The sequence below is a fragment of the Eptesicus fuscus genome, chromosome 2 (assembly GCF_027574615.1).
Source record: "Eptesicus fuscus isolate TK198812 chromosome 2, DD_ASM_mEF_20220401, whole genome shotgun sequence".
Taxonomy (NCBI): domain Eukaryota; kingdom Metazoa; phylum Chordata; class Mammalia; order Chiroptera; family Vespertilionidae; genus Eptesicus; species Eptesicus fuscus.
Window position 1 is genome coordinate 110,865,544 of NC_072474.1, and position 72,089 is coordinate 110,937,632.

The 72,089-nt window shown below is 40.5% G+C and overlaps 1 long non-coding RNA gene across 1 annotated transcript; it reads right to left on the reverse strand.

Annotated features, from left to right (window-relative positions):
- Positions 1–26,186: 26,186 nt before the first annotated feature.
- Positions 26,187–39,957, reverse strand: LOC129150903 (uncharacterized). Its single transcript, XR_008557705.1, has 3 exons — positions 39,897–39,957; positions 39,197–39,339; positions 26,187–26,522 (listed from the first exon to the last, which is right to left on the reverse strand). It is a non-coding gene; the product is annotated as an uncharacterized LOC129150903 (long non-coding RNA).
- Between the last annotated feature and the right edge of the window lie 32,132 nt (positions 39,958–72,089).

Here is a 72,089-nt window from a genome sequence, read left to right on the forward strand (position 1 = left end):
AGGCAGTCAGCTATTACTCAAATACCATTGGGTCTTGTATTAATCTTCTTAGGATATTGAAAATCATTTCTGAAATGCTCCAATCCTGGGTTGAATTAAAGCTCAGGGATTTTCTCATCTGACCGAAAGGTCAAATCGTTATTCCAGGACTCCTGTGACTTTATACTTTTCTTCACCTTTGGTGTTTCTACCTCTGTAAATTTGTAGAAAAGAAGAATGCCAATAAATAAAAGACAAAACAATGCCACACAAAGTGATTGGTTTCCAGATCCAATACAGTGATTCTGTGATACAGAAAGAAGGCAGTTTCACTGATCTATTGCTTTGCCAATTAAAAAGTAATTTAGTCAGGTTTCATTACAGGTTTTCCATTGTGAAGAAGCCAGAGGAAAAGTTTTAATTTTTTAAAGGCTGAGCTTGCTGTATTTCATCTAAAAAAGTTGGAAAACACCAGACTTTTCTTTTAAAAGTTTGAAAGAAATCTTCAGGCCCCAACCTCTCTCTCTCTCTTCCTCTCTCTCCCCCTCTTTCTTTCTCTTGCTCTAATTTGTAATTTTTAACAGAATTAAATGTTAGAGTTGGGACAACTTTACTTTCCTTGACTGTTTTATATAGGTCTAGAATATAACTAAGTTATCAGGGAGGGACATGAATAAATCTATAATCAAACACTGACAGCAATGGTGTTCATTTTTCAATCCCTTCCATTTTCCATTTATTCCGATGAATAAATAAATGTAGGCTTAGAGAGTGAAATGGCATGCTGAAGGATCCAGAATTAAATACCCCAAAACCTGAGAAAATACTCTAAATATTAGAGAGTATAGCTGTATGATATGACCCTTTTATATACAGTATTTCCCTTCCTTTTGACAATAGTTTAAGACCAATAAGTCCCTTTACTGAAGACATTGAAATTGTAAGAATTAGGCAGCTTCCCTTTTGTCATCAGCCAGTGAGGAACAAAGATGAAGGGTGAATCCAGGGATTTCTGCCTCCAGAGTCTTTCAAGGCCCGTGGGGCCACATGCATGTCCTTCTTGGAAATCAGGGTGAAGTCCAAAGATAAGACTCTTTCTGGATGAGACTGTGTCACTGTGGCCACAGCAGGATATTGAAGCCAGGTCCTCAGAGCCCAGGGCTTTAATGAGGGCCCCTGGTGAGGGAGGCATGCATAGCAGCTGTTGGACTCTCTGAGCAAGCCTGCTATCCATGACCCAAATGCTTTTGAACACAGAGAGTTGATGCGTCAACTCTACAGACCTCAGAAGAGCTCATGCATGCCACCTCTGGGAAGTCCTGTGTGCATAAAGAGCCTTTCCGTGGAGGGAAAGGGGTGAACTTGACCTCATGGGAATGCGCTGCTAGGTACTGGATTATGTAAGTGAGTAAAACATATCAACTCTCAGCCCATATGGAGATGACATGCTGGTGGAGAAAACGACAGTGAAGAATACCTATGATAAATAAGCAAGTTGCCATTTGTTTAAGGATGATAAATACTGTGGGGGTGGGGAGGGAAGGAAAACTGGAGCAAAGTAAGAGGTATTGATGATAAGGCCGGGGAAAAAAAAATAAAAGCTACATGAAGTTTTACTGACAAGGTTAAGATTTGTTCAAGATTGGAGGAAGTGAGAGAGTTAGGCATAGAGATACCTAGGCCTCTGGAATATTCTATGGAGAGAAAAGGCTAGAGAAGATTGTGTGGCATGTTCAGCAATGAACAAGAGAAAGAGTCCTAGGGAATAAGGTCAAGAATAGGAAAGAGAAAACAGGGGTTAGATCCTATTGGACAGGGTTCAGCAAACTACAATCCCTTGGACCCAATATGTACTACCACCTGCCTTTATAAATCAAGTTTAATGGGAACACCATTAAACCCACTTGTTTATATTTTGTTTATGGCTGATTTCACACTAAAATGTTAGAATTGAGTAGTTATTAATAGAGAGCATGTGGTCCCCAGGTCTAAATCATTTGCTTCCTGGCCCTTCAGAAAAGCTTTGCCAATCCCCGACATAGAGCCTTCTAAGCCATGTAAGGTCTTTCTCCTCTGATGGAAGTGGGAGCTGTTGAAGATGGACTTTTCTAAATGATCACCTGGTTTGGGATAAGAATGGGCTCTAGGGATGTAAAGGTAGAAGGAGAGAGACCAGATAAGAACTATCATGACAAATCCAAGCAAATGAAGCCCTTTTGAATCCAAGTAGAAGCAATGAAATAGTGAAAGGTAGTGAGAATCCTATATAATAAAAGCCTAATATGCCAAGTGTCCAGTCATTTGGTGGGCCGTTCAACCAATCAAAGCATAATATGCTAATGCTACTCAACCACTCACTATGTGCACTGACCACCAGAGGGCAGACAGTCAACCGGTCAACCAGTCACTATGACACGCACTGACCACCAGGGGGCAGATGCTCAATGCGGGAGCTTCACCTTAGTGGTCAGTGTGCTCCCACAGGGGGAGCTCCGCTCAGCCAGAAGCCAGGCTCATGGCTAGCAAGCGCAGCAGCAGTGGCGGGAGCCTCTGCCACCTCCGCGACAGTGCTAAGGATGTCCGACTGAGGGCTTAGGCCTGCTCCCCAGACATCCCCCGAGGGCTCCAGGACTGCAAGAGGGCACAGACCGGGCTGAGGGACCCCCTCCCCGTGCAAGAATTTCATTCACCAGGCCTCTAGTATGTATATATTTGGATAGTTTAACAAGCCTGTGGGTTCTTCAGCTTCTGAAGAGCCCCATGTAGTAGTATGTTACAAAAGCAAGAACAAAATAGAAGCACGTCTGTAACCATTCGAGTTGGACACTGGGACAAATACCAGGACCCGAGGAAACCAACTCACTCAAGTTCACCTGGACCCTTGGGAGCAAAAGAGGATGTCCAGCTTAGTGACCCCACAGTGCCAGCATGCTTCCCTGACCTTTTCTCTCTCTCCACATCTTTTAGTACCTGATGCAGGGGACCATCGGCTGCCCTTGGAGAGTCTTTTCTTCCTTTTCATCAAGTTCAACTCCATCTTCCATTAATCATGGCCTTGCTCTTTGGCTGTAGAACTTTATTACCCAGAGCAAAGCATGTATTTTCAGTCAGGAGGACAGGGCCCAATTGTATCTATTCCACTCTGCTGTTATGATAATTAAATAGCATCATTTCTATTTAGCACTGACATAACAGTTAGTAACTGCCATATTGTACTCTTTTCATCCCTATGAATTCATGGATGGCTTTCTTTTTCCAGGAGGCATTCTCTGATCTGTAACAGGGAGGATGTTTTCGGCTCTACAGCCATCGTGGCCTCCGGGTGTCCTCAGCTCACCTTGGCTGGTGGATTATTGCTTGCCAATTGGAAACTTTTGCAGACTTGCTGTGAGGAGGGATAAAATAATACACAGGCGGGCCTGGAGATTGTAGGGACATCCTGATGGATTATTCATGAGGTGCTGTCTAATCAGGGTCTGCAGACAGAGATACCACACAAGGCCAGCAGGTTCAATTAAAGAGCCGCTTGGTGAGACAGGCGCTGTCCCATGCTCAGAGACCTGGGGGTGATCAGTTTCGGGAAGGTGATTTTGGAGATGGCTGCAGGCACTACTGAGGGGCTGTACAGGAAATTATTTCGGGTTGGGAGTCACTGGGGAAACTAGTAGCAGGGAACGGAAAGTGCTTAATGGGAGGAAAAGTCACTTGCTGTGCTCTCTCTGTTTGAAAATGAAATTTTTTCCAAGCTTTCTAATGGTACAGCCCAGACAGTAAAACCAAACCACAGTATGAGCCAAATTGCAAGCGCCTGCTTTTCCCTCGTCGCCTTTGAGAAGCTCTGAGGTGTGAACAAGTTAGCGGAGTGTGACTTTAATTCCTATGACTTTGGCACTATGTTCTTTTCCTGTTTTCAAGGCAGTGCTCGCTCCAAGAGAATTCAGGATTGCAAAAGTAACACAAAGAAAAGATCCTCTCTGCCAACCCATATATCACGGCTGTTAACATGTTGCTGTTTTCATTTCAGTTTATTTAATAGGCATAACCAGCAGACACCAAGCTCATAAACAAAGGTTTTGGGGGGTTTCCACAATCAGGTTTCTGCCAAGCATCACATATTTCTCAGAATTCTCCTCATAACAAATTGAGGCACTTGTTTAAGTTTCACTGAACTTTCATATCTCACTGGAGGATGACTCTTTACTCAAAGAAATAAAGTTATTACTTTTTCAAAAGCCATTGCCTTGAGCAATAAGTTGACAATAGCAGACCTTTGATATGGAAGCAGAAATGTGAGCTGGGTTTAATAATCTTTGCAAAACTCATGATTTTAAGTCATTCTTCAGCAACATTATAGAGGAATACATGATGCAATCTTGTGGTTCACATGTCAACAAACATCTGCCATCATTTATACACATTTGTAAGCATACACACACACAGGTAGGCATGCATAATTAGAACTGATAGTATATATATATATATATATATATAATTGATAGTATCAATTGTATATCAAGTTCCCCTTTACCATGGCTGCAGGAAAGTTTTCTTGGCAAAATTATTCAAAAGCTAATGTTTTACCAGTAAAAAGTATGTAATGGTCATTTATATAACCATTCATTGCTAGATATTTAAAATGCTTCAGATGTAGGACACTGTAAATGGCATTGGGATGCAGTGCTGTGAATGATATTTATTGCATCTGTAGATTTTTCTTAGGATAGATTCCTAATAATGAAATTAATTGCTTAAAAGGTATAACTATTTAAAAGTCTCTAGAGCTAGCTAGCTAGCTAACTAGATAAATAGATTACATATTACTTTCCAGAACTATTGCACTGATATTCCTCCCTGACTCCTTGAGCCCATTGCTCCCTTCTCCTTCAACATTAGCATGGGACATTAGACATTTAAAAAATTTGACATGGCCGAAACCAGTTTGGCTCAGTGGATAGAGCGTTGGCCTGTGGACTGAAAGGTCCCAGGTTCGATTCTGGTCAAAGGCATGTACATTGGTTGCGGGTACATCCCCGATGGGGGATGTGCAGGAGGCAGCTGGTCGATGATTCTCTCTCATCGATGTTTCTAGCTCTCTATCCCTCTACCTTCATCTCTGTAAAAAATCAATAAAATATATTTTTAAAAAAATTTGACATGGACACTTTTCCCATTGTTTCTTCACTTTTTATTCATGTTACACTGGTAAGGTTGAATATTGTCCTTATATTTATTAGTTATTTCTTTCTTTGTAATGTTCTGTTTAAGTTCTGCGAGCATTGATCTTCTTGAAGTTAAGTGCTTTTCTAATTGATTTGTAGGAGCCATTAGGACACTAATGATACTTTCATTTTGCATTTTTATGACAAACACTTTATGTGGTTGTTCCATTTTCATTTTGCACATGGTATCTTTGACAATTAGAATAAGCATTTATTCAAATTCCTTATAAATATTTCTTGTGATTTTCCCCAGAGTTCTGAAGACGCTCAGCCCCAGACCACTTAATTGTTTTACTTGTACCTACAAATACCTTACTGCTGCATTTGGGTGTATGGTGATGAGTTGGGGAGCTAAGGTGGGAGAGGTTGACAGGCAGGTAGGAGCCTACATATGAGGAGATATTGAACACTTATGAAAGAAGTGCAAATGGCTAAGACTGTTTCACTACTATGAGTTACCAGTATGAGGTTTGCCTTTTGTTTGATTTGAGTAACAGTCATTGCTTTAAACTAGTTCCTTATCACTTCACTCCTGGATTATTGCAAACACTTCCCAATTTTGTTTGTTCATCTCCAGTGTTTTTTCAACTACAATCCCTTCTGCACATTGAAGACAATGTAATCTTTCTCCCCCCCCAAAATCTGATCTAATCACTTTCCAATTAAAATCCTCCCCCTTACCTTTAGGGTGTAATCTCTTAGCATGGCATCCTGGACCCCAACTTCTGATCTCTATCTCCCACTCCAGTCTCCACATCTGCCTTTTTCTTCTCAGATTTTACACTCACAGGTTATCATGCTATTTTAGCTCAGTGTCTTTGCTCATGGTGTTCTCTCTATTTCAATTCATTTTCTTTATTCTCTTGCACTCAAGCCAGGCAGCATCTCCTCCAGAAAGGAGCACCTTAAACCCACACTCTGCTATGTACCCCCTTCTTTCTGTTTGTGACACCCTAAAAAGAACTGTATCTTAAAACAACTGTTAGTTTGAAATCTGACTATGTGCATATATCTCCAATTAGACCATAATATCTCAACACCAGGGATTCTTCTTCTATTGTATTTCCAATGCCTTAACATAATCCCAATATACCTTAGCTGCTTAATATTATGTGACTCTCAAAAATCACCATCCACTTAATGACTATCAGAAGCCTCAGTATAGAATAAACATCTTCTTATCGAACTCCAATCTGTTGTTGCACATTCCTTTGTGAAATAGAAATGTATTCCCTGCCATACCTTCTGCCCTGGAAAAAAGTAAAACTGAAGGCAGTAATGAATGTAAATGATTTTATAAATTGAGGAATTTGTAGGTATGCATGCATGCATGTGTGTATAGTTATTATTACTGTTATAATTATAATGACGGAAATATGGCATTAAATTACAAAATCACAAAATTTTAGAATGTTAGGTGTACGTGGGATCTTGACTGAATGGGAAAACTCTTTTACAAACTGTATTTCCAGGTGTCCTTAGGTTCCTTAGAGGTGTTTCAAGGGCCATTTCCATTTCTAAGAGAGGTTAGATAGGGAGAAACAGATCTGGCAGGGTTTCCAGATCCCATTGCAGTAACTATCCCACCACCACCAGTGTTAATCATGTCATATGTTGATGTTCATATATGGCTTTTGTTTAAATAAATATTTGAAAACTGCCAATAGTCTCAATGCCCTATGTCACAAATAAAGAAGTTAGAACTCAGTATCGTCAGCAAACTTATCCAAGATCACACAGCTTGTCAACATCACATGTGGCTCAGTGTTCTTTCTGCTATACAATACTGCCTTAGCAAACTCCCCTCCCCAGCTGCAGGACATTTTCTATTCATCATTTCCCCCATGGAATAATTAGTAGCCTACGACCATGGGGCAAGCATTTTAAAGTGGTCTGAGTTCTGCTTAGTGCCAATTCTCATCTGTACTTTGATCTTTCAAAACAATGTTGAGCTCATTCCTAACAGTTGTCATTCCATCATCCATATTTTCAAATACTCTATCCTTCTCCGATATTCCACACATATTTCTTATAGGCCACCAGGCTGTGAAGTTCACTTCCCAACAAGGGTGTCACCAATAGCAATCGCTTCCAGTTTTGTGGGTTGTTCATCAACACATTTTCATGAATTGCTCAATAAGAGCTTGAATTTAAAAGATGATCATATTACTCTTTATGGTGCTCTGGAATTGCTGGAGATTGGTTTGCTGGATGAATAGGAAATCTGCCACTATTTGGAAATCAGAGCATTGAATCAACACACTGGCTGAGCATCTCTTGTGTGCTGTGCCTCTTGAGGTGTCAGGACCACAGTGGGTATTGCATATTGTCACTGCCCACCAGGAGCTTCCTATTAGGAACAAGAATACATGTAAATACTTATAATTCAGGGCAAAACATGCAATTAAAATGTACAAAGCGAGAGCATGAGTCATCTCCTCTGGGCGTTGTCAAGAAATCTTGGCAATGAAGATGAAGACTGAGCAGATTTTTCAGCATTCATATTGATATTAGGGGACACAGGGTAGAAAGGTATTTTATGTATAGAAAATGTCATTCCAAAGTTATACCAATTGTTTACTCAGTCATATTTAAAAAAATAGTTTCCTATGTGCCAAGTACTGGGCTTCAGACCAGAAACAATAATCAGTTCTTAACTGTCATGGCAGCATGAGGGAAGTAGGTCAACAATTGAAATTCTGTGTAAGTACTTTTTAAAAGGGAGAAAAATAATTTCAGTTATTTTAAACTACAAAAGTGTTAAAAGACCATGACAGGCAACAGACACAACTAGAGAGGAAGTCAGTGGCCAGAGGACGGAGGAAGCCTTGCATCCCATAGTGAGAACTGTGGGCTCCATCCTGATGACTAGGAGGACCTAGTGGAGAATTCTGAGTTGGGGAATGCTATACCTTTTCTTTGTAAAGAAACTGATCTAAAATAACATGGGCAGTAGACAAAGGACAGTGAAGTCCAGAGATAAAGCCAGTCATGGCAGATGGAAGAGTCAGGGCAATTGATGTAGGGGCAATGGGTCTTAAAGGATGGGTAGAACACCAAGTGAAGAAGATGGTGTGTGTGTAAACATATATATTGTGTTCCTGAGCCAGGCAGTCGGGAAGGCAGTTGAGAGTGGGATTTTGGGTCAGTCATTTTTCACTCAACAACTATTTGCTGAGTGTGAATTATATGCACAGTGTTCTTTTCTGAGCTGAATAGTATAGAAGATTTAAGATGTTGTCTCTATTCCTGAGAAACTTTTGTTTAACTGAGAATTTAAACAAGAGTTCAGCTGGCAGTGAGCACTCAGCTAAGGTGTATTGTGTGTGTGCTTTATGGTGACTTTTCATTAGTTCTCACAACAACCCAGGAAGTTGGTGCTATTATTCCTCTATGACTGTCATGTCTCCATACTATTAAAAGGTGGGTAATAAGCACCAACGTAATGGGGATGTTGTGAGCCTCATGAAATAATAATGGGTCTGCTTTGATGCCAAATTCCAACCTCTTACCCACCATCTAAGACTGCCTTCCAAATAATTATGGCACCAGATGATGGAAGTATTAAAGAGCTGCACATGTGAAGTGCATTGGAATCACAACAGAAAAGGGGAAGAAAAATATGGTCAGAATCTCAGAGGTTGAGATTTGGAGGGACTCCAATATATTTTTTAAAATATATATTTTATTGATTTTTTACAGAGAGGAATGGAGAGGGATAGAGAGTTAGAAACATTGGTGAGAGAGAAACATCGATCAGCTGCCTCCTGCACACCTCCTACTGAGGATGTGCCCTCAACCAAGGTACATGCCCTTGACCAGAATCGAACCTGGGACCTTTCAGTCCGCAGGCCGACGCTCCATCCACTGAGCCAAACCGGTTAGGGTGGGACTCCAATATTTGAGAGAAGGTAGAATGGTTTCTGAGCCTGAAAAAAGAATGTCATGGTACAAAATGTCAATCCAAAGCAAATATTGCCTCCTCAAATCAGATTGCTGGCCTTGCCCAAATTTCAAGGGCCAGGATGAAAGAGAATAGTTGGAAGTTTTCAAGGATGTTGCCCTGGACAATGTGAAGGCATTCACACTTTAATCTTAAATTATCAGGCAAGGCAGAAAGTAAATGAAAGTCTATGATTTTAAATATTAAAAACAAAATCAGCAATACCACATAAACAAAAACAACAAAAACAAATTAAAAGAAAAAAGACAACTCAGGCATTTAAAGGCACCAGGCATCACATTACAAGTCTATAAACTTCACACAGTGGAGATTTCCAGTAATGAATTCCATAAACTCTTAACTTGGTGGGACTTCTGTCCCCTTTGCTCCTCCCACCTTATTAAACTCAAGGCTGGAGTTTTATACGCTTTGCAGTAAATATGAGCCTTTGTGACATTCCTGGTATTCTCAGAAAAGTTCCAGCTGTCATAATGTCACAGCTAATAGATGAAGATGGTCAGGAGACAGATAGAGAGGGAAGGACTTGATTTACTGCTGTCCTTGTTCCCGAAGTGTCCTTGACAGTCTGTATTAGGATGCTCCTCATACAGCCACGGAAACATCTGCCAAATACTCTACTTCAGGGCAAAATCACAGTTGGTTTTATGTGCTACTGGATCAATGGCCTATTTCTCTAGATTGTAAAGTGGGTTCAGAGTGTGCTAGAAACTTAAGAAAAAAAATAAGAAGTTTATTTGATGGTGGTTGCATAAAAGTCAACACCTGCTACTTGGATTTTTATTTTTTTTAATGCCTGGTTAAGGGAAAATGTCAAGGGCGTTGCACATTTGCACCAATTTAAATAAAACCTTTGTTATACAGTTTGCAACAAATCAAAACACTTTTGGGAAAGTTAGAACATATTTTTTCTTCCTGCAGAGATTGGCATAAAAGCAAAACTTCATAGATCTTAATCTGAAGTAATCTTGTGAGAATTGCCCAGGCTCGTATTTGCCAATTAAATTCATGTTCCAGAAGATAAAGCATGTGCTGAATGAGAGTATATAATTTGGTAGATAAGGGAATCTCTTCCCTTCATAAATATTTTATCAGGAACTGAAAACATGCAAGCTTAGCCTCCCGATAAAGCCATGAGTATAAGGAAAAGTGATCTTCTAACTTGTTTTTCAAGGGAAATCGTTTTAATTGAAAATTTGTGTTCCATAACATGTTTTCCAGTCAAGAGAATGCTATGTATATATAAACAAAAGGATTTTATAAAAAATGAACAAAATAGTTGCAAATGGGTTTTATATGAAAAGTTAAATTAGAAAATAAATGTAGCATGTTCTTTTTTTCTCTCTAATGATAAATTGAACCTAAATATTCTCAAGTATCTCCAATTGCCATTAGCTTCATAAGTAGGGTTCAAGCAGATTTTTGTGGTCTTTGATCTTCTGAGATGAGCATCATGGTGTGTGGGAAAGAGTTCCATGAGTAGACTTTGCACTTCTAGCCTTTATGAAGTTAGATAATGAAGACAGCATTAGAACGGGTACTTATATTGATAAGGTTGATTAGTGAGGAGTAATTAGATTTTTTTCAAGATGTACACGAGTCATTTAGGCTATATCTAGCTCAAAAAAACTAAATTTTAACTGTCTCATCTTAGGTCATTAAATTTGCCTATTATCCTATTAATGAGTCTGACTAACTAATATCTGAGAGCAATTAATGTGAATGAGATGACTCTTAAATCAAGTTATACATCAAAATGGGTAACAGATAAGCCAAGAAGGTTTTCCAAACTTTTTGGTGGGCTACTTGATTTTTCCTACTTAAGGCGAGAGGGATTTAATGAAATCCTCGGGGCCACAAGGCTTGCTGGTAGACCTCCCACTTGTGGAAGTAGAGAGACTACTAGTAAATGCTCAGTTTTAGGGCCAGAGATACTTTTTTTGGACTGGAGATGATAGGAACAGAAGGAATTATGTCATCCTTCTCATCTTACCTTTTCTTCCTTTATTGCCAGCACAATACTCAGACCTGTGACTCTTCCTCACCCTTGATATAACAGAACCAAAGAAGGTTCCCAGGAAGAATGGTCAGCAGTGTAGGACCACTCTGTTCTAGGTCTGAAAGAGAGCCCCATTCCATCCGAATTACTATATCTTCTGACACTACAGAATTATTGAGTTCCTGCTGTGTGCCAGGCTAATTAGTAAAGGCTATGGGTTGGCAACATTCTTCATGTGCATAAGGATCCTCTGAAGTAGGCATTGCCACTACTTCCATTAGAAATGAGGAAACTGAGACACACAGCAGTTAAGCAATTTCTATTGGTATGCAGAGCTAGGATTTTAACACAGGCAGGATGCCTTCACAGCTCTCACTTTTAATCACCACACCCTGCTGACTTTCTAATTTATGTTATGATATGAATTGATGTTTGGTACAAAATCTCTGAAAGCCAGAATCAAGAGTGGCTTGTTTCATTTTTTCTTCTATTTTCTTCTTTTTAAGACTATTAAACACATTTAAATGCTCTATAATAAACATATCACAATTGTTATTCTTCTATTTTCTTCTATTGTCATTATAGGCAGAATTCACAATCATGTGAAATATTAGATTAACCAGAATACAAAGTATCAAATCGATGGCACAACAATTATTGAATATCAGAAAGAACTATCACTTTTATTTTCAGCTTTTGTTCTGGTCCTGAAGCAAAGTCACGCAATTCAGACCTGGTTTTTCTGCTCATCCACAGCATGAGCCCTCAGTGTGCCTCTGGCTCCTCTACCCAGTTATACTTTCTATTAGTTTTTTTACCCCCCACCTTTGGTTTAGAAGGCTGAGACCACATGTTACTACTCTCTTGATCCACTCCCAGCACCCAATATGATGCCTGGCACAATGAGTTTTGACTAAAGGATGGGAGAGCCTCAGTTTTCACTTCCCTTTATGAGGATGATAATATTTGCATTCACTGTCTTGGAGGGATATTATGAAACTTGGGTGACATAATGCATAGGAAAATATTTGGAATTAAAATGTGGTACGAGACTAGAGACTTTTTCTCTTGGGTTATATGTAATCATTGTTATCTGTAGGTGAACTTGACTTGTCTGAGGAGTCACACCCAAGAGAAACAATTATGGGGAAATTTTTTCCAATGTCATTTCAAATGCTAGATCACTCCATTCTTCACTCCAGTAACTCCTGATCCTGGTTATGAAAAGAAAGAAGAAATATGAGATTTTTGGTTTCAGAGATCCCAGATGAGGCAGAATTTATAGAACCAGAAGAAATACAGCTTTCAAAGCTATCATTTTGAAGGAAGATGCTCCAGCTATAACCCACTGTGAGAAATAAAGAGTACCTACTATGCACAAGTTTCCATATTAGGCATTTCTGTGTAAAATTTCACCAATGCCCATCATTGTGTGAGGCATATGTCCCAATTTTGTACATAGAGAAAATAGAGGCTAGAAAGGTTAACATCTCACCCACAGAGAATAGGAGAATAAGGATTGAATTCCTATTAAATGACAATTTTTTAAATCTTATGCAATATACAGATGATCCTATCTAATAATAGACAAATATGCAAATTGACCGCACCTTCGCCACAACAAAACCACGCCCACCAGCCAAGCCACGCCCACCAACCAATCAGGACAAGTATGCAAATTACCCCAACAAAGATGGCGGCTAATTTGCATATCAAGATAGCATCGAAAGAAGCCAAGAGCTGCAGAAGGGAGTAAAGCTTCGAAGAAGCAAGCAAGCCGGGGGCGGGGGGGGGGGTGAGGAGAAGGGAGGAGCGAAGTCAGGGCCGGGGGCGAAGGGAAAAGCAGGTGGGCTGGTGGAGAAGGCGGGGCGGGCGACAAGGGAGGAGCGGAGGCAGGGTAGAGTGCAGCAGGAAATCCTATTGCAGGATTTTTCCTGCAACGGGAACGCTAGTGTATTATATAATTGTAAACTTGAAATCTACATAATTTTATTAAGCAATGTTACACCAATAAATTTAATAAAATTAAAAAATAGTAACTATTTTAAAATATTTTTGAAACATTTGGCACTTTCTACACTCCCATATGCCTCACTAACAATAACCCCCCTATACTCCACACCAGTCTCTCTTCCTACAAAGCTCAAAGGCATTGTGAGCAGGTTCAAGAAGCTCACATTGCTGTGTTTGTGCATAAATTGAGGTTATTATACCTGCAAGTAATAAAAACCCAACTCAAATTAGCTTATAAAAATAAAAGAAATGTTTCATGCATATTTGAGTACCCTACAGAATAGTTAAGCTGTGGAAGGGATATGGAGCAAGTAGACCAAAGAAACATCTAAGATGCAGGAACTTAAAAGCCATGAGAGCTGCTTCTTCGTCTCCTGGACCTGCTTCCTATTCTCTCCTTTCCAGCTTCATCTCAGACAGGACCACAGACAGCTCCCGAGCATTAGGAGATTCATTACCCAATGGAATAACATGTGACTCTGAGTCTTAGATTCAAAATCGCCAGAAGGGACCCTAATTGGCCTACTAAGGTTCCCTGTATCCCCTGCACCAGCAAAGCAAGTCCAAGGCAATAGAGCAGAAGAGAACATTCCCCAGTGTAGCAAGTCACTAGATACAGGTCCCCTCCTCTTCCCAGTACCCCAGTGCTCTAGGATTGAATCAGACCAGGAGGGAAGGGCAGGAGACATATTTGAAAGGAAATGATTCTCAGAGGCAGAGCAAGTCAAAGTCCCATAGGCCTCAGGGCTCATATTTTTTTCTATAAGTATTTTTGCTATAAAAAATGTCTGGCTTTTGAAAGCCTGGCTTCACTAGCATTTTTGCTTTGCTAGTAATGTAAAAATGAGAGAAGTATTTCTACTTTATTGTCATGGAATTAGCATTTCATTAAGGGTCACCTGGTTTGAGCTCATTCAGAAAAAGTTAAGTATGAGACACAAGATAGACTTGTCAGAGTTATAGAGTTGTCATATTTTACTGAAGACTGGGAATTTCAGGATTTATGATATCTCATTTATTAACTACATAAATTCTACAAAAAAGGCACCACACAGTAATCTATCAAAATGGTATTTTCAAGGTGTATTTTTTGGAATACATGTAGATTTCAAACCTACTGAATTAGGATATTAATAAGTGATCACTGGAGCTTGGGTACAATAAGATGCTTATATGATTTTTATGAACACAATCCAGCGGCCTCTGGTTGTATGCAGTAACTGCTCCAGACATGTGCTTGGGACTTGCATCTTGGCATACAGTGGTACAACCTTTCTTCAAAACAACTTCACTATATGTGTCAAGATACCTCAGATGCTCATAACCTTTGTTCTTAATAATTTCACGAATGGGAACATCTCCTAAGAAAATATTATGAGATATAAAACAAATAAAGCTCTAAGTAGAGATAATAGTCATTGTTTAATGATATAAACAGAAAAAAAATAGAAATCATAAGATGAGAATAGTTCTATAAAATTGGGCTAATATACTTCAAAGTAATATTATTCAGACATTAAAATGATTGTGCAGAGTAGAGAGTAATTTCACAAAATGCTTAAGTTATAATGTTAAATGAGAACAAAATATCTTACAAGTATAATTATAGTCATATATATCAAAGTTAAAAATAACATTATATCTGGGAAAAATCTAGAAAGAAACACATTTAAATGATAATGGTGGATCATTGGATTATGAACAAACTTTCCCTTCTCCAATTTACTTTTTAAATGCTCTATAATAAACATATCACAATTGTTATAAAAATAAAATTTGTAATGCTCAAAAGGAAATTTGACAAAAAATTGCAACAACATGGCTAGATCTTGAGAATATCATACTAAGTGAAATAAGTCAGACAGAAAAAGTCAAGAACCATATAATTTCACTCATATGTGGGGTATAAAACTGAAAGAAACAAATAAACAAAAACTCACAGACAACAGTATGGTGGCTACCAGAGTGATGGGGTTTTGGAGATAGTGAGAGGTAGAGGGGGTCAAATGTATGGTGATGGAAGGAGATTTGACTTTGGGCGGTGAACACACATTACAATATACAGATGTTGTATCATAGGATCATACACTTGAAACCTAAAAATTTTATTAACCAATGTCACCATAATAAATTTAATTTTAAAAATCCCCACTTCCACTCTGCTTTTGGATGTCTGGATGTTATGGATCTTCCACCCCATTAACTGGCTTCTGTAGTGAGCCCTTCCTCACCTTCTACTTCGTTTTCTGTGCCTGGCCTGCCTGAGTAATCTTGTCCAGATACCTTTTCTTACTCATACCTGTCTTCCTCAAGCCTGCAATCCTACCTGAGCATCTTGAGACATAAGGCTGAAAATCCCCAATACCTACTTACATAAGTTACTAACAGCAACCTCCTTTATGCTTATATATCTCTAACCATGCAGTCCACAACTTTATTCTACACAGCCTAGTATTTCAGCTCTCTTTAGAACTATATAGATATTCATGCAGCTTATTTCAATGTAAAACAATACTGGAGAAATAAGGGAAGAACATGAATGAGTGTCCTTAGTTGTTTTCTTTTTGTTTGTTTGTTTTTACATCTCTCTAGGTGTAACATTTGAGGTTATTTTTACTCTGAATTCTCCATCATTCAGAATATCATAGTACCTTTTTAATATAGTAGGTTCTTTCCTTTTATGAGATATATTAGACATATAACATTGTGTAGGTTTAAAGTGTACAACATACTGTATTGATTTGATATGTTTATATGTTAAGAATGAATAGCAGGGTAATTAAAATTTGTATGCACTCCCCTCTCTGGAAACCCATCAAAATAATTTTAGAAATCATAAGAACAAGAATGAAATTCCATCTTCAATAACAAAATGAGGTAGTTAGCCAAAACACATCACAAAATATTTTTAAAAGTCAGAAATAAAGTATTTTAAAATGGAGATGATGAGAGCTTGTTCATATTTATGCATAGATGTATAGTTCTCTGAAATAATCATTACAGTGTTGAAAGACCCATCCAATGATCCTTTAATTAACATACATCCATGATGACAGTGCTTCAGGGGACCAAATGGCTAGAAGAGAATATACCCTTACAGAGACCTCAGAGCTGCTTGGGGAATGGAGCAGAAAGAAGAACCATGAAGCCATGCATCTTTATTAGTAATAATAATACTGAAGCAGCCAGGTAAGGACAATCAGGAAGAAGGAAGAGAAGCAGACAACAATTCAGAGAAGCTGAGATTTCTGGAACTTGACTATAAGCCCTAAAATCCCTTGAGTACACAAACCATGGGAATGCATGTTCTCAGGATAGAGACAATGATTGGAGAATGATTAACAACATTAATCATGTGAGGTGTTGGCTTCCTCAGCCTTCTGCCTCTGCCTGACTCAGAGGAGCTGTCCTCTCCCAGGTTTAAACATAGGTTATCAAATAGACCTGGTTCAACACTTAGGCATATATTCTGAAATTAAAACAATGATAATGTTGATGAAAGGGATATAAGAAAAAAGAAGAGCTAAATTTTATCAGCTACCAGAATCACATGGAAATATGGTTTCTCTGAAAAAATCTCAAAAGGTAGTAAATCGTAGAGATCAAAATAAAAAACTGATAATGCAACAGAAGGAGGCTAAGAAATGAGAGTAGATCAGAAAAAAAGATTAAAGTAATAATAGATCAGAAAAATAAAATCACTGCAGAGTTGAGAGTTCTACTTGAAATAATAATGGCAACACTAACAAAATTAAATAAACACAACTAAAAACATGGCCAGGGACAGGACAATAGGCTTGAAGAAATCACACACAGCAAATAGAGAAAATAATCTAAAACAAGTTGGCAAGAGATAATGAAATATAAAATAACTTTGGAGCCTGTTTCACATTGACGATGTCTTTTAAAGTGTCATTCAGAATGGTCTGTTACATTTTACTACTATTGCATTTTCAGGGCCAAATAATACAAGCCATGAGGATGGGATGTTTTTTTAGGAATGAAATGGACACATCTCCTCTCCATCATCTCGAGAAATTGCATATCCTGAGTCAAGAAATCAGAACCAGAGAAGATGACCTTGAAATAGCAAGAGAAAGCATTATTTCCTTTCTTCTCTGTGGCTTATGGATTTGGGTCTGAATAGGACTGTCATTGAAATAACCTGTCTGAGGATGCTCATGCCTGGGGAAGAGGAGGTGGCAGCAGGTGCCAGGATGCTATAGAGTCAACCTTTGCAAACCTCCAGAAGGTGACCTGAGGACGCCAAACCCAAGCACCATCCAGCTGCAGCTTTAAGTTATTTTCTATAGTACTTTTCTTTGTCTTTCTATTATTTCTAATCTCAACTTTCTAGTTTTATTGTAAAGTCATCTTATCCTGAGTTTCACAATAGAAATGTCAAGACAAGGCTGAACTATGTCCTCCCTAAATTCATGTCGAAGTCCTGACCCTAGCACCATAAAATGTGACTGTATTTAGAGATAAGGCCTTTAAAGTTATGAGGTCATATGGGTGGGCATTAATTCAATATGACTTATAAAAGGAGGAGACTAGGATGCAGACACACAAAGGGGAGACCATGTGAGGATACAGGGAGAAGAAAACCATCTGTAAGGAGAGAGGCCTCAGAAGGCCTGATGACACTTCAATTTCAAAGTCCTAACTTCTGAAACTGTGAGAAAATAAATTTCTGTTGTGTAAGCCACCCAGTCAATGGTATAGTATTCCCCCCCTTATCCATGAGGGATATAATCCAAGAACCCCAGTGGATGCCTAAAACTACAGAAAGTACCAAGCCCTCTATATATTGTTTTGTTCAGTACATACCTACCTAGAATAAAGTTTAATGTATAAACTAGGCACAGTTAATGGTTAACAATAATCCTATATAATAAAGAGGTAATATGCAAATTGACCATCACACTCTCACAAGATGGCTGCCTATGACCAGGCCAGCAGGGGAGGCAATAAGAGGTGACTAGGATGGGGGGGGGGCGGGCAGTTAGGAGCGACCAGGCTGGCAGGGGGGGTGCAGTTGGGGGTGACCAGGCCAGCAGGGAGTGCAGTTGGGGGCAATTAACCTGGCGGGGGGAGGGGTGGGGCAGTGAGGGGTGACTAGGCTGGCGGGGGGGAGGGCAGATGAGGACAGGCAGACTGGCGGGGGGCAGTTGGGGTGACCAGGCCAGCAGGGGGGGAAGTTAGGGGTGATCAGGCCAACACACAGAGGCAGTGAGAGATGATCAGGCTGGCAGGGGGGGCAGATAGGGGTGACCAGGCAGGCAGGTGAGTGATTAGGAGCCAGAGGTCCAGGATTGTGAGAGGGATGTCCCGGATTGGAGAGGGTGCAGGCTGGGCTGAGGGGACCCACCCCCCCATGCATGAATTTTGTGCACCGGGCCTCTAGTAACTAATAATAAAATAGAACCACTATAATAAGTATACTCTACTAATAAGAGTTAAGTAAATGGGGTCTCTCTCTCTCAAAATCTCTCACTGCACTGCACTCACCCTTCTTCTTGTGATGATGTGAGCGGACACAATGCCTTGCGATGCAGTGAATGATGCAGGCGCTGTGACATAGTGTTAAGCTACTCTGGACCTTCTAGCAATAAGGCTACTGGGTGACTAACTGTGGCATAGGTACAGTAGACAAAGAGATGATCCACATCCTGGGAAGACAGAGCGGGACAGTGTTCAATTTCACCACGTGACTCAGATTGTTGCACAATTTAAAACATATGAATTGCTGAGTTCTGGAATTCTCCATTTAATATATTCAGACCACAATTGACCACAGGTAACTGGCACCCTGAAAAGTGAAACCACAGATGAAGGACTCCTATACTTTGCTATGGCAGCTCTAGAAAAATAAAAAGATAATGAAAACTGAAGTTGACACAGTCCCAGTAGTAGGACCATCTACAGAGCATGGACAACATTCTTACAACATCCTAAGCACTTGCCTTTGTTAGTGCACTTTATCTTTACCCCAATTCCAAGCGAAGCCTTGCATGAGTGGACACTTGAAAAATGGTTGGAAAAGTACCTGCGTAAAATGAGTGTTCAGTAAATGTGATCTATTAATATTTTCTTTATTTTAGAGGTGAGGAGGCAAAGAAAGTTACATAATTTCTCTACGCTTTCATGGGTGGAGATATTAGCACTCTGGTCCGCATCCCCAAGGGCAGATGGGGGTGAGACAGTGACCATTGGGACAGGACGGCATGTGTAGGAGGACGGAGGCATCCGTGGTGGATGGGGTGGGTGATAGACTATGCCAGGACCTGCGCACAGAATGATGAGGGGTTTGTCCCTGTGTTAGGGAAGGATTTGGGAGGATACTGAAATTGTGCACATTAAACCTATCCACCACAAACATAAACCACTTCTCAGGTGAGCCCAACATTGGAGTAACCTCCTTACCTTCTTTAAAGTCTCCATAAGCAGATGGGGCACTTCTTTCCACATTTAACTCAACAGCAGAGTTAGCCTAAAATCCATAGCTAGTCATATTCTTCAGGGAATTTTTTTTTCTCACCATTAAGGAAGCTTACCTTCCAGGGAGAAGGGAAGAAAAGGGAAGAAACTCACTGTGATTTTTTTTTTTTAATGATGACCAATCAAAAGCATTGCCATCTGCTGGAGTCCAAGGGGTTCCATACCTGCTTTCAGTGGCTTGCTTGGGCTTCCCAGGGGGTTAGCTTCAGGAGATAATCATACTATATGACATTTCTTTCACCATCGGAGAACTATGTGCTATCCAGAACAGGCTGGCTCTGCTCTCCTGTCTCCTAAGAGGATACTCACAGGTACAGGAAAACAGAGGACCAGAGAAAGATGGAATCAACAGAGATAATGCCTGTCAAGGTCAATCCCACACCACAGCCCATTCCTTCTTGTGTTACATGTAGCATCCTAATTTCACAGACTCCAAAGAGGAGATAGAAAGTAGCAGCTCAATTGTGTCAAGTGTATGTATGGGGTGTGAGGGACGGGTTTCCTAATTCCATGAGCATCTTCAAGGCTATGGCCTCTATGAGCACCACCTGCTCCTAGCAGATGCCACCATCATTAATCTGTCACCACTTACCAATTTATTCCCCATGCCCTCAGCACGTCTATTGGGGAAACAATATGGTTTCTCCTGTGACTACTTTTCTTGCATCAATTCCTGATGCAATTGCATTCTGAATTTTTTCTCCTACTACCATTTTGCCTTCCACCTCACTGATTGAATAGTTACCTGTATCTCAGCAGTGAACAGGGAGAATGGTGTGAGCTGGGACCATGTGGATATTGGTGTGAGGGGCCAGACTCCTGCCTCAGGCCATCAATTATCAATTTTATATGCAGAGGTAAATATGGATCTGTGTGTGTGTGTGTGTGTGTGTGTGTGTGTGTGTGTGTGTGCATATGCACATGTGTGGAATAGCCAGGAGAATTACACAGAAATGGAAAATGGTGTCTGTTCCCTTAGATATACACAATGTGCAGAAAGAATCTGAAGAGGCCATTTGGACCCTATGATACTCAGAGACAAGTCATGTCTCCTCAGAGCCCAGGTAACAAAGGGTGACACAAAATGTGGCGGAAGGGTCTCCTCTGTCACAGAGGGGTCACAAGGGAATGCAGTTCTGTGTGTACCCTCCTCAGCTTTGAAGCTGTGAAGCCAAGTCTCCTGGGAAGGGTTTCTAGGAAGGCAGCAGCAGTGGGGATACTAGGAAGGGAAGGCAGGTGACGCAGGGAGGACCTGGCACATAGGAGCCTGGAACGGGGGATGTGGCCATGTTTGCCCCTGAGGGTGTGTGAGCATCCTCCTCGCTAGTGGAGAAATCCCTTGTTGGAGTTTGGGGTGCAGAGGTCTGGGGCAGGGAGAAGGACGATGTGCCATAGTCAGTAATATCGGCATGCAACCTCCTTTGTACCCCATAGGCTGCGAGGCCCTAAGATCAGGCTTGCTGTAATTATTTGTGCTGCGCCTGTTGTTGGCAAGTAGGTTTTGTTTCTGTGTTGGTTTTATTTTTGCTGTGTATGTTTGCATGTGCGTGTACAGAGTAGAGATCATGGTCTCCAGTTGAGCCTTATACTCACGGTAATTTATAGGACTGGACTGAGCTGTTTCATAGGTTTTTGTATGCATTCTGAAAATGTCTGTTGAGCACAGATATTTTGTAGTAGAGGCATTTCTGCAAGAACAGGTCCAGTTTTGTTTTAGTCTCCTAGTCAGAGGAAGGAGGATGCTGGGAGATATTAAAAACATACACACAATAAGGTCTACTTAGTGGTGTATATGTGTCAGGCCCAATAAAAAAAGTAGTTGACCATGACTCTGTGAGAATATCACTGTTACTGTAATTCCCATTTTACAAATGAGGAAATGTCAGTACAGGGAAGCTACATAGCTGGAGGAGCTCAAATTTGAAGCAATTCAGCCTTGCTCTAGAGTCTTTGCTCTCAATTAATAAACCAGTACAATGTATCTCGGCCTTTTGGTAAGATTGAGTGGAATAAGCCTTTTTCTTGGCATGCACATAACACACGATGGACAATTGTAAGGCACACTGGGAGAAACGGGGGGTCTGCTCTTGGTTGGAGGCAGTTGTCCTGAGACTTCAGCTGCCAGCGGCTTTGATTTTGGGTGCTCATTGTCACTGCTTACCTACAACCCATCATTTGGAAAACTGCACAAACTTTACTACTTCTCTGAGAAGAGTAGCACATAGTACTTCCCCTGAATCCACACCTGGCACCCTGCTCACCCACTCATTGCTCTCCTAGTGCTTCTGCATGCAATGATTCTTAACAAAAGTTTAAAGGGCTGAACTCAGAATCTCCAACACGTTCATCAGTAGACTATGATCGCAGGCATTACAAAGCCCACATGGTGGACCACACAAGACTCATCTCTCTCTCCCCATATGTAGCCACCATGTGAAGTTTTAGGGGGCAACGGGGGCAGGGGAGTACTTCTGATTAGCCCAATCTGCTAATCGCATCATTCTTGTTTATTATTGATTGATGGATAGGCATGTAACCAAATTCTGGCCAATGAGTTCTCAGGAGAACTTGCTGGAGACTTGAACCTTTTTTCTCTAACTTGAGAGAGAAAGCAACAGAATAGGGTTTTCTCTATCTCACACTAGATGTAAATAAAGATGATGCAAGTAGCCCAACTGCTCTTGCAACCAAGTCCTGATGGTGAGGGAACCAAGTTGACACTGTGGGTGGCAGAGTGGGGACACCAATAGAATCTAGGCCATCAGGTCATTTATGAGCTATTGATCGAATCCACCCCAAAGCCAGCCCTATTTTGTGTTTAATGTCATTTGATATAATATGTACTCATGTTGCTAAATCAGGCACCAGCTTTCTATTTCTTATAGCTCAAAGCATCTGGACTATTCTGTTCTGCCCCTGGGAGCAGCTCTCCAGTTCTCCTGTAGTCACCAAACTAGGAGTTCTTCCGCCTTTATACCACAGACCCCTTTTGAACTATGATTTATTTATTGTATTATTTTGAAGAATAATATTTTTTCTGCATTAAAAATAATAAAAGAATTAGAATGGAAACCAATTATGCTGAATATCCAGTTATCAGAACACTAAAAATAATAAAACTGTGACATAGTAATGTATGTGTGTCTATAAATATATTAAATAGCATGACCTAGTGGTGGATTTCATAAATCCTCTAATATAACTGTAGTTATATTTTACAATTTGAAACAACTATAATGTGATGAAAAGATCTGTGGTTTCTATTGGTGACCAAGCCATAGCTTCTCCTATTTCATCATGGTTTGGGGCCTATGGAGTCTCTTGGACCTCAGATTAAGGCCCCTGAACTAAGGAGAGGGTAGTGACATTCAAGTCCATGGACCCCCAAGGTCTCTAGAGCTGACCTCTGCTCAGAAAGTTCTTTGCCTTGAATCCTCTTCTAAGCAGCCTCAGGGACCTTTATTACCTTTCCTGCTTTTTAAATTTTTTCCTGAATCTTCCTGCAGATGAACATTCTCTCCCTCTTTTATCCCTGAGGTCCACTGTGATTTTTTTTTTTCATAGTACTCTCCTGAAGTCCCAGAAAAGAATATCTCATACACACACACACACACACACACACACACACACACGCTCCAGCATTGCCAGCCTTTCTTTGTTCCCCAGTCCTCTTTCTGGGCCACTCAACTGGTGAAATGATTATTTAGACACTTGAGCTGGAAGCCTAGGCCTAGGAGCCCTGTTCCTATTTGTTTACAAACATGTTGAGGCAGGAAAACATACATTTCTCCCCTTTGGAATTTCTCCTTGAATATGCAGTTCAAGGACTCATACAGAAGTATCAATCATGCTTCCCTTAAAATCAGGATCTATGTGTCCACCCATTTCCCTTCTCTGCCTTCACTCTCTCCCCATCCTCTCTCAGCTGGTTTCCAGCTCTCCTGGAAAGGCAAGCAGAGGGTTATTCAACCTGAAAACCAGGTCATATCACATTGAACATGCAAAGACTATGAGAGAAAATACACAAAGCTGTGAACAAGATGACATGTGCAGAGTGGGGTAAAAAGTGCCTTTGCTTTCTTCCCAACTGTTTTCTTGTTTTTAAATGAAATACTATGAAGGTACATTGCCTTTTAAATAGGGGAAATGTTTTAAAATAAAATATATAAAATATTCCCAAAATATACATAACTTGGATAGGAGGGAATGACTGTACCTTCAATCCAGGAAAATTCCCTTGGTACATCTACTTTTATCTTTCGTGTCTCTTCATGTGGATTACTCTTAGTTTACAAAGTAGTGTCACAACCATTGCCTCATTTGGCACTCAGCAGTTCAATGAGATGAGTAGACCTGGCAGTGTTACTTTATTCCCATTTTACAGATGGGCAGCTGAGACCCAGGGTGGTTTAAATGACGTGGTTAATTTATGTTGAAGATTAGGCTCTGGAAGAGAGATGGCAGAACAGAGGGTCATAGACATAGCAATGGGGCACAGGAAAGGACAGAGAGGAGCTCTGGACACTGCGGGTGAGGAGGGCAAGAAATTGCAATGGCTACATTCCCTCCTGAGGATCTGCACCCCGTGCAGGCCCTTCACACAGATTGTTCTCACAACGGCATAGTATAAATATTCTGTGGTCCCATTCTTACTTGTTAATTTTTAAAAATTATTGAAATACATAGAATGCCCCTCCAAAAATGTATACACACACTTTGAATAATTGTAAATGCAGTGTTTATTAAAATATATTTCATTTTCAACATTGAGCTATCAGCTGTTAAAGTGTGTATACATTCTTTGGGACACCCGCTATTTGACATATAACATTGTGTAAATATAAGGGGGTCCAACATGTTGATTTGATACATGTATGTGTTGTAATGTGATTACCATTGTAGGGATAGTCAGTGCCTCTATTATGTCACATAATTACATTCTTTGAGGGTGGGACATATGGGGAAGGAGAGATTGTTTAAGCTATTGTCCCATTTTCTCAAGAGGAATTGGGAGCTCAGAGATGTTAAGTCACTTAGCCACACTCAGAATCTAGTAAGTGGGGGAGCTGGGATTCAAACATGGGATTGCCTGACCTTCACACTAACCCATTTCACCCACTACCTTCCTTGAAAGTGCTGGTCGAGGAAAGCCATGGTGCATTGCAACTCTGTTTCTCCGCCTTTCCTGCTAGACCCAGGAAAGTGGATGCTATAATTCCAATCTGAGTACAGAGTCAGTGCAGTGTCTGGCTCAGAGCAGGCACTTAGCTTAGGAAAGAGCCAAAAGCAAAGGGGTTTGCTGCCCTAGTGAGACCGGGCCCCAGCAGCTGAATCCTTTCCTCTGGCCTGTGGCATTCAGGGAGACCAGGGCTGGCAGGCCCGTGCTCCACTTTTTTGTGTTTGCTGTAGTGGGAGCCACAGGGTTGCCACTTTTAATCAGGCATCAGTTGTCCAATAAATCCAGGCACAAAGCACCGGTTGCAACAGTTGCAGAGATTGGCAGGGCAGGATTGGGAGTCTGGCGTGGGGACCTACCTGTGAGAAATTCCACCTCCACCACCCATCAGTGCCAGCCCCGGGCAGGGTGCAGGAGCTGAAGACTTTCTTAGAGAAACTGAAAGGTTAGAACCTGTGTTTCAGCAGCAGGCTTTGTGCAAAGTGGCAGCCAGTCTGTGGATTATGTTTTTCCCTGACCTTTCTGGGATGGAGAATTCTTCACAGCTGTCATTGCGTCAGTGCACAAGCCCAGAAATATAATTAAGGGAGACGTATGAGCTGAGAGTCTGTGCCAAGCCTAGGGGAGAGTACTGTACTGAGGAAGCATGACCAGAAATTCAATAAATGGAGCTGCAACCAAACATTGATGCTGATCCAGGGACTGAGGGAAGAGGCCAGGATGCAGGGATGCTTAGCTTCCATCTGGTCCTCACTGGTTTGCGTTGCAATCACCCATTTTCATGTCACATGGTAGAAATTACAATAAACTTTTACAGAGGTGAAAGGAATAAAAAATGATCTGATATAAAGGGCTTAAAATCAACTCAACTATGTTTGCTCTAGATCTCCCTAAAGCAGAGCTTGAGACAATGATTTGAACATAGGCTTTTAATTTGAAAGGCATATTACTCTGGATTATCCAGAGAAATAGAACCAATAGGAAATGATAGATAGATGATAGATGATAGATAGATAGATAGATAGATAGATAGATATTTACTCTAAAGAGTTGGCTTGGTTAAAGTAATTATGGAGGCTAAGAAGTCCAAAATCTACAGTCAGTAATATAGAGACCCAGGAAAGTGGATGATATAATTCCAAGCTGAGTACAAAGACCTGAGAAGCAGGTGTAAATTCTAGTCTGAGTTCAAGTTCGAAGGCAAGAGAACACAAATGTTCCAGCTTGAAGACAGTCAGACAGAGAGAGGATTTGTTTTTGTTCAGCTTTTTGTTTAATTCAGGCCCTCAACAGGCTTGATGAGACCTACCTACTCAGTGTATCAGTTGAACTGTTAACCTCACGCAGAATCTCTCACAGGTCAGTTGACACATAAAATTAACCATCAAGAGGGGTATCCCATGAAGCAGAGACAGCAAGCAAGATAGTAGAAGAGCCGTCAATAAAAGCTGGGGTGTTGAGCTGAACATTGAGGTGAGCAGCTGAGGCTCAACCCCCCAGGAGCCATCTGGGAATCTTGTGAAACGTCTCAGAACTTTGTCCCACTGAAGCCTAGAAAGCTGTGACATTTGTTCTTCCACTTCTGTCCACTACAGGTGTGGGAAACGAATACTCCTGTATTCCCAAGCTGAGGCTGCTCTGGGATAAGAAGTCCTCTAGTCCTTAGAGAAAACTCTAGCAAAAAAAATAAGCATAGGTTGACAGGGTAGTGCAGCATTGAGATACCCATAAGAGCTTTGCTTAAATTATGTGAGCAAAGGGAATGGTTTTGGAGGGGACGAATTGTGCCTGCTGCACTTCACATCTCATTTCACAGTGTCCTGGGCCAGTGGACCATCTCTCTTCATAAAGTGCTTCAGGATTGGAAAAGCACTTTCTCCTTTGTTATCTCACTCGATCTCCTCAACACCCCTGAGCATTAGGTAAGGGTGGTATGTCCTCCCCACTCATGGAGAAGGTGTGAACCTCAGAGGGCCTGTGTGCTTGCCCAGGGCCATTCAGATTTCTGGAGAGTTGAGACAGAGCTGTCATCTCTAACTTTCTGTCCAGTTTTCCTTCTTTACCAGCACTGGGGGTTTCTGTCTCCTTTCCTCAGCCTGAGGACTTGTGAAATGAAAAAGATGAACCACTGAACAAAACATAGAATTAATGTCACCCCAGGTTAGAGTTGCAGGAAATGAGCTAGGATTTGTGCATGTCATAGGTGAAAGGCAGGTGAGTAAGGGAGAACCCAGGACTAGGATTCTAGACTGATGCATTCTCATTGCAGCTCTAAAGCTAACCAGCCTTGCAAACGTCTTTCCCTCCCTGCATACTTCATCTTATCCCTCTGTCAAATGAGAAAGTCTCATTAGATAATCAGTACTTTTTTATTTCTGTTTTTGTTTTATCTTTTTGTTCTTTTATGGTATTGTCAGCTGGGCAACTAAACCTCTGTTATTATAGGGGCACCAATCTGTTGAAAGAATGTTGGCTTGAAGTCAGGGAGACCTGTGCTATCTTGGTTTCACTAGAGTGGTGTGATCTTGGACAAGTGAGCTGACCTTTCTGAGATCTGATTTTCTTATATCTTAAGTGAGCTTAATATTTATCTTGCAGCATGAATGAGAGTTTAGAAAAAATATATGTGCAGTTACTACATCATTGCCTTACACATAGATGCACTAATGGATAATTGCTGTTGTTATAGTTGCCTATATTATGTCCAATAAGCTAACTTATTTTACCTAACTTTTCTTTTACAAGTTGATCCACTAATCAATGAATTAACCCACTTGACATCTACTTATAGCAAAAGGGTACATTTTATCACTATATCATCCTTATTAAAAGAATTGAGAAGGTGTAAATAATCCTTTTATTTTTCCTATTTTCACAGGTATGTCCAGATGTCTATACATAGCATTTTAACTAATCTGACATGAATGCAAACATCTTTTGTAAGAGAAAAAAATGTTAGGTTGGATGATTGATAATGACCCTTTTATACTATTTAGTTCAATGTTAATATTTTTTTCTAAATACAAGGATATAAAACCATGATTAATAAGTCTGAGTTCCAGTTGTTTTAAATCAATTATCACCTTGAAATACCTAATAAAGGAACCATGCCATGAGGACTAGAGGCCGATAAGGAGTCACAGCAAGTTCATTTAGGGTTATAGTGATGGGTGTTATCACCTGCACCTCCAATTAATGACACATGGTTGAGAGCCAGAGCCATACATAGTTGGTGGATAAAAAAATATAGATTTTTTTAAAAAGAAAAACATGTAGAATTAGAGTATTCTCTAATTCTGTAAAATTAAGTGAACAGAAACCTTCAATTCAATCTAGCCCAACAATTGCACACACCAGGAGACCAGTGACTAATACAGGCAAGTGCTGGGTGCCTCAAAGATGTTCAAAGCCATTATGCCAACTCACCACTCACAGTCTCTGCCTAAGCTTACTTGGATTCACTTCACCCATGGCTCCTATCTCTCATCTCCTTCTTACATTTACATTCCTCTTTTTAAGGCATTAATCCTGGGTTTTGCTTCTGGTCTCTTTAGCTACTGACTTTTGGTTCCCACTCAGAACTGGCTTAGCTTAACTTTGATTTAAGGACCACACTAATAGTCATTGCAGTTTCTAATGGTGAGCCCATTCCTGTCTGGCCCACTTCATCTCTCAATATTGAAGGAATAGAGGTGGGTTTAGACAGGTGGAAGGAAAGATAGGGAAGAATGTATTAAAATTAATCAGGATCTTATGAATCATCAGCTAAGGAATACAACAGTATAAGGTTTTCAAAATAGTTCATTCATTCTGCTTTGACACTGAATATTTGTAAAAGACTTCACCAAGAACATGGGGGCTCCTACAGCCTTTGTGGGGGACAGAAAATTTATATTCCACATTCTACTTGCTCGTCATCCTTACCACCCCCACCAGCCCAAGGCTGTTCACTGGCTCTCATAGAAGATTAATAATACTCTGATTTGAGATTGACAATTCCCAGCACCACAATTATCTTCAATGGAAAGAAAAAGCCTGAAAGCTTATGTGGACAGGCTTAAATTCTTAGCTCTCCCATTATAAGTGGCCACAATTCTGCTTTACAGTGCATGTGAGCAGAGATAATGTAAGAGACTGCCCACAAAACAGTAAAAAAGTTTAATTACCTGACAAAAAGAACATTTCTTTTTCAACTCAGCTACAGAAGAATTTCAGATATACTAACTCTTACTAAATCACCTCTTAAATAAGTTAAATTTAAGTTAACAGTACAGGCTCTTAACCCAAACTTAATAAAAAATGGTGCTCAATAAAAAAGAGAGGGGTCACAGATTATAAGAAGAAGTTTATAAGATGAAAGGAAAAAAAAAACTATTAGGTGAAATAAAAGTGTGTACATACTGTTGTGCCATCACTGAAAACATGTATTAATAGGTAGGTCCATGCCTGAGATAAATAGTTTGACCCAAACTAAGAAAATAAAACATATTATAGAGGACATACATGTTTTGAGTGCCTAATGCATAGCATGAACTCTGCTAATGAAAGACTATTATCCATCTCACTTATATGTGGAATCTAATGAACATAATAAACTGACGAACAAAACAGGTCTAGAGGCATGGATGCATGGAACACACTGATGTATCTCAAGGGGAGGAGGGGAGAAGAGATTAACCAAAAAATGTATATATATATATATGCATAGCCAATGGACAGAGAAAAAAGTGTGATGATGAAAGCCTGGAGTGGAGCAGAGGCTGGGAGGAGGGGAACTAAGAGGAGGAAGAACTGGGGGACATCTTTAATACTGTTAACAATAAAAAAGAAAGACTATTACCCATAGAGTGATCAAAGTGATATTTTAAAAATATGTAAATAAGATCATGCAATCCCTCTGTAGCTGGATTGCAATTGGAATAGTCTAAATCCCTTGACTAGCCCCTCAAGATTCTATAGCATCCAACCTATCCATATTTTCAACCTCATCTCATGCTTCTCATACCCTCTTTCACTCTGCTCCTGCCAGGCTGGTTTTCTGTCATTCCAGCTCCTTAGAAAACAGAGTTAGGCAAAATCCTATGTGGCAATACTTCACGTGAGTATCCCATTTAGGGAAGCAAGAGTGAGAAAAATATGGGAGATAATGTGGTAGAGGAGGGAGAGCAACTGGTGTGGGACCAAGCTGGCCACAGAGCTACATCAAGTTTGGTGTAACTGTTGAGGTTCTCCAGAGAAACAGAAACTATAGAAGGAGGTTAATTATATGGTGTTGGCTGGCACTGTTATGGGCAATAAGAAGTCCTACAATCTACCATCTGTAAAGTGGTGACTCAGGAAGGACAGTGGTGCATTTTGGCAGGCCTGAAAGCCAGAAAGCTGATGGTACAGAGCCCAGTCCAAGTTTGAAGATCTGTAAAACAGAATCCCTGAGGGCAAGAGAAGATCAAGATCAAGCAGACAAGCAGAAAGCATATTCAAGCTTCCTCAATTTTTTTTTTTTTTTTTTTTTGCTATTCAAACCCTTAATGGATTAGGTGATGCCTACCCACATCTGTTTCCTCAGGTACCTAATTCAAATGTTAATCTCTTCTGGAAATGCCCTTGCAGACATACCCAGAATGAATGTTTAATCAGATACTTCAGGATCCTATGGCTTCATCAAGTTGACACATGAAATTAACCATCACACCCAGGGACAAGTGAGGCTGGACAGATCTGGGGTAATTCACAGCCTGGGCTCAGTATATCTGCTTTTTGTTCTCAGAACAGGCCTAGGTCATTCTCAGCTTAGGACTTCTATACTGTGTCCTACTCATAGGACACTAGTTGTGTCCTCTTGTGGGAATACTTTTCCCCCAGTTCCTCTCATGCTTGATTCTTAGCTCAAATGTCACTTACTCAGAGAGGTCCTCTGACCAACCTTTCTACAGGAATACAACAATCCAAGGGATTCAGAGACATTTCACTGTTTTTGTATTATTTTTATAAAATGTATCACTACCTAAAATAATTTTATTTATTAAATGTTTTGCATGACTAGTGTCTGCCTCCATCCCCCATGCATTATATGTTCCATAAGGTAGGGAATTTATCTGTGGTGTTCATTGTCATATTCCCAGTCTCTAAAATAAAATTGGGATAAAATATATGGTCAATATTTATTTATTGTATGGAGGATAAATAGAGGAAAAAGAGAATAAAGGAGACATCTCCACCACAAAGAAATTCTAGATGTTCTGGGGGGTTAGACAACTATTCAACATCAAAATAGTGTGACAGATGCTCAATTTAAAATAAATTTAGGTTGACAAAGATCAAGCAGAGGCACCATTTCAGATTGAGTTGAGGGGTCTCACTGAATACTGATATTTGAATGAAGTTTCAAAGACCCAGAAAGAAGGAGTCAGGTGACCAGATGTAGCCAAAAACCTTTCATTCACTCATTCATTCCCAAGGTAAAGATTAAGATTCTAAATTCTGCCTCAGTTTGAATCTTTTTCTGCTATCAGTGTCTCTGTGACCTCAGATTAACTACAAAACACCCTCGGGCTCAGTTTCCTCATTAAATATAGATGCAATACTAACATCTTCATAGGCTTGGTGTGAGGAATAAATGAGAACGACCATTAACAGGGATTAGCTCAGTACCTGTCTCACTGAAAGTGTTCAATGAATTTTAACTGTAGCATCAGGACTAATGATTACTAATTTTTAGGTTATCTAATATGGTGACAAGCAGAACAGACCAAGTCCCTTCCTCAGAGATCTGTCAGAAGCAGGTGATGAAGAAACAAACCAATGACTTAAAAAGCCTTTTCAAAATGCGAGTTGCTGTGAAGCAAAGAAACAAGAATAAAAAATGTCAGTGTGACAGTCAACTAAGGCTCACTGAGAGGATGACATTTAAGCTGAGATCTGAAGGCTGAGCAAGAGCCAGTGAAGCAAAAGGCATAGCAGAGCAGGACACCTAGGACAAAGGCTGTTGAGCTTTGAAGGTAGAACAGAAAGAGTTGTGTCTGAGGCTCTGAAAGAATGAGCTATGTCTGGAGGGCAGAGATAAGGGTGGGAAGGTCTGAGATGAGTCTGGAGAGGTGAACAGAGGCAGATCAGGCTAGGCTTTGAAGGCCAGCTTAAAGGGTTTGGATTTACTTTAAAGCATGACAGAAGTTCATCAGATGGCTTCCAGCAAGTTTATAACAAAACCCAGTCACATTTGTAAAAGACTTCTCTCTCCTCTGTGTGGATAATGGATTGGAGATGGCTAAAAGTGGAAACAAGGAGGCCAGGTAGAGGGCACTAATAGCAGGCTCAAGATCAGGAAGTTGACATCACAAGACATGAGTCATTCACATGGAAGCTTTGGGGATTTGCATCTCTTTGTGGTGGCTGCTTCCTGCAGTTTGTGTAGAGCAGGTGGTGGCTGACTAGATTTCAGAACCCTTGGCGAGGTTCATGATACTGAGTTAAGTGAATTTTTGGGGGGATATGCATAGAAACTGACTTTTTTGATGTTGCTGACTTGTAATCATGAATTGCTAAGTCTTAATGCTCTGTAGTCATGGTGGTCAACTGCATTGGTGGTCAGAGTGATCTATCTGTTTAATTATCAGGTGGTAGTTGTTAGATTTTATTGCAACTCTGCATCACCCCCCTCTCTCTCAATCTCTCTCTCTCATTTGGGTGAGGACTAAAAAAAAAAAAAGCTAATACATATCAGGGGCAATTGCTCAGAAACAGACTGGTGTCTGAGAGCATCTTTGTGAAGCAGGGATTTTCGTAACTTCTTGTCTGTTTGTCTTTGCTGGTCTAAGACACTGACTTGAGCTGGGGATAGCTTTTTCTGATTTTTCCTTCATGGAATCCTTTGTCTTCATTTACTGATACTATGATATGCATTCTGTTTTCAAGTGATTTTTCACTATTTAATTATTCTTCTAATTCCTTATGTTTTTCATTAGTCTGAGCCAAGCCTTCTTTCTCACCAGAAGACCTTTCTCACCTTCCATGCCCAGATATACCTTCGCCTCTGCTTGTCTCAAAACTCAGCTTTCTCTCCTTAAAACATTCTCTTTAGAGTCTCTCTGTTCTTTCAAGTCTCCTGTCTTTCTCTTTCCTGACAATCTATCTAAAAGACATACATTAGACTGGGCTCTGTTCTCATTGTAAGGGATTCAGAGAGGTTTCTATATTGAGAAAGATCAATACACTGGTAAATGTTTACCAACTGGCACTAAAAACAAACAAACAAATAAAAAGCCCTGATTCATATAACTTGCAGATTTCAATGGTGAAATACTTTCATCATGGCCAATTTCAAACTACCCATATGACTTCTGCAAACATAAAGTTGGAAAGAAATATACACAATGGGCTCTTGCCAGAGCAAGTGGGCTATAGCTAAACACACTTGTTCTGACATGGCATTATGGGTAAATCCACATGTATTTAAGCAATATCAATAATGTAAAGATATGAAAATCACGTTTTCCTTACATTCACATATCTTCGATAGTATATTTCTGCTGCACATGTGTAACTACAATTGGGGAGTCCTGGTTAACCCCAGACCCCTCCTCACCCTGGCATTGGGGACACTGGCCAGAGGTCTCATGAGTAACCTTCTTGTTTGAGATCTTCTCTTATTTCCTTGGACAGATTCCAAGTCATTCTGACATCAGAGTTCTCGCTATCCCTGTGGGTCACGTCACAGAGTGCTCTCTTTGAAACACATAGAATTTTACTAATTTTATTGCACAAACCTAACCTCAGTATCTATTGTTCTATTTGCTCCCCTCATTGTTGGTATGTAAACCTGTGAAAAGTAGGGAGGTTTGAAAGGTAGAGAACTCCTACCCTAGATCCTCTCCAAAGGTTTTCAATTCTGGGTGAGTGTGATACTCACGGCCTTTCTTATCTTATGCAACCCAAAGTAATCATCCAGGTGGAAAGTTGCTGGGAAGTGTCTACTTTATTATTTAGGAGGTAAAATACCTGTTTTCTCTTTTCCTACTAAAACATCTCAGTAGCCGAGAATCTGAAGTTAAAAGGTGTTCACCTGTTAGCTAGATGAGAATTTTTATGTCAGCAATTCTATGACCCTTAAATAATAAGACCTTCACCTTCCCTGTATCCATGCTCTTCTGCCTCGAGAAGTTATTGTGCATATTTAGATGATCCTGAAAAACTTTGTCTAAGAATGTTCCAGAATTCTCAGGGAGATAATTCTCAACACAATGACGGGATGCTTTTCATCTTTACAATAATAAATAGTTTGGATCCGATGTAAGAAAAAAAATAAAACTCTTCACAGCCAGATTTAAAATCTGAGTTCACAATCCATCATAGTCCTTTCCCATGCACAGCTTTATCATGTACACACACCTCATTTTCAGCCTTATAGCCATTATCTTAGGAACCCAGTTAAGTCCTAGGAACACTTAAGAGTTACAGCTAGTTTCTCATGCTTACAATTATATACTGCCCGTACTCACACACCAATTCTATCTGACTTTGTCACTGTGGTGGAGCAGAGATGATCATCTCTATCGTAGCCCCTAACTCGATCCCTAAACTAGCATCATCTCTCTGCAGCCACCTTCTATACTTGAGATAGGTCCTCATCATTCTTGTCTCAAGCTTGGTCTCCCAAACTCTCATAACATCCTCACTCCATTTCCAGAAACTGTCAGCAGACAAAATTATTTTACAAAATTCCAATCTGATCAATAACCTCCACTGTTTATATAACATTTATAAAATTCTCTCCATCCCCAGGATAAAATCCAAACTACACAGCTGTAGGTCTCAAAATGTCATCCTCCAATCGCTTACATATGCAACAAACACACCGTGACTATGTGTGCCTCGGCGTTCATGGTGAGCCCAGTCATGAAGCAGGGTCAGAGAAGAAAGAAATGCAGGAAGAGGAAATGGAAAAGGGGAGAGGAGATAAAGGTGAGGCTTCAGCAAAGGTGCAAATCCCCTTATCTATTTCACTAAGAGAAAGAAAAAAAGAAGAGTGGTAGGTAACAGATATCAGAGAGCTTAGATGTGTGGGAATGAGTGTATGTGTGTGTGAGTGAGTGTCATGTGCATGCTTAGTGAAAAGTTGTGTGAAATTACTTTAGCAGAACTGCAGAAAGAGAAAAGGGAAGGAGAATGGGATTGTGCAATTCTCTTTGGCAGAAGAACCTGAAGGGCCCAGTTAATCACTTTCCCCTATTAACTCTCTAGAACTATTAACTGCAGACAGCTTGGTGATTGTTTTTCGATTTGGGTTTTTTTCACTTTTTTACTCAGAGTGATTGTAATGAGAGAGCAGGAGCCTAGCTGAGTGTGTAGAGCCCAAGTTTTGCAGCCAGGATGGAAGGCAGTGTGAAACCTGCTATTATATATGGCATACTTATGCATGGTCAGTTCTCAAATGAGTAGTGAGATAAACGTGATAAAATGGACATCTGCAGGCCTGTTTATAAACAAGGACTTTTATCTTTCAATCCATTTGTGGATGGAAAACCTGAGCTACTAAGACAAGTAAATTAGCTGTTAGCAGGATATTGTGGGATCTCATGACAAGTGCGGGAATTGGGACATGCTTGGGTGAGCTACCTGGCTCAGGTCACCAAATGGAAAGAGGTGAGAAGGTCTCCCCTGGCAGTAGAAGAGATGTGAGTCTTGAGGAACAAGCAGCTCTGTGTCTTGGGTGTGGTTGAGAACCCTATCACTTTCAGAGTACAGCAGGATGTTTTGCAAAGAAACTTCCAGAAGATCAATTTTGTTTGTTCTTTTTTTTTTCTTTTCCTCCCCCAAGTGAGCTGAAGCATGGTTGCCTCATCTCCCCTTTCGTTTTCCTTTCCCTTCATCTCCTTTACTTTGGGCTTCTTTTTGTTTCCTCTCCTTATTCACACTCCCCTTCCCCTTTCCTCCCACCCCTTTCATAGCACGGTCATATTTTAGAGTACAATTAAGTGTGATTTTTATCCCTAGTAAGTCTCACTGTTGCTCAGTCCTCACTCATTGAAACTGAAGTGACTTTTGCTTCAGGGGAAGCAGAAAATGAAGATGAGAAAATAGAGAAATTATTTCATGTTTTGCTTTTTAAAATAGGCTCTTGAAATGCACTTAAGCACCAACACTGTGCAGGCAAAGGCTTTTGCTTAGAAGAGTCAGACTCTTTTGGGAAACAATAGAGTTTTCTAAAATTCAAAACCTTTCTTCTAAAGGTCAAGAACAACAGATCCAGAGACAGAGAAACATCAATCAGAACGTCAAACCTCAGGGAAGATAGGGTACGGTGGGGGAAAGGGGGAGAGATCAACCAAAGGACTTATACGCATGCATATAAGCCTAATCAATGGACACAGACAACAGGGGGGTGGGGGCATGAATGGGAGGTGGGAGGTAATGGGGGAATAAGAACACATATGTAATACCTTAATCAATAAAGAAATTAAAAAAAAAAAAACACCACAGGCTGGCTCATGAAGATCATAGAGTCTTACCATGAGCCATGGAAGAGGAAAGAGGGAGGACCAGTCCTAGGACATGATCCCTTTACGCAGAGAGTGACACCATTCTGGGTGGGGTGGGTGTATTTACACAGCTGGAGGGAAGGTGCTGCTGACCTGGGGTGACTCACCACTGCTAAGCTCTGAGCCTTTTCCAAGGTATCAGGAAACCTTACTTTGAGAAAAAGTCTGAAAGGAGAGGGGGTTCTGCCCTCTCCCCTTTGGGAATGCTCAAGGCTATACTTTTTTTTTTTTTAATATATCTTATTGATTTTTTTACAGAAAGGAAGGGAGAGGAATAGAAAGTTAGAAACATCGATGGGAGAGAAACATCGATCAGCTGCCTCCTGATCAGCTGCCTCCTGCACATCTCCTACCGGGGATGTGCCCACAACAAAGGTACATGGCCTTGACCGGAATCAAACCTGGGACCTTTCAGTCCACAGGCCGACGCTCTATCCACTGAGCCAAACCAGTTAGGGCTCAAGGGTATACTTTATAAGACTTCCTGTTCTCACCTGGAGCAGACTCAGGAAAGTAGGCATGGTGCAATGACTTTATTCGACAGGAAGAAGTCGGAGGTTCCTTTCTGAATCCCCTGGCTTGTCCCCATAGCCCTTTTATCTTTTAGGGCCTCCGATGTTCCTTACTTCAGGGCCAGCACCATGGCATCACTTTCCCCACTCTTCCATAATCACATCTGCCTCAAGCTCCACTCTTCTCCTCACTCTTCCATTTTAAGGACCCTTGTGATCATAATAGGTTCACGCAAACAACTCAGGATCATCTCCCATCTCAGGGTCAACTCATTAGCCACTTTAATTCCATCTGCAACCTTAATTCCCTTTGGCATAAAGTATCATAGTCACAAAGTTCTAGGGATTAGAATGTGGTCATCTTTCAGGGGTCATTGTCCTGTCTACCATAGAGGACTCTAAGGCTGGAGTCCATTCCTAGGACACAAGAGACCACTTATATCACCATTAGAAGCAGCAGGGCCCAGAAACAGGGATTCAGACTGGAGAACTACATCCATGTCATTGACATCATATAAGCTTCCTATAGGGAGAAGGGAAGGGAAAAGAAAGGAAGTAGAAAAATTCAAGAATAGACTGAACTAACTTGAAGAGAACCTATGATTTAAACTGGAGGAGACAGATAACCTTAAAATGACAAGATTAAAATATTTTGCTGACATAAGTCAACTGGAGAGCTTATTATCAAGTTACTTGAATCATAAAAAATACAGAAAATTACAAGCATGCATGTGAGAGTAACAGCATATACATTTTAATACTACCACTCTTTTTTATATTTTTCTGCTACCACTTCTTTTACTCTTTTTTTTTTTCTCTGCTTCTCTAATCCCCTTTATCCTCTTCTGATTATTTTACTTTTTCCTCTTTCTTTTTCTCTGGTTATAATTTCATAACTTCTCTTTCTCCTCCTTCCATCTTTTCCTTCTCTTTCCTTATATCTAAACTGGTTATAAGAAGAGAGAAGTGGGGTGAGGCCATGTCTTACTCGCACTTCTGTCCCAAGGCTTAGCATGGGGCCTAGGAGACAGATTATGCACAATGATTATGTATTGAATAAATGAACAAATATATTGAATCCTGAGCCATGCAGTAAGAAAGGGATGTTGCAAAACATCAAAGAGCACTGCTAGTGTCCTTAAAACTCAGACAATAGCTAGGTCACGTTTCTCCCTTTAATGATCCCATTTTCTCCAGCTGTCGAGTGAATTATCACCTTTTAAACATGCCAGTTTGAAAAAAGCTTTAAATTATAATCATAAGATGGCAAAGAAGTCAGAGTAATTGGAATTAAATTTATACAGAAGAGTCTTCCTTTTTATGGTTTAAATAGGCTCAAATAAATTGAAATAGCAAGAAACGTCCAAATGGTTAAAGGCAACAAAGTGTGATTGCCTCACCCAAAGCTGAAAGCTGGAGATGAACTGATCAGGAAAAAATTATTCTCAGAAAGAGCAAGCTGGTGTGCTCTCAATTCGTGGGGATAAGCAGGTTTTTCCTTCTGAAAATAACCTGCTCTGAAAATAGTGCACCGTTCCCTGAAGGGCAGTCAATAGCTCCAAATTATAGCAGTGTCCAAATTACAGGCCAGACACCTCTCAGTGATTGTGTTCCTGAAAAGGTCACAAGAAAGGCATTTTTTATTTCATGAGTGTTTGCAGAAAAAAACACAAAAAAACACTCTGTCCAAATGAGACTGTAAACTTGGGAAATCATAAAGATGGGAACAAAGGGGAAAGGGGACAGCCATAGAGTTGGGCAGGGACCCAGGACAGCAAGGCAAAGCCCTGCCTTCTAGTTAAGATCAGTACCTGGTGTTACCTGGCCACAGAGGAGCAGACAGAAAGCATCAAGGCAGGCAGGCAATAGGATACATGTCAGTTTTTTTAAGTTGATGGAGAAGGAGGTATATTGCACACATCATTGCCTTTCATCTTTTCTACAACTTTCCAACATTTATAATGCTATACACATTTGTCAAAATAGGAAACTAAAATCGGTAATATTTCAATCACTTGACCACATTTATACAACTTAATGTGGACCTGTGATTTGAACTTGGATGTGTATTAATAAGCTCATGTGTTTTAATCCCTTTGCTACATGAGAAAACTGTCTTTCTTTTGTATAGTCATTTCTAAATTTGATTGCTGTTCCTGTATCCATACAGATTGTAGGTTGGCCCACACAAAATTTGCATGTGTCCACTGGATCTATAAGTTAAAGCACAGATCACATCACCCCAGTCACAAAGTGGGGGTCAGAAAACCAGTGTCAGTGACCATCATGTCATTACAATTACCTTCTTACATCCAGAAAACTGCTCCTGGAGCATCAGATTGTGAAGTATGGCTGCCACCTCTTGTTGCAAATTTTTCTTAAGACATCCAAAGCAGGAAAGAAAGGATGTTGCAGGAGTGAGGAAAATTGTTTCTGGAAAACAGCCTAGAGCAGCAAGAAAACCGTCTCTAATTTGCTAACAAAATTAGGTATGTACATGTAATTGGTAAAACTCTGATTTGCATTCTAGGGGCATTTTGGAAATGTATTTTTTACTTTTACAGTCTATGGAATTAAAAATAAAAGGCATAATAGAAGGAGGTGAAAATAGATGCTGAGTGCCAGTTTTATATATCTAACGCAGGCAGAAAATCATCTTGTTTTCCAGCATCTACTGTAGAGAAAGACAAGGATCAAAGAATGATCATGGAGGCTGACCTGCCAAGGAGAGTGCTTTTCTCAGAGCATTATGTTGTCATCCAATGAGAATTAACTTGGGAATCTTCACAGGAGTAACCTGAGAAGTTTTACTACTTCCCACTGGGATTGAATTTAGAAGCACAGAGCCCTAAGTGCTTCTGGGGGTCATCTTGCAACCTCAAAAGGAAATACAGCTAAGAAATGGAGTGAAAGCAACAAATCCAGACTTACATTATTCAAGTCCCTTTAACCAACCACACTTGAGGCCACCTACCCTTCAACAATTGTAAGCTAATACATACCATTTTCAAAAAATCAGCCTTGTAACCTGTCACCTTCAACCAGAGTCTTAATTGATATGCCCTCTCATGATGTTAAAATGGAAGGAGGTCTCAGTTCTTCCTATCACCAATTATAAAACAGAGTAAAGACAGGGTTAGAACATGGTTTTCAGAAGTGACTCCAGTTTGCAAGAAAGGTAGGTAGCTGTATGGGTTCGCAGGGCCGGGTTCTGTTTCCAGGACTCCTTTCCTGGGAAGAGAGAGAAATCATGACGGGACAGGAAGCCGATGGGCAGCATGTTGTCTCCTTGTGGAGCACTCAGTCCTGTTAAGGTGCACGTCTCAAAGGAATTAATGAACTAGAACTTCAACAGGATTGAGAAACACTACCCAGAGAAGACCAAGACACCGCCCAAACCAAATGACATATTTGTAGCTTTATAGGAAAGTAGCAAGAAAATTCTATTTTCGCTTTGTTATGCTATGCATTTTTGGAGGATAAGCCTAACTAATATTTACCAATTATTTAGTACTGTTTCTCTTCCAGGCATACAGAGGATTATACCTTCAGGCTAGCCTGCAGCTGGTTAGAACAGGAGAACTGTTTTAGTCAATAAAATATGACCATAATTGGCATGTGCCCACTTCTGGGAAGAGACCTAGAGAAAACACTTGCATTACTAATATTCTCTAGTCTCTTTCTCTGACTGAGAAAGGCATGGTTTTTCTATGGGGAAATTATGAGGTGGTAGAGCTTTTGTAATTTTTGAATCAGAATCTATCATCAACCCATGAGAATAATGTAATATGAGCCAAAAAATCAACTTGTGTAGTGTTAAGACATTGAGATGATGGGGGAGGGATTAATGTCACTGCAGCATTATCTAGCTTAAACTGGCTAACATTGGGGTACTGATGTGAAATGAGAAATCCCTCATTCTGTTACTTTTTGTGCAGGAACATTAATTTCAAGGTATGGCCATTCATTCTGATCATTGAATAAGTTTCAGGACTGATGAGACTAAATTAGACATAGTAATATCTTAGAAAGATCTTCAACCATTATAAAAGTGACATGGTAGTATAATGAACCCTAACAAGGCACTAGAACAAGATCAAATCTGGAGCCCTAATCAGTTTGGCTCAGTGGATAGAGAGTCAGCCTACAGACTCAAGGGTCCCAGGTTCGATTCCGGTCAAGGTGCATGTACCTTGGTTGCGGGCACATCCCCAGTAGGGGGTGTGCAGGAGGCAGCTGATTGATGTTTATCTCTCATCGATGTTTCTGGCTCTCTCTCCCTCTCCTTTCCTCTCTGTAAAAAATCAATAAAATATATTTAAAAAAAAAAAGATGAAATCTGGTTTCAAATACCAGCTTTGCTACTTATTAGCTGAATGCTATACTATCAAATTTTAAATTCTGAGCACCAATTTAATTATCTACTAGAGGCCCAGTGCATGAATTTGTACACAGGTGGGGTCTGGCTGGCCCGGCCTCAGTCAGGGCAGATCAGGGCTGGGCCTGTTGGGAGGAGGAGATGGCGGGAGGTTGGCTAGCTGGCCCACCCCAATTGGGGCCAAATCAGGGCCAGGCCAGCTGGAGGGAGGGGCCGCGGTCGATTGGCTGGTGAGTCCCATCTCCGATTGTGGTTGGGGGTGCCAATTGGGAGTGGGGCTGGAGGGGAGGGCCTATGGGCTGTACACCAACTGGCCCCACCCCCAAATGGGGTGGGAGGTGCTGACCCGGGGGTCAGTGGCCTAGGGGAGGGGCCATGGGTGGTTGGCCAGCTGGCTCTGCCCCCGATCAGGGTTGGGAGCTGATCTGGGGTGGGGCCGGGCAGGAGGAGGGGCTGCAGGAGGTTGGCCAGCCAGCCCCACTCTCTATTGGGGTGGGGAAGGCAATCAGGGGCAGGGCCAGCCAAGGGGAGGGGCTGCAGGAGGTTAGCCAGCCAGCTTTGCCTCCTATTGGGGTGGGGAAGGCAATTAGGAGTGGGGCTGGCCAAGGGGAGGGGCTTCAGAAGGTTGGCTGGCCGGCCCTGCCCCCTATTAGGGTGGGGGGGGTGATCAGGGGCAGGGTTGGCAAGGGGGAGGGGCTTCAGGAGGTTGGCCGGCCAGCTGCCCCCCCCCAATCAGGCAAGTTTTCTGGCCAGAGTGGGCATCATAGTGACTGGTCATCAGTTGTTCTGGTCCTTACAGACACTGACTTTTTATATATATAGACTAGAGGCCCAGCGGGGCCTAAACCGGCAGTCAGACATCCCTCTTGCAATCGGGACTGCTGGCTCCTAACCATTTGCCTGCCTACAGGCTTGATTGCCCTCTAACCGCTCCCCTGCCAGTCTCATGGCCCCCAACTGCCCTCCCCTGCCAGCCTCATGGCTGCCAACTGCCCGCCCCTGCCGGCCTCATGGCCCCCACCTGCCCTCCCCTGCTGGCCTGATCACCCCCAACTGCCCTCCCCTGCTGGCCTGATTGCCCCTAACCATCTCTGCCTTGGCCCCCACCACTGTGGCTTTGTCCAGAAGGAAGTTGGAAGGTAGGAAGATGTCCAGTCTCCTGGGCTAATTAGCATATTACCCTTTTATTAGTATAGATAAGGCAGAAATTCAACTGCCATTCTTGTAGGAATATTTTGAAAATTGATTTAGAACACATGAAAAAATGGTAGGCATTCAATACATGCCCTTTTGTAGGTAAAGAAACATGTGTTCTCAAAAAGTGCAATGAATTAATCAAGGCCAAGCAGTGATTTTTCTAAAGAATCCTGTAATAGAACCCAGATTCCCAATCCCAGAACAGTAACCCTCCTCTCTACAGATGCCTCTTCACGTAACTGAGGATGGGAGCCATGTATTCATATTTATGTATAATTAGTGTTCAGTGCAGTCAGTGAAGACTGTTATTCTGTGTTGAATAACCAGACTTAAATATATAATAATTGGAATCCTTGCTTTTCGTAACCCCCTTGCTCCTGTATATTCTTCAATATACTGGGAAAAGATAGCATTTATAGTCTCTGTTTGCTTTTACATAAAAGGTACATGTGTTTAATGTGGCTGATATGAAGTCAAACATGCTCTTTAGGCCTTAAGTCTTCCCCATGAGAAATGAAATGTCCCTAGCTTAATGAGATAGAGAGCGTGTCACCTGTAGTTCACTGGTTCAAATCATCAGTGAATGAGTTCAATAACGAGTCATTACTATCTGATGCCTGTTCAGTGACCTACACAAAATGAGTTGGAGGTCTTATTTCCTTGCATAGAGGAAAATGTCTTAGATGAAGTGAAAAAACAACATTGACACCAGCATCACAACAAAGCTCAGTGTCATATGACAACCTGAATGGGAAAATAAGTGCTCACACTCTGTTTGAAGGAGAGAAGCAAATTTACCAAATATTGCTTTCTGGCCATTGGAATTGGGTCATCTCAAGAAGAAAGGAAGCTGACATAGAAGAGTGTTTCTATTTGGCATAGGGAGAGATTGTGCTTCTAATACCTTAAAAAAAATCTTTATTGTACACATAGTAATTTGTGTGTTTTTTTTTAAATAACCTTATATACTACTAGAGGCCCGATGCACAAAGATTCGTGCAAGAATGGCCCTTCCTTCCCCTGGCTGCCAGAGCTGCCTTTGCTCCAGCCGGAGCCGCCTTTCCGCATTCCCAAGCTGCCCAGAGGCCCAGAGCAGCTGGGGCGGTGTGGCATGCCTACATTGTCACCATGGCGATGATGCAAGCATCCTGCCCCACCCCCGGCAGCTCAGCACCTGCATAGGCAAATTAACCCACCATCTTTGTTTGGTTAATTTGCATACTCACTCCTGATTAATTGGTGGGCATCACAGAGGTACGGTCAATTTGCATATTTCTCTTTTATTAATGTAGATAGTGGATTGATATGTTAATTATACCCAATTAATCATGTTTCCTGGTATCCACACACTGTACAATCCCCTACCACATTGACTCAGTGCTTAGTCACATGATTTGCTTTGACCCCTGGGGAAAGCAACAGATATGACACAAATAGGAGCTTGATAAATGATTGTGCATTTCAGATGTGCCTTAGCTGGTTTGGCTCAGTAGATAGAGCATTGGCCTATGAACTGAAGTGTCCCAGGTTCAATTCCGGTCAAGGGCACATGCCGGGTTGCAGACTTGATCCCCAGTAGGGGTCATGCAGGAGGCAGCCAATCAATTATTCTCTGTCATCATTGATGTTTCTATTTCTCTTTCCCTCTCCCTTCTTCTCTGAAATCAATAATATATATATATATATTTTTTTTTTTTAAATATATATATATTTTTTTTTTTTTTTAAAGACGTTTGGGAGGCCACATGGGTACAGCTGATAGCCCCAGCCATGTGAGTGAGGGTACTCAGGAGCAGCCTGTTTTCATGCCACCTGCCTCCTGATGACAAATTCTTTAATGTTCTCATCAAATACCACATGGAGCTAAAATAAACTGTTCCAGCTCATCTGTATCTAATATGTCATCCCACAGAATTATAAACAAATAATTGATTGTTGTTATAAACCACCATGTTTGGGATGTTTTGTTATGCAGCAAATACTAACAGAAATTAATATTCTATCTCCATTTAAGATCAAGATTTACACAGGTGTCCCTTGACAATCACAATTCACGTTTTTGTTTATTTATTCAACAAATATTTATTAAGCATCTTCCATGTTCCACTCACTGTAACAATTGTAGAAATGCAGTAGCAAAACAAACAAACAAAACACCAGATGAGACACTTTTCCTCATGCAAAACTGGTGACCTATATACATATAATATTTGGCTCACAAGTTTCTTTTTAAAATATTGATTAAAAATGTGAGTCTTTGCCCTAGCCAGTTTGGCTCAGTGGATAGAGCATCGTCCCACAGACTAAAAGGTTCCAGGTTTGATTCTGGTCAAGGGCAAGTACCTGGGTTGTAGGCTTGATCCCTGGCCCTGGTCAGGGAGTGTGATGGACGCAACCAATTGATAGGTCTCTCTCACATTGATGTTTCCACTCTCTCTGAAAATCATTGGAAAAATATCCTCAGGTGAGGATTAAAAAAAAATAAAAGTTTGTTAAATGTGAGGCTTTTATGTTAACATTGGAAGATACAGTTTCTTTTTCACACTTAGAAGAAATGGAATCTTTGGGTCAGCACTTCCATAAGGTACAACAGGATGAACAAAGAAGTGGCCGCCCTTCCCATCCCAGGATGGGGCCTGAACTCTCCAGATCACAATTTCCATCATTTTCTGTGTTCTCTGAGAATGGGAAACTAATGTTATTTATCTTTACTTTTTTCTATTTTTGTAGAATCATTTAATCCTTTTTTTTGTTTTGCTTTACTTTGCTTTGTTCTCTGCCTGTGTGGTATCTATAGGCATCAAATTCTAAAGCTTCCTATATCCAGGATCTAATGGAGTAGACAGACATAATCATTCAGAAAGATGAAAAATTTAAATAGAGAAATAGCATTAAACATGATGTTTTAAATCAAATAAATGAAGATAACTAATTCAGTCTCTCCAAAATCTAATAACCTATACCCTTAACTCTGCATTGAAAAGATTTAGGACAAGCAACATATCACACTAAGTATTAGATCCATCAGGTTACAGGACCATTTTTCAAGAAAGAGTATCAATTTTTTTATGTGCCCATAGATACCCTATGTCACAAAATACTTATGACCTTGCAAATGTCCTCAGAAAATCATGGCTTGCACTGCAGGCTGTTCAAATATGAGTGTGCAGGACCTCCTCAGGCAACATAAAAAGGAGTAAAAACCAAGATTCTTCAGGTAATCAAGCTCCACAAGGAACTCAACTAGAAAAGATTTCCCACTGACCTTGTGTTGCTGGAGTATTCAATCTATCTTCTACCGGCCCAAATCTGAACCTATTTCAAGATTAGAACCTGACAAAAACAAATGTATATTTCATTAAAACTGATTTATAGTGTGTAGAGCTTCTATTCCATAAAAAAATAACCTTCTATATCCCCTCAATATCTGAGTTTCCTAGTTGCTCAGCAGGCACTGTCAGCTTTCTGTGGTAGTGGGCATCATGCCTACAATCATGTCACTTTTGGATAATACTTTGGTTCTATCTTCAAATTCTGTGGAAGATAAATTAGAAATAGAAATACTGGAGGAATAGGGGATGTGAAATAATGCCATCATTATCCTATTATGTATAGTGCTGCTCAGCACAAAATACCCATTATGTGAAGTGCTTTTGCCTGTGTGCTCATAACTGTTTAGATTTTGTATATTAAAGTCATATTTTTAAAGAGTGAATTGCTATTATTGGCACTGGGGAAGTTTTCTTTTTTCTCCTCTTAAGATTTTGTCATTGTTGTTGTGACAGATACAAAAACATATCTGTTGGCATTTGAATGGAAGCTACCACATGTTGGACTTTTTCAGAGATTGGCAGCTATAGCCTGCGGGCCCAGTCCGGGCTTCCACATATTTTGTACATAAGATTTTATTGGAATACATCATGTCCATTCATTTATATATTGTCTATACCTGCTTTCATGCTACAGGTGCAGAGTTGAGAAATTGAAACATGGACCCTTTGGCCTATAAAGTCTAATACGTTTATTACTAGTTACTGATCCTTTACAAAATAAATTTGCTGATTCCAGGACTATTTTTTTTTATTAAGATGAGAAAAAGTCAGGTCATCTATACAATATTGAAGTAGAGGTACAGATAAAGTAGAAAGGATCAAAATCCTCTAAATAATTTAACCAAGATAATTTTTGGAGTAAGAAAAAAATACAGTCAGAGAATCTGGCACAGTTATCTCAATTACATATGACAAAACCATGTTAACTTCTCCCTCTTCCATAGACTCCAACTAATCCTGTGACTAGTTTTGGAGCACTAGAATGCAGGCCACAGGTCAATGTGGCCACCTGTGACTGCCAAGGGTATGTCCTAGGAAGCCTTGCAGCTATTAACCCCACTCCTCACCCTATACATACCCCTCTTTCAATTTTCCATCAGTGTCTCTCTTAAACAGCTGTTCTTTCAGCTATTCACTTAGGCAATAGATATATTATTGAACACCGTTTTTAAACAGCACCTTAACAGGCTCAGGAAGTGTGGCCAGGTTCCAGAAGCTCTGTTTGGTAAGAGAAGAAGATGTGCAAACAATTATGACACAATGTTGTATTCTAGAGAAAGCATGTATAATACTATGGGATCTTTCTTGGCAGTCTTCCTGGAAAGTCAGGGAAGTCAGGTGACCATGAAATTGAGTCTTGAAGGAGAAGTAGCAGCTTGCCAGACAGGTCTATGAGAGGTGATTAGTTTGAGAAAAGTAGATGACCATGAAGAGCTTTCTAGGCAAATGGAAGAAAGTTAGGGAAAATGACAAAGTTTAGTTTTTCAAATAGTCAACACTTCATTTTCTGTATCATCTATCATTAGTCTTGGTTTTACTTGTTGAAATGAACCAGGCAAAGTCTAACACATGCTTCACTATCTCTAGAGAGCACGGAACACTTTTCATTAGGTATATATGTTTTATTTAAGCATATACATATTCTGGCCCATGTGATTCAGTGGTTGAGTGTTAACCTATGAGCCAGAAGGTTGAGGTTCAATTCCAGGTCTGGGCACATGTCCGGGTTTCAGGCTCAATCCTCAGTAGGGGGTGTGCAGGAGATAGCCAGTCAATGATTCTCTCTAATCATTGATGTTTCTATCTCTCTCTCTCTCCCTTTCTCTCTGAAATCAATAAAATATATATATATGAATAAAATTTGAATTTTTAAGTGTCATTTGAATTTCATATGACAAACTCTGTGGTTGGTGAAATATATATAATGTTCTAAATAAATAGGTATATATAGTTGAATGAAATATAAATATACATGTATAAATGTGTTGATATATTTACTTTTATATATATTAATAAGTATATATGTATATATGTATATATGTATGTGTATGTGTGTGTGTATATATATGTGTATGTGTGTGTGTGTGTGTGTGTGTGTGTGTGTGTGTGTGTATAATTACCAACCACAGTGTTTATCACATTAAAGGTCTTGTAAAACATTTCTTGATTAAATTTTGACTGACATAAATAATCCTTTTCCCAATGGATAGCACTTTGGACACTTGAAGGTCATTAATGTGTTCTCTCTGAATCTTACCAAAGACAATTTTCTCAACACATTTGATTCCTCCCACATGACAAGACTTCAAATGTCTTTCATTCAAAGGATTTTATCTATTGTGTGCACACTGTGTGTTGGATAGACAATGTTCTAGACACTAGGGACATAACACTGAATAAGATAGACACTGAACTCAAATGTCTTTCAAATCCCACTTGATTTTCTCTGAGTGGGATCCAGTTTGCTTGTGTTCCACATAAAATAAATTTGTACAACTGAAGGCTGGATGCCAGGCCTGAACTAAATGGATTTGTCTTATTAATTGGATATTCCATCATTTACAAGATAAATTATCATTTAGTTTGGGGGTTTAGGGACTGATGTTGCCCCTTACCTTCATTTGTCCTAAACTCATGCATTTTATGTCCCAGATCCATACAAATTTAGTATGAGAAATATCTCCATACCCCCAATGACATTAATGAGTACATTTAATTTAACTTCTACAGTTAATAAATACATTGTCCAAAAAAAATTTATACCATTAATGAGAACTCATTAGTGGAGACTGGATTGTGAAAGGACAATAAGAAGTGACCTTTCTGCTCTTTCTGGAATCCTGTCAGCTGATTTCCTTATGCCCTTCTCTCTTCCTAAAAAATATTCTTCCCCTCCCCCCAGAAAGCTACATGGTTGTCTCTCTACTGTCCTTCAGGACCTTGCTGAAATGTTGCCTTCTCTGTGAGGTGTTCTCTGATCACCTCATCATTCTAAGGTAAATAATAGCCTTATCCATGTTATCTTCAGGGACTCTATTTCTCCCTTACCTGTATATTGAGGAACATAATAGTACCATTGCTATGGAGTTACAAGATTACATCATGATAGTGATATATCTCTGCATCTCCATCTAACTGATACATATTATAGACACATTACACATGTATTTGTTTTCTATTTGTGCATCAGACTCTAAGCTTCATAAAAAAGGTGATTTTTATCTTCTTCATTTCCCACTGTATCTGCAGTACCTATAACAGCACCTGGCATAAAATAAGGGTCTGATAAATCTTTATTGAATGAATAAAAGAGGAAAAAGGGAAGGAAGAAAAGAAGGAAGGAAGGGAGGGCAGGGGGGAAGGGAAAAGGATAGGGAGAGAGGGATGGAAAAAGGTAGGGAGAGAGGGAGGGAGGGAGGGAGGAAGGAAGGAAGGAAGGAAGGAAGGAAGGAAGGAAGGAAGGAAGGAAGGAAGGAAGGAAGGAAGGGAAGAGCAAGCCTAGAATTTTAGGTCACCTATGTTGGTTCTAAATCTAACCAACCATTTATACCCCACCATACTATGCTTAACCTGCCTCTTTTCTATTTACATAAGAGCCATTTTCTCCACCACTTGCTTTAATTGTCTAGTGTGAACCCCATTAACAAAGTATTTTAGTGTGAAAGTGTTCACTACTCATTATGTGGGTAGCTTAGCAGTCCCCAAAAAGGAGCTAAAAATAGATATAAGGTGATACTTGTGATCTTGACACAGAAATGTGCATTCTATCCACAAACAAATCCCAGGTGATGAGCTCAGGAAACCCCCAAGGCAGCAGACAAAGCAGAGATGTAGATGCAGTGATGAGTCTGAGTCCAGGTGTAACTCAGGTGGAGATTGTTTTGAGTTACAAAGCACATCTCTAGGAACTCTCGGTATCAACATGGAAGAATATTGTCTTATTTCACCTTTGTAGTGTCAGATAGGAGGGAGGGGTTCAGAATGCCAACCTTATTGGACATTGGGGAATCAGGTGGGGAGGCAGGGTTTACTCTGTGGATTTTCGCAGAAGTTATAAATAATAAAGCCGTGAGATGGATTTCCTCATCCTTAGTAGCTAACACTGATGCCAGCTTCCCCACTCTGAACATTCCCTAATCACCCATCGTTCTCAGGGAGAAGGCATGGAGAAAGCACTGGCTTTTGAATGAAGCAAACCAAGGATTAAAACAGATCTGTGTCACTTACTAAGCAAAATGGGAGAACTGTTTAATCTCATTGAGTTTACCCCCCTTCTTTCTGAAATGGTATAAGGTTACCCAAGTGGTTTGCCTTGAGAGCATCTGATCTCAACCTGAATGGTAGGTGTATGCTAGTTCTTTTGTCCAGAAAAAACCCCACTCTCTCCCATCTTCTTATCATTCAGGGCACTCAAATGGCACCTCTGGGAAATATTTCCTGATCCTTTGGCCTCGGTTAGGGATTCATAAGATCTCATGATATCGTATACCTTTCCTCGTTGCACCTATGTTTGGCAATTTTTCTTCTGTTTCCAATTATTTTATTATCATCTGCCTTTCTAATAGATTACATAGGCTTTGTGAAAGCAAGGCTTTTGTGGATCTTTGCTGAGCATCATCGCATACTTAGTATTCGGCACAGTGCCTGGGTGAGAGCAAGCTCTGCGCAAATGTGTATTGAATACATAAACACATATACACGTGTGAAAATATAAAACAGTGTTCCAAACAGTAACTGAGAAGTCATTCCTCTGTGGCCTCTTCCAAGTTCCCTTTATTCCTGTATTTCTGCCTGGGCCCAGGAGGGTAACTAAGTCCAATCTGTGCTTCTGAGTCATGCTCACAAGTGAAACAGCTTTCAGGGCACCGTATTTGTTCTCAGAGTCACAGTCTGAGCAGAGATAATGAGCATGGCCAGCCTGTGGGGACTTCAGCCTTAGGCAGTGTTTAAGTGTTGAGCTAACAATCATTGCAAATAATTGCACTTACAAGGGGACCTGCAATTACTTTCTGATTCTTGTGCTTTTTCCCCACTTTCCAGGTCCCCCACATTAGAGCTGAAAAGCAAAACCCTGTCCTCCAGCCCCAAACTCCTCCGATTGCAAAGCTCAAAGATTATAGACTTGAAACGAATCACCTTGTGGCTCCAGCAGTTAATTTATAACTCCGTTACAACTTATGAGGCTGCATAATTCAGTGCACAGCAGTGCAAGTAGGAAAAGATCAATCATGACCATTATGTTTCTACGACATGTCTCCAAATGCAAGATACTAAGAAAAGCTGCATTTTCTGCTTTTCTTTTGATGAAGAATGGGCACCCCACTAGCTGAGCTGTCTGAAAGCCCAAGAAATCCTATAAAATCTGTCCCAAATATTTCTTGGAGTATTCTTTTTTTTTTTTTTTTTTTTTTTTTTTTTTAATATTTTTATTGAGGTATTATATGTGTACATATCTTACTATTACCCCCCCCCACCCCACACCCATACATGCCCTCCCCCCCCAGAGTTTTGCGTCCATTGTTTATGCTTATATGCATGCATACAAGTCCTTCGTTTGATTTCATAACTCCCCCACCTTTCCCAAACTTTCCCCCTGTACTTTGAAAGTCTGTTTGATGCTTTACTGTCTCTGTATCTATCTTTTTGTTCACCATTTTATAATGTTCTTTACTATCCCTAAATGAGTGAGATCATGTGGTATTTTTCTTTCATTGACTGGCTTATTTCACTTAGCATAATGTTCTCCAATTCCATCCAGGTTGCTGCAAATGATGAGAATTCCTTCTTTTTTATGGCAGCATAGTATTCCATTGTGTAGATGTACCACAGTTTTCTGATCCAGTCATCTGCTGATGGGCACCTAGGCTGTTTCCAAATCTTAGCTATTGTAAATTGTGCTGCTATGAACATAGTGGTGCATATATCCTTTCTGATTGGTGTTTCTAGTTTCTTCGGATATATTCCCAGGAGTGGGATTACTGGGTCAAATGGGAGATCCATTTTCAGTTTTTTGAGGAAACTCCATACTGTTCTCCACAGTGGCTGCACCAGTCTGCATTCCCACCAGCAGTGCACGAGGGTTCCTTTTTCTCCGCATCCTCGCCAACACTTGTTGTTTGTTGATTTGTTGATGATAGCCATTCTGACAGGTGTGAGATGGTACCTCATTGTTGTTTTGATTTGCATCTCTCGGATAATAAGTGACTTTGAACATGTTTTCATGTGTCTCTTGGCCTTCCTTCTGTCTTCTTTTGAAAATATTCTGTTTAGGTCTGTTGCCCATTTTTTTATTGGATCATTTATCTTCCTCTTATTGAGTTGCATAAGCTGCCTGTAGATGTTGGAGTCTTGGAGTATTCTTAAAGAAAAACAAAACAAAACAAAAAACAGTGCAGGAGCCCAGCAGGTGTGGCTCAGTGGTTGAGCATTGACCTATGAACCAGAAGGTCATGGTTCAATTCCAGGTCAGGGCACATGCCTGGGTTGGGGACTCGATCCCCAGTAGGGGGCATGCAGGAAGCAGCCAATCAATAATTCTTTCTCATCATTGATGTCTCTCTCTCTCTCTCCCTCTCCCTTCCTCTCCAAAAACAATAAAAATATGTTTAAAAAAAAAAAAAAAACAGTGCAAAAGAAGGTTCATTGTTTTCTTTTCTTCTACTTTTTTCTCCTTGACTTGAAGACTGGAACAGCTTTTTTATGAGACTTGGTTTAAACCAAACATGATCACGTATAATCCATATAATTATATTTGAAAGAGGATTTAGTGAAAAGACTGAATGAGGGTAAAGTAAAGCAAAATGTAAAGAGATGCCAAAAATCAGTAAGCAAGATACATCATGTTTTAATTCGATATTTGAAAAATCAAAAAATTAGGCCCAAGCATCCATAATGAACCATATGTCAACATGTTAAATCAAGGTAAGATTAGCATTGCTGATTTTTCATTTTGCTTCAGGCAGCAGTACTGGTTAATATATCAAGTCTTTATGTAACTTTTTGAAATTTTGCCTATCATGAAACTTTTCCATTAACTTTAACTTTTTTAAATATTGCATGTGATATAGCTAGTATTTATTTATCACATTTTATGCCAGATACGTTTACATGGAAATAATAATAATTTTTGAAAAAGAATCAAACTAATGCATTTAATTTTCTTGCTTTCCTCTAGCCCTAAAGTTTTATTTTATCCAGAAAACAGATAGCTTAGACATCCAATAATGTAGTCCATGGTAGCTAGTTTTACCTTGATTGAGCATATGTGCCTTCAGACCACAACCATGAGACACAGATCTCTGCCATTTCACCCCGAAGTTTCTGTTTTGGCATCCCATCTGCACCCAAGGTTCCTTGCTGACCTGTATTCCATCTTGGACTACATTCACCTTTGCCATTCCTCTGTACTTATGGCTAATTTTGGCCAAGGCTCCCTCAATACCATTAGTAATGGGTTGAATTCTGAACCAGATTCAACAAACTGCCTAGAATTCTTATCTAAGCAGCTATCTCTTTTAAACCTTAGTGATTTCAAAGAAATGCTTGATGCCACATTTTGCCCACCACAACCAGCCTAATCCATAGGTCTTTATGTACTAGGATAAATAATGAACAACATTAGAAGAGGCAAGAGTCAATAGAATCAAGCTTACAAAACATCCATCATAAAAATCCAGTGATTATAAATCATCTTGTAGAATTTCAGAATGAACTACACTATATCCTTACCAAGTCACAGAGGTGAGCTCTGAACACTGGTATTTATAGCATACCCAGGAATTCCCTTCTTTGAGCTCAGTCTTTACTCCATCCATTTCTTCTCCCCACTCAAAACTTATGAGTTTGAGTCTGTATACATGCTGACCCTAACACACTATTTCCAAAATGTGTTTCAAAGATTATTTGATCCATAAATTGTCCTGGCATGGGGTGGTTAAATAATGTTGGTCCACGCTGCCTACTGTAACCCCTTCTTCGAGATTTAAAATGTTAATTAGCATATTAAAGAATCTGCAAAGTACTATAGTAGAGAAAATGTATAACTCTTTTGAGCCCAGCAATTACCAAATTAATTTGCTCATAGAATCATTTCTTCCCCTACAGACCTATTTGTACCCTCTCATGCCAATATTTCACCCTTTGAGGGCCACTAGCTTCGTCAATACTGATCATGTTTACATGTTTGTGTGCTCTCCTGGGAGGACATCTTGCTCAGGCTTCCTCCTCGTGAAGCCCAACTATAAATGCAGCACACAATCTACCTCTCCCACCACTGCCATCCCACTAACACCTTCACACTCCCTTCAGGAAGGGCTCTGCCATATACCCACCATGATCAGCCCTCTCTCTATGACGAAGAGTGAGAGTGCTGTTAAATCCTTTGTTGGACACATTCTGTCCTCCATTGGGGGACACCTTGACACCCATTTTTTAGGGAGCCTCACAACATTTTCTGTCCAACACAACTTTAAGTCCCCCACCTATACACCTCCCACTTCTAACTATAGCTCAGAAAGCTGCTCCTCTTTAAGCTCTTGGGGTTTCAGAGTGGTTGGCCTGGTCATCATGATTTTCATATGTGAGCTGGCCTCAGCATCCCCTGGAAGGCCTGTTAAGACACCAATTTCTGGGGCCCACCCTCGAGTCTCAGTCAGCAAGGCTGGGTGGAGAATGATGATTTGGACTTCCAACAAATTCCCAGGTTATGCCAATTTTAGGAGCCATATTTTGAGAACCATTGATCTATACAAACAGTGCCATATAAAGAATAGCCTTGCCTTAAAGAGGGTTGCAGCAACCCTAATTTAAGACCAGTACATATAATTTTAAAAAAGTAAAAGACAAAAGCACAATTGCTTGATTATCAAGACAAGTAATCAGGGGTACACTGGAATGCCAGCACCCTAATGTAGCACAGAAAGAAATAAAATAAAAACCCTGATATATATATCATATATATATCAGAGGCCCGGTGCATAAAATTCGTGCACTGGAGGGGTTTCCCTCAGCCTAGCCTGCACCCTCTCCAATCTGGGATCCCTCTAACAATCTGGGACTGCTGGCTCCTAGCCACTCATCTGCCTGCCTGCCTTATTGCCCCTAACTGCTTCTGCCTGCCAGCCTGATCACCCCCTAACCTCTCCCCTGCTGGCCTGATTGATGCCTAATTGCTCCCCTGCCATCCTGATCACCCCTAACTGCCCTCTCTTGCCAGCCTGATGGCCCCAAACTGCCTTCCCTTGCTGACCTGATTGCCCCCAACTGCCCTCCCCTGCAGGCCTGGTCGCCCCCAACTGCCCTCCCCTGCCGGCCATCTTGTGGTGGCCATCTTGTGGTGGCCATCCTGTGGTGGCCATCTTGTGATGATGTGGGGGCGACCACCTTGTGACAATGTGGGGGTGGCCATCTTGTGACAACGTGAGGGCGGCCATCTTGTGATGACATGGGGGCAGCATCTAGGCTTTTATTAATATAGATATGAATTTTTGTGAGTTTATTTAAGCCAAACTGTTGACAATTGCTGGGAAGCAGAATCTCAACATATTGGGATAATGCTACAAAGAATGGAAGTTTTTCACCTTGTTTTATACATCACAATGAAAGGAGGAGACCCTATTATAATTTTAATCTAACAGGTTAGGAAAGAAATTAAGCTTTGTGAATATTATTGGTATGGTGAGGGAAACAGACTTATATAACACACAGGGACTGGTAATGTATTCATTTTTAGAGCATTTTATTAATTACTAGAGGCCTAGTGCACAGGCATGGGTGTCCCTCAGCCTAGCCTGCATGCTCTCCAATCTGGGATCTCTCTCACAATCTGGGACTGCTGGCTCCTAACTACTCACCGGCCTGCCTGCCTGATTGCCCTAACCACTCTGCCTGCCAGCCTGATAGCCCCCTAAACACTCCTCTGCCAGCCTGATTGATGCCTAACTGCTCCCCTGCCGGCCCGATCATCCATAACTGCCCTCCCCTGCCGGCCAGATTGCCCCCACTGCCTTCCCCTGCAGGGCTGAGGGGACTGAGGGACTCCGGCTGGATGAGGCAGAGCTGAGAGGACTGGAAGCTGCCATCTTGTGGATGTGGGCACCACCATCTTGTGAGGGTGTGGCAGTCAATTAGCATATTCCCTCTTTATTAGATAGGAAGTTACTGGTTCCATTGCTAAAACAGCCAAAAATATCAATGACTTTTTAAAAAATATTTTTTATTGATTTTTTACAGAGAGGAAGTGAGAGGGATAGAGAGCTAGAAACATCGATGAGAGAGAAACATCGATCAGCTGCCTCCTGCACACCCCCCACTGGGGATGTGCCCGCAACCAAGGTACATGCCCTTGACCGGAATCGAACCTGGGACCCTTGTGTCCGCAGGCCGACGCTCTATCCACTGAGCCAAACCGGTTTCGGCCTCAATGACTTTTTTAAAAATATATTTTTTATTGATTTCAGAGAGGAAGTGAGAGGGAGATAGAAACATCAATGACGAGAGAGAATCATTGATTGGCTACCTCTTCTATGCCCCCTATTAGGGATCGAACCCACAACCGGGTCATATGCCCTTGACTGGAATGGAATCTTGGACCCTTTGGTCCGCAGGCTGACACTCTATCCACTGAGCCAAACTGGCTAGGGCTATCAATGACTTTTTAAAAAGTTTATTTCTAACTACTCTCTCAGCATGGGCCTGAACTTCACAGGGTTGAAATAGCAGCCCTGTGGAGTGGAACATCCATGAGCTTACAAGAGTGTTGCCCTGCTATTCTGAGCAGGAGGCTTACCTCTTGTGAGTCAGAATAGCTGCTTCAGCTTTTCCAGAAAGTGGAGAAGAGATGGGAGGGCATATTCCTTTTCTATTTAAGTGGTATTCATCAGTTTGCTTGTATTCCATTAGCCAGAACCTTATAAAATGATCAAATTAGCTGCACAGAAGACCAGTCTATACAATCTTCTCACCCATCCAAACCTTATATTTTTTTTTATTGGCAAAGTACAGACATTGAGGGGCATCCAGCAGTCTCCAAAATTTATACTGTAATGTGCTGTGGTTTGCATGTTCCTGGATAACTATATTTACAGGTTGCATGATCTCATGTCAACTTTGCTAACACTCAGAAAGTAAACAAGCAGTTTAGTAGGGTTTCTACAAAGAAATGACTGAAGTGAATGCCAGTAACACCAGCACCTGGGAACAAGAAAATGACAGATGATTGCCAGTTAATACCATTGAACCTAGCCATAAAAAATTTTGAACAGGTTTAAGAGAGCCCGCCTTTATAAAAATGAGGATGCAGGTAAAGAGATGGATACAATAAAAAGGAGAGAAGTCCTTGCACAGGGACATGGAAAGACAGCAAAAAGGACAACTGATTATGTCCAAATGTGGACCTTGCTCTAAAAGGTGCAGCCTTGATAAATGAAGAATCTTGATTCATAAGCACATGACTTGGTGTTTAGTGTTGAAGCTGAGGGCATCATCACACTACGAAGCCCCTTATCCTTTTGGGGCTCAACTTCTTCAGGTGCCCCTTCAGTGGTGTCACCTACCTCACAGTGTGGGTCCAGATCAAACAGCATCATGTACACAAAAACCACATTGAAAACTACAAATGCCAAACTTTTATTGAAGAACAGTAGGACTTGGATAGGAAGAAATTTTGGGGGAATTATTTCGGGTGGAACTGAAGAACTAATATATGAGAGCAGTTATTAGAGAACTCACATTTATTTTACACCCCGATCACTCAGATACTGGGCATTCAGTATCTCCTTTAACCCTTACCACAACTCTGGGGGTAGCATTTATACCTATTTTACAGATAATAAAACTGAGGCTCACTGATATTTCCTAATCGCTCCAAGGTTACATGGTTAGAATGTGGCAGTGCATACAGTCAAACCAATGTCTGTACAACTTCCAAAATCTGGGAGCTAGCCCAGCCTCAGTGGAGCTACAAGCCTATCTCACTGGGTACATGTGTATCAGAAAGTACACCAGAACTGGATGGAAGGGATGACATAATGAAATAATGTGGGGATCTAGGGCTTTCACCTGATGCTTGGGAAATCAACCTATTGTATTGGGTTCTTGGCAGGACACATCTGTCTTTGTCAAGAAAATCGTCTGCTGGGGATACGTGTGATAGCCTGAAAGAAAGAATTCAGTCGGGCCAAGAACAGTCTTTGGGAAGGGACCCAGGCACATTGATAAGGACTCACCTTGAACATAGGTGTCTGTTACAGCCAAAGTTGAGTTGTTTGGTGTTGGGCACCAGGAGAATGATGCACCCATTCTAAACTATCTGCTTATCAGATAAGTTTCTCAGGGACGGAAAGTGGTATAGTCATAGAAGCACGCTCAACTTAATTGCTTTAAGTACTGAGTCGTGGATGAGATATTTACAGAACATCATCCGTATAAAAGGTGCTATTCTAGATTCTGACGATTAAAGCAAGCAGTAAACACAGCTCAGGCCATCAAATGGGAGGTGGGGGAGAGCGATAAAATGATGATTCCAATGCACTCTGACAAGCTACAGCGGAGAAAAGCTCAGACCATTTTTGGAACAAACCAGAGCATATCTTCTCCTTCCCCAGTATTAGCATCCAAGGGGGTTGGGACCATTGCTTGCACTTTAAATCCCCAGATCACCATGTGAAGGAAGACAGGTCAACATTGTATCTGAGATTGCGGTGGTTCCCACCCATGAGCTATGATGTACAAGTACTGACATGCAATGGGTAAATGTCCTTTATAATTTAGAATGTGGCCACTGGCAGTTTTATGTCCCTGACAGTCAACCAATGTCAACAGGATTTCATGGTGAATTTACGGTAGCAGGCTCTGGGTCCTGGGTTAATAGGCCTCTGCCTCTGTAATAAGGGCCCATTAAAATAAGGGAGGAGGGAGGACCTTCTAAACACAGCCTGACAGACACTCAAGCTCAGTCACTGTGAGCTCTGGGGTATTAAATGGTTTCCTGGCTCAGGGGTCACATTACAGGTGCTATTTCCTCCCAGAGCAGCCGTAATCTCATCTCACTAAGTCATCCACCCAAACCGGCAGCTAGGAATCATTATATCAGGAGCGGATCACTCACAGATCACTGGGGAAGAGTCTTCAGTGATGCCTGATGTTTGACAAAATATTGCAAAATAAAGCAGCACCTCTGAAATTAGAAAATCACAGCTGTCACGTTTCCAGCCACTGGGATCAAGAGATGGGAACTGACTTCATCCGTGAGGGTCATGATTGCCATAAACAGCTTGCAGCAACAGGATGACACAGGAAACACAATATCAATGTGTGCATGTAATTTAAACAATGTATATTTTTGCAGGTAGTTAAAATGCTGGACATGATCCTAAGACTCATTTATTCTATTTAATCTTTTTTGAACAAAATATCATTATCCCCATTTAACAGCTAAGGAAACACATTCAGAGAGGCTGTATACTTTTGCCCCCCAAACAAAGAGCAGAACTAGGTCTTGAGTCTAAGTCTGGGCCCTTCATTCATTCTTACATGTCCTTCTTCAACCCCCAGTTTTTATTTGTTTGTGGGGTTTTTTAGCTCTAGAAGGTTTTACTTTAGATCTTCTCATAGCCAATTTTCCTGAAGAGAGTTGTAATCACATCAAGTAACTGAAAACCATCGTTCAAATCACTGCTCTGAATGGAGAGACAAGCATCCATCTCCCCCATCTATGTCCTTGGGGGAGAAAATTATTCTTTGAATATTGACAAGCAGCATTCACTGAATAACCCCCTGTTAAATGTCATAGTCAAAGACAGCTTTAATAAATAAAGAGAAAAACCTGACCACATTCCTCATGGCGAGAGGGAGAAAGAGTGTCCACATCCCCTTATCTGAAACTTGAGGAGCTAAACAGGCATTAGGGTTTTTCAGGTTTTATGATCCCCAACATTATGCAGCTCCCTCAGTAGAACATGGGGCAGCACCACATAAGCAAACACATGAATATCTCTGAGTGAAACCATGAAAATTCGCACCACATGAAAACCCAAAGGTTATAAACTAACTCACTCCCTTAAGTTCAGGTGAGGTCAGAGGTGCTATCAAATGAGTTTAAGAAAATTACATTTTTTCGAGTTTTAATTTTCACCCCAAGACATCTGTTTAATTCTTCAAAACATTTTCTGGTGGAAACATCATTCTTCCTAGTGACTACTTGTTGTCCTTTTGGCATCAGAAGTTAAAGTTCCTTGCCCAACACTTTTATTATGTCTTGCTTGTTTTAGGGTTAGGCCAAGAATGCAGATGCCGTACCTCCTATTCTGGTGAGCATTTGCATGCAGCAAAGGACACAGCGGAAAGTTGGGGTCACATAGACCTGGGTTCTGTTACCCTCCTGAGCCACCTGGAACCACCAACACAGATCCTACATCTCCAAAAGCACTGATGCGCAAGTTGGGAGATGGTGGTGTAACAGGGTTCCGTGGTGTCCCTTCTGAGTGGCCTTGCTCCCTCCCACCTTACCTCTCTCTTAACACTGTCCTACATCCTTTACCTGTGAAGTTTGTGACTCTACAAATGCCTGAGTGCCAAATTCCACCATTATAATCTAGATAGGCCTCTCAATATTCATAAAATTTCTTCTTCTTTCACTTTTACCTGTTTTCCTGGTTCCTGCACATAGAAAGAATCTGAGAAAAGCATTGGCTCATTGATCCATCAGAAACCTAGGGCTTGTGTTTTTCCTCCCCCCCCCCCATAATTGTCCAAAATGTGACCTTGACTATGTCAAAAAGTAAAAAACAAAAAACAAAACAAAACAAAAAACACCTACTGGCTGTGGCAGTCATCTGTTTTACCAGATTCTGGTATTATGTGCCCTCCTTACTTTCAAAGAGACCACACCTCACAAAGCACATGATTGAAACATAAAAGGTTCCACAGAAATATGGCATGTTCTCCTTCATTTGCTCACATAATAAACACTTGTCTTCTGTATAAAAATTTGTGTGCTAGGGCCTATGAAGTTATTATACTGAAATTTATTTTTATATTATGGAGACAATATAATATTACAGCAAATCTTAATTACAGACCAAAAAAGAAAATTGAACACACTAATAATTTCTAGTCTATTTCTTTTCAGTATCTCCTTTTTATTTATTCCTATGGATGCTTTTAACCAATATTTTTTAACCAGAGAGGATACATATTGCTGACTTTTTAACACTTCTTTAAAAGCATTTTCCATGTTGGATATGTTGCTGTAAATTATTTTCAATGAATGTAGCACAGTTGTTAAGAGTGGGCATTCTGAAGGCAGATTTATATGGACTGAATGTGTTTACCCAAAATTCATATGTTGAAGCCCTAACCGCAGTGTGATGGTATTTGGGTGGTATTTGGAATTGAAGCCTTTGAGAAGTAATTAGGTTTGGGTGAGTCCTGAGGGTAAGGCTCCCTGATGAGATTAGTGTTTCTACAAGGAGAGAGAAGCCAGATCTGTTTCTCCCTGTTTGCCCTGTGAAAATATAGCAAGAAAACAACAGTCTGCAAGCCAGCAATTGGGCCTCACTAGGAACTGAACTGGCTGGCAGTTGGACCATAAACTTCCCAGCCTTCAGAAGAGTGAGGAATAAATGTCTAAGCCACCAGTCTATGGTGTTTTGTTATGGTGGCCTGAGCTAAGAAAGACTGAGCTAAGACAGACTTGTAAACTTGGTCCAGTTACATAACTTTTCTGTGCTCTGATTTCCTTAACTACAAAATGAGGATAGTGATAGCAGCTATCTCAGAGTTATTATTACAATGATTAAATGTGAATATAGTTCTTAACACTACTGTGCCAGCCAGCAAGCAAACATCCAATGGATGGGAGACTTTTCTGTTCCTTATAATAATCTCATTTTATATAGTTTACATTTATTGAGTGCTTATGGAGTGCTAGGCTCCATTACAAGGGTGTGTTCATCTTTTTCACAACCTATGTGTTGAGAACTGTTATCATCCCCATTTTACAAAAGTGGAGACTGAGCCTCAGAGAGACTAGTCTGTTCAAGGTTAGTCTCATGGCAGAATTAAGTGGCTAAATGTTAAAGTTCAATCCCTGTCTCTATGATTCCAAAATGCATTTTGTTGTGTTCAACACTCTTTGTAGACTGTAGAATGGTCTAGATGCACTGCAATTCCAGCCTGTTGATTCCTGACTCTACATAATATATTCTCCAAAGAAATAAAACCAATATGCTATGTATTTGTATAAACACACACACACACACACACACACACACACACACACACACACACACACACGGGGTGGGGGGGAGAGAGAGAGAGAGAGAGAGAGAGAGAGAGAGAGAGAGAGAGAGAGAGAGAGAGAAGTAGAAGAGAGATTTAAGATTTATTTTAAAAAATTGGTTCACAAAAAAAACAAACAAAAGAAACTGGCTCACATGATTGTGGAGACTGACTAACAACGTCTGTAGTGTTGACCAGCAGGCAGAGATCCAAGAAGAGCCACAGTTGCAACTTAAGTCTGAAGGTCATTTACTGTCAAAATTTTGTTTTACTCTTGGGAGGTCAATATTTTTTCTATTTTTTTTTCTATTTAGGCCTTCAACTAATTGGATGAGGCCTGCCCACATTATAGAAGGTAATCTGCTTTTATCAAATTCAACTGATTTAAAGGTTAGTTGTATTCAAAAACACCCTAACAGAAGCATCCACAATAATCTTTGACCATGCATCTAGAGCCCATGGCCCAGCCAAGTTCACATATAAATATAGCCATCACACTATCAACATAGGAGCTAATAATAAACTTGAGTCACAAATTATTAATAGAAAAATAAGTTATTTTAGAGAAAAAAGCAGAAATGATGAAATAGACAGTGAATATATGTCCTAATTGCTTTGTTTATCACTGCATTGAAGATGGGAAAAATAAAATCATGCATTCACCAGAAAAAGAATAATGGCAAAGAAAATCATTCTTTTGTGCAAATATAAAACCTTAACAGACATGGTGCCTTTTGTTAACAAAAGGTTAGTGGCAGGTGTGGATGAGTAGCAGCAGGGAGTCTACTCTCCCCTATCTTTGAGGAATCAGAGTGACCTGGATACCCCATTGCAGTGTCCTAGCCCAGCAGGCTCATAACGAAGGTGGGGTAGGGAAGGCAAGTCCTCCATTCAATTGGCATCAAGGTGGATCGAGGTATACACAATGCAGTCTCTAGGGCTTGCAGCCAGGGTTAGGATTCATTGCACCATGACAAGTTCAAGAATTGAACTTTTCAGCATAACCAGAGTCACAGGTTTCCTGATGATTTCCATAGAAACCAATACTGGTCACCAACCCCCAGAATGAATCCTTGGGTTCAAATATCATGAGAAGACTTGGTGGTCTTTTACCTTTGCAGATCAACTAAGAATCATTCAATCAACAGGATGAACAGCAGAATCCAGGTGGTTGGAAAGGGGATCCTGAGGAACCTAAATAGCTGTAGGGGCTCAAATTTCTTTAGATAACAGGAGACAGGGCTTCTTCTGAAAGATCTTTAAAGATAGAAGCATTTTTTTTAGAAAAAAACCTATAATATGATGCATGTAGGGATATGTGTAGTATCAAGGAATCCCAGGTATAACTGTACTTTGTAGGGTTGCTATTTGCAGCCAAATTTCCAGTAGAAGATGAGTGTAGTATTGGATACATCTGTTGCTGTGAAAAAAATCTGACTCATCTCTCTGTAGTATGGGAAAGGTTTCAGAGAGTTGAAATGATTTAGCATAACTTCTGAAATGCAGGGCCATTCCTATGTAAATGTATTCTCAATACAACTGAGTAAGCTACAGGCACATGACACTCCAGACTTTCCTGAAGCTTTGGGGACATTCCACTCAAGACTTACCTGGACAATCACAGTTCTACTCAGGTGTCCTATACATGATTGAAACATTCCAATGAAACATTCTAGATATTTTAAATTTTTGGCAACCAAAAATAGCTTTTATAGAAAAAAAGAATGACTGGAAGCACCCAATATATACAACTTTATTTGACCTTCATAACTTTATTTGACATAGAAGTTATCACTCCCACAGTTTTAGATGGTTTACCTAAAGTGGCTTAGGACATATTATAAGTAAATTGAAGAGGTGAAATTCATAATCAGAAGTATTCCTCAATGAATGAATGAATTAATGAGTAGATAAATGGATGGATGGAGAAGTGAATAGATGGGTGAATGGGTTGGTGACTTCTCAGTTATTTGTTTTAATTTTAGTGACCATTTTTTAAAAAACGTGACACCTTCTTTGACTCTAGCTAAAGAGGGGGAAAAAGAAATACTAAATATGTGTTCAAAACAAATCTTGGAAGCCATAGAATCTTTATAAATGTATTGACTGTCAAATTTTATAGCTAAACTGGCCAGCTATATAAAGGACCAAGTGCAATAATATAGACATTGGAAAGAAACTATTTATTTCTGTGAGTTGCAAGTGACCATATAACTCACAAGTAATGCTGAAGTCTGTATATACCAGGAGATTCATGCTGTACTGTATCATGGAGAATGGCTCATAATTCATTTGCTGGGCTTCCTTTGGTATGCCCAACCTGAACATTTCAGCATAAAATTTATTTTCTCTTTGCAGAAATGGAAATGCAACTGTGATTTTCTGGCAGCAGATTTGTCTGTCTTGGAATAACAATGCCTCAAGAAGTGTTTGTATACTTGGCTCTGTTTGACAAACACCCAAAGTGATAGGCAGGCAATAAGGACTCATACACTGATGTCACTCCATCACTCCACCCTGTTTCCAGTTTCCCCTGAGTCCAATAGTTACATTGTTACACATCAGGGCCCCTAAACCACACCAAAAATAATGTATGTTCATATTTTATAAAACATAGAAGTAAATAATTATATAGAAAGACTAGTAATATAGAGTAGCCAAAACAAAAAAATAAAATAATTTCAAAGCCCACTACTAATAGGAACTATTTTAAACAAATTAATAAATGTATTGTTATATTTATACTAGAGGCCCGGTGCACAGATTCATGCACTGGTGGGGTTCCTCGCCCTGGCCTGCACCCTCTCTCAATCCAGGACCCCTCAGGGGATGTCAGACTGCAGGTCAGGCCGAAGGACCGCACTGGTGCACAAATCCGTGCACCGGGCCTCTAGTATGCATATAAGATCTTTGGTTAATCTCTTCCCGCCCCCTCCTTTCCCCCCTTCCCTCTGAGATTCATCAGTCTGCTCCATGTTTCCATGCATGTGCGGTGAGCATCTGCCCCCTGGTGGTCAGTGTGCGTCATAGCTACCGGTCAAATGGTTGGATGGTCACTTAGGGTTTCATATATAGAGATAGTAGGGTCTGCATAAACTCTGTTCTAGCTTAGTATATATGAGTTTGCTTGGTGCAAGGCCCTCTCTACCTGGCCCAAATGATAAAGGAGGACCCTGGGAGCTGACTCACCACCTCCAGGTGTAAGGCTTCCACTGAGTTGACAGGTGTTCTGGTGCAGTGAGGCAAGGACTCCACATAAGGCAGTCAAACCTAGGCTGATCTCCTGAAACTGCTGGTCCTACCTCCTGCTTGGCCATGAGCTAAGACAACTTGGGGAAGATCATAATAATGTTCTTCTTATAGTTTAATGGCACTCCATCTTATAAATATGCCATAATTTATTTTAATAATACCCTTTTTGTATAGTTAACTTTCATTTTTTTAAAAAGTCACATACATTCTACATTTGAAAATTATTTGTGAAACGAATTAAGGTGTTTCAAATTTATATAATCCTAATGTCAGCTAGAGTGACTTAGTCTCCTATGATTTTAAAAACAATTTCATGATATTTGGGAAGTCCAAGGCTCTTCCCCCAACAAATGTCTGCAAATTCTTAGGGTGCCGAACTTCTCAATTTTGTAACTCTTCATGAGCCTTTCCCTTGTGTGTCTTCTCATCATCTTGAATGTGCTTTCTTCATTCTATATTAAATTTCCTAGGTAGGGAATGCAGGTCTAATTCTGGATTTTAGTAGATACAAACAACTCAAATGACTTTTACAAGGCCTCTGTGTATGTAGCCTGCTCTACCAAAAATTTGGCAAGAGAGAAGGATTCATAAGCCAGCATCATGGTGGACATTGAGTGTTAGGGCTGTTTCTTTCCGGACAGCCCAATAGAGACATCTGGATCTCATGACCAAGTTATTTACATAGCTGAGCTGTGCTACTACAGACCCTCATGTTCTTCTGATTCTTTCTGCCACCTGTCCTCTGGGAATCCAACATTTCAAATTGGGGACATTTTCTTATGCATACCAAGTTGGCTCTTCTTTGTTCTGAAAGCTATTGTTGATACTATGTTTTTTATTATTTTTTATTAAATTTATTGGGGTGAAATTGGTTAACAATATTATATAGGTTCCAAGTACACAACTCTATGATACATCATTTAAATGGCTGATCATCAACTCTTTTCTATATAAAGGTATTCTACTTGTAAGAGAAACTCCAGTTCCCTTTCTCAGGATGACATATTACCAATTTTGCTTGTATATTAGCTAACAGGAAAACTGAGGGAAGAGGATCAATATTCATATCAGGAAACCATATATATTTATTCCTTAATGGCTTGGTCCACCCTCTTAGACATTTCTCCTGTGGTGCAGTTCCCACAGGAGAATTTTACTTTTCTTTGAAGCTGCCCCCACCTGCCTCACGTGTAGGAGTTCTTCCTCTAAGCCTTGTTGGAAAACAACAGGATAAGGTCATAAAGACTAATCTTTTTGCCACTTCTTAAGACACCGATATGAACCATTTCCACTTTCTTACAAATATTTTCGATCAAGCAAGCAGGCATATAGACTTTGTAATCATTGAAGAGTGAATAAAAAGGTTCAAAAAATGCCAAAGTCCTCTAGGTCATGTTTTCTCTCTGATGTCCCTGACTTGCTTTGGAGATGATTAGTGGCCCCAGCTTGGAGTCCTATTTTCATTCTCTGTCCCTTGCAGTAGAGTTCATTCTACCTGTCTTTTTTATTTTGAAACCTTGTCATCTCCTTTAAAGGCCTCTCTTTCTAGAATCTAGAGCATGGGCCCCAGACAGCCAGAACAGAACAATAGTAACTCTCATGTCAGAGTCTGCAGGGTTTGGCAATGAGACAAAAATGAATTGAAATCATAGTAAAATAGAAAGTGCTTAACCACACTTACCATTTTTTCTCACCTGCAAAATGAAGCTAGTCATATGGTGTAATAATGTAAATTTTAAAAACTTACATGTTTTTTGTTATTTAGAAGTTCTTTTTAAAACAGAATATCATTATATTTAATACACAACTTAAATACAACCAAAAAGTAAAACACCACAGGAAAATAATAACAAAAAAACATAATATTTCATTTGCAATGCATGAGAATGGTTAACATCTTTTGTCAGAAACAAGCTCTTAGAAACCAGTAACAGAGACATTATAATTCAAGGAAACTGGAAAAAAGAAAAAAAAATAATATAAATGATTATTAAGGATTAAGCATGTATGGTGACTGCACTGAACAGTGACAGAAGAATAATTTCTTCACAATATCATACTGTCACGGAATAAAAACACTGACATCTAATGACTCTTGGCATTGGAGTAAAAGGAATACCTGGCTTTCTTATAGCTTTGTTTTACTTACATGACCTTGAGCAAATTATATAACATCTCATGTATCATCTTCCTCATCTGTCAAATGGGATTAGAATATATGCAGTGGAGATTCAAGAATATGCATGGACAGCCAGTGAATTGTCCAATTCTTAACTCTTCAGGTAAAATTTGCTTGAAATTTCTGTCATGCACTATGAGACACCCATCCACATATGAGGTAGCTATTCTGGGACATTCATGGGGTGCAGTGAGGGTGGGGAAGCAAATCCTTTCCGAGTTACCTTTATTTCTAAACCTCATTGAGTGAGTTCTGTCAATCCATGATCTGATTGTCCCTTTCCACACTGTTCAATCTTCAATCTAAAACCCCATCCTTTTTCTATGACATTCCCTGTCCTGACAAATTCTTACTCAACAATGTTTGTGGGTACGTTGCTGACTTTATTGACCTTAGAGAACCATAGGGAAGGCATTACTCAGAGCCTCAAGGCTCCATCCACTGTCTGTGAAAGGCAATTCCCACCCCTCCTCCATTTTCAGTTTCTCTCCCCACCCCCACCCATAACCTACAAAAAGCTCAATTCTGTTTGTTTGTTTTTCTTGTCTGTTCATTTATCACTTTTGGGTTTGTATGCTACATTGGAGTGAAATCATACGGTTCTTAATTTTTTCTGTCTGACTTATTTTGCTTAAATGATATTCTCAATATCCATCCATGTTGTCACAAACCGCAATATTTCATCTTTTCTTATGGCTGAGTAGTATTCCATTGGGTGTATTCCATAAACACAGACAACAGTATGGTGATTAGCAGTCAGAAGGAGAAGAGGGCATAGCAAAGGTTGAAGGGGATCAAATATATGGTGATAGAAGATTTGACTTTGGGTGATGAGCAATATACAGTGCAATATATAGATGATATATCATAGAATTGAATACTTGCAACTATATAATGTTATTAACCAATATCTCCCTAATAAATTTAACCTCAAAAAAATAAATTTCTAAAAAAGCAAAATTTTTCCTCTCATTAATATGCTTCCAGATGTGATGGACCATCTTGTTCTGGGCTTGTCCTTCAGAGGCCTATAGATCTGGCAGATGCCACATTTCCTTCCCTTCCCTTTTCTTCTGCTCCCCCCCTACCCCCCCGCGCCGGCCCATCTCTGCTAAGGAAGTGGGTAGAAAGATTTTTGTTGTTACTATTATGCCTTCCCCTTGAAGGGCAGAAGGAACTGCAGCTATCTTAAGCTTGGTAAGCTCCTAATAGGTTTTGGAGGTGAGGGGAAGACAGAGGGGATGATGTGGATGGAAGGGGTGGTCAGGTCAGAAGGAACATGAAAAAGATCAAAGATCAAGTATACCACAGATGTAACAAAAGGTGTATTCCCAGGCCAGGCAATCGTATTCCTAAACACTCCTAATAGCCAAGACCTAACTACTCTTATCCTGTGCGTATGGAAAGCACGAACACTTCTACTCTCTAAGACCAGATAACTGTCCCCACGCCCTTAACTGCTGATCCATGGCTCCCTCAGTCTCATTCCTTCCACACCCCAGACACCTGTGAGTTGAGAGAGCATCTCTCTCGGAGGTAGAAACACAGCTGCAGGGAGGCAGTGATTTCAGGCAGCTTATTTTAGAAGCAGAAAGCGGCTTTCTGATGACAGGCTGGTTGGAGGGGGGTTGCATCTCATTGATTATGCTGGCAGATCCCCCTCTGCTGATCTGTTTAGTCATTTTGTTTTCTGTTGAGGAGACAACAAAATGTTGGTGAGCAGCTGGTGGCAGAATTATGTTTTATGTATAAAATGTGGGAGAAAATCCTGGCCCAGTGCTATAATTGCCTGATTGGATGGGGGTGGGAGAATGAGCTCTGCATTTATCTGAATTCAATATGCTTTCTCTCCTCCTGGTTTGGTATGCCCAAGGATAACGGGAATCAGCATGTAACACCTGGTGCACATTTCAGATGGGGGTGGGGGAAGTGCTCTGAGCTTTATGGAAAGTCAGAGTCAGCCTGGAGTCTAGAAAGACTATGAGCTCCCCCAAGAAGTGGGTGAAGACAGCTGACATATTAATAGATGAACAGGCACATGGTGGGCTGGGGAGAATGCCTAGCAATGGGGCTCCAGAGAACACACAGGTAGATGGGCAAAACCCAGTACAGAAGAAACTTTTACACCCAGGCCTGATTCCTTTTGTGAAGCATTGTGTCTGATAGCCATGACATGAATTTATTGGAGCAATAAGACAACAGTCTAATATATCACTTTGCTTTCATCACTTGAGTTGTTGCTTCTTTTTGTTTTTATTTTATTTTTCAACTACAGTTTACATTCAATGCTATATGCTAGATAATTTGCTAGATGCTGCAGTCACTATATATTTGAATAAAATAAAGCAGGAAGAAATAGGTGCTAATTAGAAACAATGGCAATTTCTGTAGAACTCTCAGTGGAAGGAGCGATTGATTCTTACTCCATTTTAGCAGCAAGAAACTCTTTCTAAAGGTTGAATTATTCAACCTCCACTATAGAGAATGGATGATATTTGGAATGGTGAGCCATCCTGGCCTAAGAGAGGAGGAGATAAAAATACTTCTTGTGAATTGACAAGTGGGGTCAAGTATGAAGCTGAGAAAATACAGGGCCCACTTCAGTAAAAGTGAACTGCCCACTGCAGCTGGGCGTTAAGTGGTTGGGAAGAAAGAAAACATCAGATGGCGGACAGTGGCTGGTGGTGAAGAGGCCTTGAAGGTTACACTGTGGAGTGGACTTAATTCTGTTCAACATGGAATTCTCAGCCTCCATAACTATTGAGAAATAAATATATATAATTTAATTCACCCAATATGTGCTATTTTATTATGTCCATCTGAGCTGACCAGTAAACCTGGCTGAAGTGTGAAGGAAACCTGTATGTGAGCTGCTTTCATAGATCAGGAAAAAAACAGTGACCATCAGAACTAGGGCAAGAGAAGCTGGATAGGAGGAATAAGGCACTACAGTAAGGAATCCTTAATGGCATTCACCAGGACAATTATAAGCAGGACTCAGTACATTCATGAGTGAGAACAAAAGGTTTTCACCCTCTCACTTTAGTAAACCCCATTCGGCACACATTCATTCTTCTGAGTAGAATATGAACAAGAAAGGGTGAAGCTGTTTTAGTTAGTCCTTTATCATCCCTTCCTCAGTTTACTCCTTTATTCAGATGGAATGCACTAATTACATTTTCCAGCACACCAGCCTCTTGGAAACACCATCAAGCATGTGAGGGGGCTGGGGAACATTTGGTGCTCTATTTGAGTGGTTTTGAGATCTTCATGGACTCTCTTCCACTTGGGGAGCATTGTAAATAAGATCAATGAAGGAGAGGATGTGAGGTGAAAAGAATGATTAGCCCACATTTCCTAGGAGAAAGCCTGAGGCAAGGCAAGCATGTGGATGTTTCCTCTAGGAGGTGTAACTACAGAGGGTGCAGAAAAAGGGAACAGAAAGTGAAGCTGGGAAAGATGGGAAGCAAATACCTGCTGGCCTCACTCCAAGAAGAAACACAGCCAGCACTCAGCACGAGGAACACTGACAGACAGACATGCAGAAAGCCTCAGACATGCATGGAGGCCATGAATCCAACAGGAATCAATCCCCCCAACCCCCTTCTGTTTCCTGTCCCACACTGGTAATGGCTGCCTCTCAGAGAATTTAGCTCTGCCTCCCCTTAACACCCTGGCATACATCACCAGAAACCTTTAGGCAGCTCTGGAAAGCCAGATTCCCTGTTCTGCCCTGAGTCATGTGCTCCATGTGGGGCCTGATGCAGGGTGAGGAGCCAAGGATTCCTGGCCGTGGCCTCTAGTGGGGAACTGTCTAGAACTTTCTGAGAGTTGGTCAAGGTATACCTTGTAGTAGAGAAAATAGTGAGGTTCTCGAGTTAGGTATGGTCCCTGATAACAGTTGGTAGCACCCAAGAGATGACCCATGCAAGAAAGATACATAGTATTTAGGGAATATTTTACAGTGGATAAAAATCTCTCATAGGCATCCTCTCTTTTGATTCTTACAAAGTCCAGTGGAATAAACCAGAGGGGCACTTCCTGAACTCCTAGAGCTTCATTTGCAACATTCCTGGTTGTTTTCCATGTCTTAGAAAGTCAATGAAAAAAGAAGAATGCCTACTAACTTCCTTGAGGAAGGATTGGGCTTGACCCCACACTATGACTCCAAATCAATTAGGGATGCACGCATACCTGAAGAGGCTCTCAGGGCCTGGGAAGAGAACATGGTATGGACAGCTGACTCCAACTATAACTATAAGAGATCATTATCTAAAAAATACCTGAAGCAAATATAGCACATTAGTATATGTTGGTTAAATACAAATCCCAAAATAACAGGGTTATTTGTTCAATTCCTGGTGATATTTCCAGTCTCCAGTTTGTTCATAATTGATAATAGTGATTCAATTAAAATGTGAAATATAGGGTTCTGTTGTAGTTTCTTGTCCTTTTCTGCATATTAATATTTTATTATTGTTGTTTGTTGTTTTAAGATGAAATATATTACCAGATGAGATGGTCAACATGAAGCAAAATGGAAGGATATTAGGAGATAAAATTTGACAGATTAATCAAG